Here is a 71,320-nt window from a genome sequence, read left to right as displayed (position 1 = left end):
TGAGATTTATCTTTTTTTTAAAAATACGTCCTTTAGATGGCGTCCTCTTGTACGAATACATACGTGCAATCTGCTGTTGAGATTCCTCATTGACCGCTGCAATATCTCAGCTGGAATACTATGAATTGCATCCCAAATTCTCTGTTTTGTCTCATCCAGGGTTCTTGGTCGAGTCGTGTAGACTTTGCTCTTGAGGCAGCCCCACAAGAAAAAATCACAAACGCATAAATCTGGCGTTCTAGGAAGGCAGTGAATGTTACCGAATCGTGAGATCACACGGTTGCAAACAATTCCCCCACATATGCCCTTGATTGCCGCGCAGTGTGTGATGTCACTCCGTTCTGTTGAAACCAGGCTTCTTGAACGTTTGGAGAGTTGTTCAATACAGGTATAACGAAAGTTCGTAACATCTCCATGTAGCTATCGGTATTGACAGTTATGGTGTTCCACTGCCCATTTGGGAAAAAATACAGTCCGATAAGTCAAAAAAAAGTTCAAATGTGTGTGAAATCTTATGGGACTTAGGTCATCAGTCCCTAAGCTTAAACACTACTTAATCTAAAGTATCCTAAGGACAAACACACACACCCATGCCCGAGGGAGGACTCGAACCTCCGCCGGGACCGATAATCCCATGTGATGAAACACCACACCATACTGCAACTTTACTATCGTGTAAAGAACGCTGATGAACGTCATTAGAATTTGTGCTTGTCTAGTAACGGTAGTTATGTTTATTCACATAACCTGTGAGATGAAAATGTGCCTCATCTGATATTTACAACTTGTTTTGAAATTAATCGTATTGTTTATTTTTGTTATCATTTGTTGACAGAATCCTAATCGTAACAGGTAATCGTCGTCCTTCAATTGTTACTCCATCTGTGCGGATGGAATTTTAAATCAAGATGAAGAATTCTGCGAACACCATCCTGGGACATTCCAACCACTCTTTCTTGCTTACGAATTGAACGACATGGTCTCCGTAAGACAGACTCGCGTACCACATCAATGTTCGCTGGACAACGTCCTGTTGGTTTCCTCTTGAGGGCAGATCCACTTTTTCAATCCAACATTTTACCGCATGTTTCGACAGAACGACATCATGACGCCCTAAATTATAAAAACGTCGAAACTTCCTCTGCGCCGCTACCAAGCTATCAATGTTTTTATAACATGTTTTTAGGCCTAATGCATGCTGTAACCCGCAGTGCTGCCACCTGCCCATGGCTGCCACAACTCATTTGAAACGTTCACATTATTCTGTGTCACCCTGTATATCTATAGTTTGCTTGCGATTTTCATTTTGCACTCTGTCCAGTATTGTGATTTTGCACCATCTTCTCCAACACGCACTTCCATTCATTGAGGTTTTTCTTTCACATTCTTTGTCAGTGTCTGTGCCATATTCAACACAGCGCTTTCCAAAACTCCTTGTGCGGTCGTTTCTTGACTCATTAGTCTTATAAACCCTTTCTCACAATCGCAGTTTCAGCCGTCTGTTACAAACGACTGCATTATATTAATCTAAGAGCTTAAAACTATGAACTGACATATTGTGACGCCATTAACTGATGACCAGAGGCTACATTTCCCAGGCGGTCAACATCGAGTGTGTCAGCGGTGTCAAAGGTTGGCAAGACCGTCGTCGTGTTGCTGATCTGATTGCGAACTGTCGTTTTCGACAGCGAAATGTGTGGGATTCAACGGCCGAAGAAAAGGGGTGGTTTCATTGACGCCCTATGTTCCCCCCCCCTCCCCCTTTGCGTCTTCATGAGGCCTTTTCGTTGGAAAAAAGCCTGATTTCAAAGCTGGGCATCGCGACAAAATGCGGATAAGGGAGGCTGTGACGATCTCTCCATCTTGTGACAGGTCCTCGGTGGCGGTAGGCAGAATGGTGGTGAAATATGGTGCCCATGTGACATCATGAACCCACCCTACACGCCACATTAACTTCTGAGAGCTGGCCGCTTTTGGCCATGTGTCGATGCCTTGCTGTTTCAAGCGATGTCGATCCCGAGGGTGATGTTGCAGGGCGCCACGCATGTACAAAACCGCGGAAGAACGTCGTAGGCACATTTGATCCAAATTACAAACTTCTACGACGCAAACGGAGACACCCCCCGACTTAATTCGAGAAAGTAAAAAGTTCTTTACAACTTGTATAAAAACTGGACAGCAATCGTAATAGTGGAAGGCGTGAAGCGAATTAGTGTTTGAAAAGAGGGTGAAACAAGGCTGTAGACTATCCCCGACGCTATTCAGTTTGTGTGTTGAGCAAACAGTAAAGGAAACCAAAGGAAAATTTGGAGAAGGAAGAGCAGCTGAACGGAATAGAAAATGTGTGTGTGAAATCTTATGGGACGTAACTGCTAAGGTCATTAGTCCCTAAGCTTACACACTACTTAACCTAAAGTATCTTAAGGACAAACACACACACCCATGCCCGAGGGAGGACTCGAACCTCCGCCGGGATCAGCCACACAGTCCATGACTGCAGTGCCTCAGACCGCTCGGCTAATCCCTCGTGTCCATGTGATTACATTTTCACGCAATTTGGGTGCACAGATCCTGAGAAATCAGTACCCAGAACAACCACCTCTGGCCGTAATAGCGGCCTTCATACGCCTGGGCATTGAGTCAAACAGAGCTTGGATGGCGTGTACAGGTACAGCTGCCCATGCAGCTTCAACACGATAGCACGGTGACTGGCGTATTGTGACGAGCCAGTTGCTCGGCCACCATTGACCAGACGTTTTCAATTGGTGAGAGATCTGGAGAATATGCTGGCCAGGGCAGCAGTCGAACGTTTTCTGTATCCAGAAAGGCACGTACAGGACCTACAACATGCGGTCGTGCATTATCCTGCTGAAATGTAGGGTTTCGCAGGGATCGAATGAAGGGTAGAGCCACGGGTCGTAACACATCTGAAATGAAACGTCCACTGTTCAAAGTGGCGTCAATGCGAACAAGAGGTGACCGAGACGTGTAACCAATGGCACCCCATACCATCACGCCGGGTGATACGCCAGTATGGCGATGACGAATACACGCTTCCAATGTGCGTTCACCGCGATGTTGCCCGCATCTCGTGGTCGTGCGGTAGCGTTCTCGCTTCCCACGCCCGGGTTCCCGGGTTCGATTCCCGGCGGGTTCAGGGATTTTCTCTGCCTCGTGATGGCTGGGTGTTGTGTGCTGTCCTTAGGTTAGTTAGGTTTAAGTAGTTCTAAGTTCTAGGGGACTGATGACCATAGCTGTTAAGTCCCATAGTGCTCAGAGCCATTTGAACCATTTTTTTCACCGCGATGTTGCCAAACACGGATGCGACCATCATGATGCTGTAAATAGCTCGGCTAATCCCACGCGGCAACGGAATAGATAATGTATTGAAAGGAAGATGCAAGGTGAACATCAACAAAATAGGAAAAATCGTAATGAAATGTTATTGAATTAAATGAAACGACGCTGAGGAAATTAGATTAGGAAGTGAGACACTGAAAGCAGAGATGAGCCTTGCTAAGTAGGCGATGCCGCGCGGAGTGGCCGTGCGGTTTGAGGCGCCATGTCGCGGACTGCACGGCCCCTCCCGCCGGATTAAGTCTTGGGACCGATGACCTCAGCAAGTTGGTCCCTTAGGAATTCACACAAATTTGAACATTTTTTATGTGGGCGATAAAGTAACGGATAGTAGCCGAAGCAGGAATTGTATAAAAAATGTAACGTGAAAGTCTTCCAAAGAAATGAAATTTGCTAACATTGAATATCAATTTATTTGTCGGGAAGTGTTTTCTGGTGTATAGCCTTTTACGGAAGAGAAACAAGGGCGATAAGCAGTTTAGACAAGAAGGGAATAGAAGTTTTTTAAATGAATGCTAGAGAAGAATGGTGAAGATTAGAGGGGTAGATCACGTAACTAATGAGGAGGTACTGAACAGAATTGCAGCGAAAAGAAATTAGTGGAACAACTTGGCTACAAGTAGGAATTGATTGATGGGAGACATTCATCCATTTGGTACTGGAGAAAACTGTGGCTGGTGAAAATTGTTCGCAGCTCGTGGTCGTGCGGTTGCGTTCTGGCTTCCCACGCCCGGGTTCCCGGGTTCGATTCCCGGCGGGTCAGGGATTTTCTCTGCCTCGTGGTGACTGGGTGTTGTGTGCTGTCCTTAGGTTAGTTAGGTTTAAGTAGTTCTAAGTTCTATGGAACTGATGACCATAGATGTTAAGTCCCATAGTGCTCAGAGCCATTTGAACCATTTTTTGCTGGTGAAAATTGTAGAGGAAGGCCAAGGAACGAATATTGTACCCGCGGTCAAATGGATGTAGATTGCAGTAGTTATTTGGAAATGAACAGTCTTGCACAGTCTGAAGTGCCTACATCTACATCTACATGGATACTCTGCAAATCACATTTAAGTGCCTGGCAGAGGGTTCTTCGAAGCACCTTCACAATTCTCTATTATTCCAATCTCGAATAGCGCGAGGAAAGAATGAACACCTATATCTTTCCATACGGGCTCTGATTTCCCTTATTTTTACTTGGTGGTCGTTCCTCCCTATGTAGGTCGGTGTCAACATAATATTTTCGCATTCGGAGGAGCAAGTTGGTGATTGGAATTTCGTGAGAAGATTCCGCCGCAACGAAAAACGCCTTTCTTTTAATGATGTCCAATCCAAATCCTGTATCATTTCTGTGACACTCTCTCCCATATTTCGCTATAATACAAAACGTGCTGCCTTTCTTTGAACTTTTTCGATGTACTCCGTCAGTCCTATCTGGCAAGGGTCCCACACCGCGCAGCAGTATTCTAAAAGAGGACGGACACGTGTAGTGTAGTCAGTTTCCTTAGTATGTCTGTTACATTGTCTAAGTGTCCTGCCAATAAAACGCAGTCTTTGGTTAACCTTCCCCACAACATTTTCTATGTGTACCTTTCAATTTCGGTCGCAGGTTCGAATCCTGCCTCGGGCATGGATGTGTGTGATGTCCTTAGGTTAGTTAGGTTTAAGTAGTTCTAAGTTCTAGGTGACTGATGACCACAGGTGTTAAGTCCCATAGTGCTCAGAGCCATTTGAACCAACCTTCCAGTTTAAGTTGTTCGTAATTGTAATACCTAGGTATTTAGTTGAATTTACGGCTTTTAGATTAGACTGATTTATCGTGTAACCGAACGAGTTCCTTTTAGCACTCATGTGGATGAACACACACTTTTCGTTATTTAGGGTCAACTGCCACTTTTCGCACCATTCCGATATTTCTTCTGAATCGTTTTGTAGTTTGTTTTGGTCTTCTGATGGCTCTATTAGTCGATAAACTACGGAAGAGAGCAAACAACGGAAGACGGCTGCTCAGATTGTCTCCAAAATCGTTAGTATAGATAAGGAACAGCGAAGAGTAAATAACACTACCTTGGGGAACGCCCGACATCACTTCTGTTTTACTCGATGACTTTCCGTCAATTACTACGAACTGTGACCCGTCTGACAGGAAACCATGGAGAATTGCATCAAACCAGTCATCGGACTGAAGAACGACATTCAATTATGTTTGTTTTGCTTTCCTTGGTACTCATATCAGAACTTTTTTTTCAAGGCACTAACTATTCCTAATTCTTTGGCGTCTCTGGCAGAACTTCGATTCCGTTTCAGAAAGCGAACGAAAACAAAAAAGGAGAAAAACTAAAATATGGTATGTGGAATACAAACTAGAGATGGGTAGTTCGCGAACGAACGGCTGCAAAGGAACGGTTCACCAAGATGAACGAAAGGACCGAGGAACGATCGGTTCATAGTTCACTTCGGTCGCGGCGGTCTGCTTATAGTTCCCGGGAACGAGGAACGATCGGTTCATAGTTCACTAGTTCACTTCGGTGGCGGCGGTCAATTCTCGTTCCAGCCTCGGTCGCGTGCTCGTCTCAGTCTCGGTCTCCCTCGGCCGCACTCGTCGTTCTTCGCATGACCACCTGTCTCAGTTCCACTGCCGACTGCTCCTAGTTAGGTCAGTATCCAGTTGCTCGTTTCGTCCACTGCGCTCGCCTATTTTACATGTGTTCCAAACTGTTCTTGCACTTGGTTGGCTCTGAGCACTATGGGATTTAACATCTGAGGTCATCAGTCCCCTAGAACCTAGAACTACTTAAACCTAACTAACCTAAGGACATCACACACATCCATGCCCGAGGCAGAATTCGAACCTGCGACCATAGCGGCCACGCGGTTCCAGACTGAAAGGCCTAGAACCGCTCGTCCACACCGGCCGGCTCTTGCACCTGGTTCTGGCTATTCAGCGACCACGACCGGTAATCAAAAAGTATTTACGTAAACTACATAAAAATTACGTTGTATGTAACAGGTACGTCTTTTCAGGTAACAAAAGAGCATATCAGCTCACTTCATTATATCGATGAACAGCAGAAGACATACTTAGAACAACGCAAGTTTTTTTTGTTATTCATATATTTTTTGGTTTCATCGACTTGATTTAGCAGCTAACTTTCAATAATTTCCTTAATTTTTAGTGTAAGAAAATTCATATAAAACGATTTTCGTGTATCTTTCATACAAAAAACATTACATTTAGGAAGGCTCTAATTATTTTTAAGTTTGGTTGTTTCCAGTTTGCGTCATCTGCTGGTTTGGTTTCTTTGAAAAAAAAAAGTGGGTTGTGGGTCATTTTGGCTCAGTAGGAAAAGCGGTGTCTCTCCATTTGAAAAGACATAGATTGCCAAAAAATCGTATTTACTTATTATCTCAAAAACATTTGTTCAGAAGGAGCTTCCAAACCAAAAAGTTCACTACTGCGAACTTAATTATTATTACTATTGCTGCATTAACTTTAATAATGCAACATAAAAACCTAAATTTTACTAAGCGTGTGACGCAAGTATGAGAAAACCACATTTTATTTTATGCTTCCATAAAGTCTCTACTTCGCCTACGAACTCAGACACAACGTGAAGTATATACAGGGTGTAAACGATTATTCTGTACAACGTAGCATAGCTATGTAGTGTAAGTGGAAACGAAGAATTTTATACAAGACACTTGTGGTCTATTAAGTTGGGAAACAGGTACCAACAGGTTTACAAGACTACATGAGCTATAGTCCATGCGCGTCGCGTGAGATTTTCATGTTCTCTTCTCCAGCTCTCTACAAATCGTCATCGATTGTTTCGCAATTGTTGCTTGCATTAGCTTGTTATTTCTTCACTGCCTAATTATTACATGTTTGTCTGTTTGTTGTATCTGCTCGTATCGGGCAACACATCGTCCGTAATTGGCGGTTTTCCGTGCTCCACCCTATATTATTTCCCTGCGATCAGCCACACAAGGCTACGGTTGGCTAAACGAGAGGTTCTGCAGAATCACAGAAATTACCTCTAAAAGTGTGCAAGAATTCTGTAATGAATAAAAACTCTATACTCCAGGGGGGAGGCAAGTGCCCCCTCTTGGTGACCTCCATCCTTCAGTCACCTACACTACTAGTTTTCAGTTTTTCATAAGAACCATATACCAAGCACAAATGAACGGTGAACGACTAAAAATGAACGGTTCCCAAAAAAGAACGATCAGCAGTGACTAGTTCCCAAGGATGAACGAGTTTGCCCATCTCTAATACAAACGTACCTGTTGAGCAATACGCTCCACTCGGGCAGAAATGTCAGGCGGCCGTTACGACTGGCCGCCAAAGTCTGTCGGCGGAGTTCGTCGGCTGCGTCCAGGCGGCAGCCGTAAAGTTGTCTTGAGACGACGCCGCGCATCCAGAAGTCGACCCCGGGCCCGTCGCCTCCGGAGGCGCCGGCAGTCCACGGGCTGCACTGCACGGGCGGGAAGCCTCTAGCCTGCAGGTAGATGGAATCGGATATATCGCTGCGTGCAGACGCCAGCACTTGTGCTACCAGAAGCCACAACAGCAACCCTGCCGTCGGAAAGCGACCACACGCCATCGTCTTCGTTCACTGCTCCCTCCACACACTGACGATATGAAATATACAGTCTGGCGAGGCGTAGCCACTGCTTACGCATCTTCTATTTAAGGCTGAAGAGGAAGCCTGTAGATAAATCGTCAGACTTCCGCTTTCTCACGGGAACAATATGCGTTGTTTCCAGACTGAAATTTTTCACTCTGCAGCGGAGTGTGCGCTGATATGGAATTTCCTGGCAGATTAAGACTGTGCGACGGACCGAGACTCGATCTCGGGTCCCGAGTACGTGTCTCGGTCCGGCGCACAGTGACAATCTTATTCTGGGATCATCCCCCAGGCTGTGGCTAAGCCATATCTCCGCAATATCCTGTCTTCCAAGAGTGCTAGTTCTGCAAGTTTCGCAGAAGAGATTCTGTGAAGTTTGGAGGGTAGGAGACGAGGTAATGGCGGAATTGAAGCTGTGAGGACGGGTCATGAGTCGTGCTTGGGTAGCTCAGTCGGTGCCGGCACGGTAGCTCAGTGTTCGGTCAGAGGATTATCCGCCCTCTGCTATAATATATATATATATATATATATATATATATATATATATATATATATATATATATATATATATATATATATATATATATATTGGCCACGAACAAGTAGAACGAACAATCACGAACAAAATGAGATCAGAAAAAAAAAGTTGGTTGAGCACTTGTCCGCGAATGGCAAACGTCCCGAGTTCGAGTCTCGGTCCGCCGCACAGTTTTAACCTTCCAGGAAGTTTCAACATGCATTGTTTTCGCAAACCGACGTTTTGTACACTCCGTTAGATTTCGATGAAGTATTTTTCAGTGACCTTCTCCTGTGCTTATTTGGCCATATTATTGCCTTAAATATGATAATTTTCCCTGACAATAACAGATATTGGTGGTGCTTGGTTACGCCAATTGTCAACGCCCGAACTAAATTATTTGAAGGATTTAGAATGTTAAGACAACTAAAAATGAAAAGTTGTGTGTTCTAAATTTGACGTACATATGACTTTGTTACGGTAAACAATTACCAGAGACCGGTCATTGTGGCCGAGCGGTTCTAGGCGCTTCAGTCTGGAACCGCGCGACCGCAATGGTCGTATGTTCGAATCCTGCCTCTGGCATGGATGTGTGTGATGTCCGTAGTTAGGCTTAAGTAGCGTTAAGTTCTAGGGGACTGATGACTTCAGATGTTGAGTCCCATAGTGCTCCGAGTCATTTGAACCATTTGAATTACCAAAGTGTTGAAGGATACGTAGCATACCTATTTGTGTGGGATAGTCAGGAAAATTGCGACATGGAAGCTTAGCCCTAAAACGCCTCTAAGCATTTCAAAGGAACTTACTCCATAAGTGATTTACTATCTGCAGAAACTTGCTTTTGGGGAAAGACACCCCTAAAAGGGTGCGATGTAAAGGCCATGAAATGAAAATATGTTCTAAAACGATATTGTCTTTGAATCTATATTATTTTGGGTTGAGGGGTAGGGGGCATGATGAACGGAAGATAGTAGACCTTGTGACACGTAATCCCTACAGATTGGGGCTGGCGTTTGGAAGGGGTAACCGGTAAAGCATAGCGCTCGAACGCTTTGAGCAATTTCAACCAAACTTGCTGCATATACACCGACGGAAAAAAAACCGCAACATCAAAAAATAATTAATGTATAGTAATGAAATTTCGGGAATACATGTGTCTCGGTAACACATTTAACTGATTAACAGTTCAAGATCACAGTTTAATGTAAGCACGAAACAAGCCATTGCAAATGTGCGATTCTGGTACATTTATAACAGTTGTAAGAGCAGAATGTTGAATGCAAGCATGCAAACATGCATGCATTGTGTTATGCAACTGCCGGATGTCATGTATAGTGGCTACATTCCTGCCAGGTCTGTTCTGCAGTATTGCGGAAGGAACATTCAGCTTCTCGAAGCGCTGTTACACAACCTCGTTCAAACTGTGAGGTGTTAATAATGGCATCTTTGTCAACTTCTTGACTAACATCAACTCACCACTTCCGATCTTAAACGTAACTATCACCCACGACTGATACAGCGTGTATTTAAAGCAAACCTTATTTGCGACTGGTGCGAAATTTGAATAGAACTCTTCTTTCAAACGTAGAAACACGCCTACCAAGTTTAGTGTATGTCGCACTCCTTCCTGGTGTTGCGATTTCTTTTTTCCGTCAGTATATATACCAGTGCTAAGGTAACCTAGCAACGCTAGGCGGGGGGCTGGAAGTGGAAGGTGGTAGGATGTAAGCGCAGTCGAAACGACCACCGGCCGTATTGATTTTTTAGGTGAGGATTGGAATGCTGTATATTCTGAAGAGGATTCTTCACTGCGTTCATGACCCGTATGACATGAAGTGTGTTCAGGAAAGGTGCTTCGTACTGCCAGTATGTCTCATCTGACCATGGCGTCCTCAGACACAGACAATGAATCCATTAGGATAATGGACACTGAGTTTGAGTCAAAGTTGTCACTTGGTTTAGAAACATGATCAGTGATGTTAAAAAAACCCAATTTATAAACTTAATCTGGAATGCAGATCCTCTCATACTCCGGTAGTTCCAAAATAAAACTGGGCCTCTTGTGCATCCGTGGAGTATTCGGCTCGATGATTCGCTGAGATTTTAGCTCGCAGAGGTGCTGGCATGCTGAAAACTCCCTGCTTGAACTTCAAACCTTCGTGTTTATACTTACAACATTTATGGTGTAACCTTCTTGGTTTTTACTTCGTATTGTAATTCCTGTGTAGACTGTATACCATAATATATTTGTAACCCTTGCGCTTCAAACTTTTAATTATGTAGCAACACTCTAATTATGTAATGTTTCAGAGTAGTACTCCTAATGTAGATTGGAAGCCTCGAATTGTGACTGCTGTGTAACCCTAATGTGTGTAGCTTGTATAGTGTGATACGAACATAATATGACTGCTCCACTTTCTGAATATGAAACGTCCTGTGCAACCCTATGAATGTATAATGTTACAGAATTTTCTAAAACAATGTTCTGAATCTAATAGGAAATGTGACCTAGCAACTGTGACGGATAACCTTTCAGCTATCAAGATTTCATGCTGACTGACACACAGAACAACTATACCAAGAGAGATGTTTAATTGTTCTCTGTTCCCTAATACGCCGAACACGACTTTGTCATGATCTTGATATTAATTATTGCCTGCGCAACCAAGATAACGAAGCTCAGTTCCGCTCTGCCACCCTATCTGTAATGAAGCACTTTGCTGCATCTTGACCTGAAATGAATCACGTGGCTTTTGCTAAAAGCACTGTTAAGCAGTCGTTAAATAAACCATTCAAGAAGCAATGGCTGTGAGCATGGTTCAAAGCACTCAGCTATGCAATGCTTATGAGTATGCTAGTACTGAATAGGTTTTCAGTCATCAAACGGAAATTTGAAGTTACGGGATTAAGTAAATCAAAAGTGTATTTCAACTTAGTTTCTGTATTTTAACTGAGGCGGCATGAACGGTTCAAAGTTTGACTCTGTGTTAAGCCCTGTGGAACTGACAATCTCCTGTGCACAAGCACGGAAACATAAAACAGTGTTAGTAAGCCGAACAATTTTAACTAGATATAGTTAGTTACTTTCACGGTCCATGGATCATTCTTCACAATAAATCGTAATGATGTGCAGCGCGTCATTTTACATTCACATCAAAAATTAATTTGTAAATATGGCTAATGCTGAATATTCATACATTTATTTATTTTTTTTTTCTTTGGTTTTTTGAATATACGGATGTCAGTAATTCCTATCCACCACATTTTAAACATTACAATAATAGAAACTGTTTTACGGAATGTAAGGAGTTGTCAAGGAAAAGCTTGCTTTCTGTGGCTTGTAACTGACACACTTTAAAATATTTATCGTCCTGTGGCAACTCTTTTCTGACAAGTGGCTACGGTAAGCACGTTATCAAATGTGAAACCTAGAAACCTCACCGCTTAGTTAACTCAGAAATGGTGGCACTCACTTACAACGAAGGTGGATTTTAAAAGCATTTGAAATGGTTCCAGTTTCTTCCTCTCCGGATTTCCGGTCTCACTTCCACGCAATTCTTTGTTGCAGATGGACACGTCCAGGAACTTAAGTCTGGGTTATACATCAATTTCTGAAATCAGAAGAAACTTTCTTAGCCTGCACTAATATTTTTCTATCTTCCTCAGCTTGGCTTTCCTTTGCGATGAGGAGTACTAAAAGTGAGGACAATGACTTGCTTCATTCACCACTTCAGACTTTTTTCTATGTGCTTGCACATCACAAGCTAGACATCTCACATGTAGAAACACAGATTTTACCCATCTAAGAAACATATCGACTATATATGACGGTAGTATCTGTTCCCGAAAGAACAGTTACCATGGATGATCATGCAGCTTTGCTAGAAATGAAATGATAATTAAATAGACACCCTAGCTGCAAGCAGGCGTTGATACACTTCATTGGGGACATGTTGAAAATGTGTGCCCCGACCGGGACTCGAACCCGGGATCTCCTGCTTACATGGCAGGAGCGTGCAAGGATTAAGTCCCTGCAGACGCACTATCCTCTGTGCTCGCGGTGGCTCAGCGAACAGCGACCGCGCTACCGCGCCTTCTTCGCCAATTACCTGCATGCGATCTTTACTTCACCCCCGCTCAGTTGGATGGTGCCACACGCCGACAGCACTCCCGCCCCCCCTGCTGACATCTGAGACTCCCCGCGCTACTTTTTACATTGTAACCCACAGTGGAGTAGGCGCAAGGACACGCGCCTCCTTTCTTTAATGCACTACCCCGGACAACACTGGTCTTTCCCTCACTCCACTGTATATTGCTTCACACCTCTTAGATTACATTAGAATTATTATTCTTTTTTTCCCTGCACCTTGTTCATAAAAAAAAAAAATTCCTCGCCTTGTACGAGTAAATTGTCTTGTTTTATTTTCGCCGGTAGGATGGCATTTCTGTTGTATTTAAGTTTGTGCCAATAAAGAGCTTTTTTTTCATTTAACCTTTTCCTGGTAAAAAAATAAATAAATAAATAAATAAAAATAAAACAAAAATAAATCAAAAAGGTACTTTGAGGGAGTGATTCAGGGATGGGAGGGGGGAGACATCGCGGCCAGGCCTCGGGTTTCGACCCCTGCCCGCCTTGTCTCCACCTACTCATAACTGAACACTCTTAAAAAAAAGAAAAAAAGGAAAAAAAAGAAAGGGGTAGCGTCTAAAAAAAAAAAAAAAAAAAAAAAGATGGATAGAGCGTCTGCCATGTAAGCAGGAGATCCCGGGTTCGAGTCCCGGTCGGGACACACATTTTCAACATGTCCCCAATGAAGTGTATCAACATATCGACTGCCTAATACTCCGATTAACTAACAGTGAGAGGAGGCACGTTTCAGTAACATCTTTTGAGGATGGCTTTGTAGCTTCAAGCTCGTCATTTTTAAATCTACAAAAGTTTTTCTCTATAATCTAACTCTAGAAATTTACAAAATCACTCTGCGCCTGTGTGAAAAGTGGTTCTGGCGGAAGACTGTGTTTGTGCCCAAAGCAATGAAAAATCTTGAGTGTATTAATAATCTGAATCCAGATGATCACCATTTACGTGAAAAATGCAGTTGTGAAGGAATCATTGTTACTTCTAATACTGAAGACTCGCCGTAGTTTCAATTCTTCTAGTGCCATACTCACTATCTGTGACGTGTGTAAAACAGAATTCATGACTAAAAGAATGGAAGAGGATTTGATGATTGTTCAACATTTTATTTTGTTCACGAAATATACATAAAGAATATAAATTATTACACTTTGCAACACTTTCTAATTATAGTTAAATAATATTTTGCAGCCAACAACATAATACAAGAGTTTCTAGTTTTTATTGATTCCCCCAAACTTATTTACCCTATGTAAAAATGAGTAATGTTTTCTGATTTTGTTTAGAAAGTTGTCATTCCTATTTCACCAAAGGTCTGTTCGTGGTCTCTGCATATCCTAAGCGAAGTTAGCATGGTTCATTACAATCATAACTTCAAAGTGACACAAAAGCTAACATTCACAAGTTCGTTACGCTCTATGGTCTAGAGCTGTGTTTTTCAATCTGTGGGTAGCGACACCCTAGGGGGTCGGGTGGCCTTGCTCAGGTATCGCGGACGCAGGAGAAAGCAGTTGCAGCTTAAAAGAAACTTCTCCATTTTATGCTCGCTCAGAGCGAAGCGCGAAGACAATAATCTCGTCAGTGCTTGCTGGCGTACTCGGACAACTGATTGTAGTGACCAAAAACGCGCGACTATGCCCTTGCTGACCCCTTCTCACATCCACGCCTCTACGGCGGCAAGGAATATAATTATATCTCTTCCCATAGAGCGCTGCGACCTCTTTTCACACGCACTTGATTTCTCGATCAGTATAGTATCAATAAAAAGAAAAGTAAATACGTTGCCTTTGAAATCGCTGACATACTTTTATTATACGACGGTTGACTGAAAAGTAATGCCTCCACCTTCGTAACTCTTCAACAGTTGGCAGCATTGGTATGCGACAGGTACTGGTTTGTTCCATAGCCTCTTCTCTACAGCTCCAGTTGGCGGGAAGCCTTAGCATTGAATGGTTGTGTTGTTACAGTGTAAAGTATGGAACCCGGCGTAGACGGTCGGTCAATGCTATTTAAGCTACGTCCAGTCATTGAATTCCTGACAGGAGAAGGTGTCATCCCAAAGGAGTTTCATCAGAGAATGAAAGCAGTTTATGGTGATTATGTTGATGTGAATACTGTTCGTCGTTGGGCGAGTAAGTTTAAAGATGTTGAGGCGGAAACATCAGACCTGCGTGACAAACAAAGAGTTGGGCGTCCTGTGACAGCAACCACCGAGTTCCACAAGCAAAACGTTGACAGATTGATTCAGGACGATCGTCGTATCACTCAGAGAGAAATTGCAAGCACAATCGGCATTTCACAAGAACGTGTGGGTCACATTATTGCTTTGCTTGGCTATTGGAAGATCTGTGCACGGTGGGTACCCCGGATGCTGACTCCTGAAATGAAAGCACACAGACTTGAAGTTTGCCAGGAACTCCCATCGCGTTACAAGAATGAAGGTGGCGCCTTTCTGCATTCAATTGTGACAAGAGACGAAACGTGGGTACACCATTACGAGAGAACTTTGAGACAGTGGTTGCGGAAACAGAGTGTCGACTTCTTCCGTGACGGCTTCAGAAAACTTGTTCATCACTGCATTCGTTGGCAGAAATGTATCCAACTGGCTGGTGATTATGTGGAAAAGTGAATATTGGTAATTAAAGATCACATTCTAAGGATTATTTCTGCGTTTCATTTATTAAAGTATTCCCATCCAAACCCAATTAATGAAGATGGTGGCATTACTTGTCACTCAACCCTCGTAGTTCTGGGAGTCGCCAGAATATTTTTACTTGGACAAGGGTCGCATATTCAAAAAGGTTGAAAAACACTGGTGTAGAAAAACAGACTGAAAGCAGCAAAATACTTCCTACCTTCGTTTTTAGGTAATTAATTAGGAGTAGATTGACTATGAAAAGAGGAAAATGCCACATAAAAGAACTTCTTGCTACACCGTTAATGATCACTCAGAATTGATAGCTATGACTGGATGTTTGCGAATGCTGTTACAAATGGAAGAGTCACAGTGAACAAGCAGTTTCTCTTGTTATATTGTGCGATAAGACAAAGTCAAACTAAAGGTCTTAATCGTTTCTTACATGCTGCCTTTTACGATGAAATAGATGTATGTCTCCGAGATATTATCAGAGGAACTAATTCCTGAAATGAGTCCGTGATCGTTATTAAATTTTACGAACAGTACTGTCTACATCGCCCAACGATTTATATTTATTGCGTAACATTTTGCAACTGCTGTTGTCATCCGACCCAAACTTAAAACTCCTGAAAGGATAATAAGTATCAAGTGTGGCGTCTGCTTTCAGCTCTGCCCCACTGTTTACACAAATACGAGTACTGTTGTATTTGCTCATTTGTGTTTGTGTAATCAGTAGTGAAAAGTTGGTAGTTGATGCGACGCTTCGGCGTGGGTCTTACTGCTCACTTGCTGTGAACTTTGCTGCACAGGTTGTACGTTTGGATTAGAGGTCGGCAGCAGCCGAAACGTGCTATGAAATATTGTAATTAATAAAGAAATCGTTAACGGGGGTAGGACGTCAAACGGTCCGACTTGGAGCAGGAGAGGCACCACAGTACATTTTAATTTCCACTGTCTATACTTTTACAAGTAAATTCATAAAACTTTGTCAGCATGACCAGGAAGGATTCAGGATTCACACTTGTAGCAGCGGAAGTTCAAAAACATAACAAAATAATTTTTTTACATGTGAAATTTCATCATTTTTTCACTTACTGTTGGCTGCATTTGTTGCTATAGGTACGCTTTTCTTCATAATTAAGAGAGACTGTTCGATGAATTTTGCATAGCATACAAACCATACTTACAGGTGTCTGAGACTCTAGAATCTATTTAATTTATGAAAAAATGAATGAGCTGTTTCGTTTTAAACTTTATGTTTAGAAAAAATTCAAATTTTTTAGTTAATTATCTCAATTTTACCACAGTTTTTAATATATTTGGAAAATTCTACATTTCAATACACCTGTAAGTATGGTTTGTATTCATCAAAGAATCTCTCTTAATTGTGAAGAAAAATGTACCTATAGCAACAAATGCAGCCAACAGTAAGTGAAAAAAATGATGAAATTTCATATCTAAAAAAAAATTATTTTGTTATGATTTTGCACTTCCACTGCTATGAGTGTGAATCCTGAATCCTTCCTGGTCATGCTGACAAAGTGTTATGAATTTATTTGTAAAAGTATAGATAGTAGAAAATAAAATGTCCTGTGGTGCCTCTCCTGCTCCAAGTCAGCCCGTATGACGTCCTACCCCCCCCCGTAAGTGATCTGAACAATCTTATTATTGTGTGTGCCCAACATTGTGTCAGTCCTGTAACTGGTAGCTGCCCAGGAATTTAAAAGAGTGGTATTTAAAAAACCGTTGTGTCGTTTTCAGAGAAGGACGACGTGGTTACCTCGTCTGGCATTCCGTCTGCACCAGTGAATCTGAAGTTCAGTTTAGATACGAGGAGAGAATCCAGATTGGTGTGTAATGTGGAAGGAAAGCTGCCATTTGTAGTGACTTCCACATCCCCACTGGAATAGTCCGATATCGAGGCTACAGTAGAGACTGGTCCTTCGCCGCAAAGTGTCTGGAAAAGACACCTGTGTGCGTGTTTGCCGTCGAAGAGCACGTCGAAATCGAACGGCCTGCTCGGGTCGTCCGTCGCCGGCCAGCACTGAAACGGTGGGAAAGTGCCGGAGAACGGACAAACCCACTTGTCCGCGACCAGTTTCTGGAACACGTCGCTCGCCGGAGGGTCGGAGAGAGACGGGAAGTCGAGGTACGTGGCGAAGAAGCACGAATACGGGAGGGGCAGTATGGTGCGCAGCGGCAGCGACGTGGGCTGCTCCTCACGGGAGACTCCACACACGACGGTCGGCGCGCCGCCATGGAACGATATGGTGACGAGGCCGTCGCTGGTGACGAAGCGGTCGCCGTGGTGCTTGTCGGGCACGGGGAAGCACTTCTGCCACTGGGTGCCGGGGCGTCGGGCTGTGAGCGGGAACACGGACCCCGGCAGGGGGGTCTCGCCGGCGAGGCAGTCGAACTGAGGCGTCCTGGTCGCGCTCATCAGCCGGTAGTTGTCGGGCCAGTGGGATCTGCGGAACCTGAAAACACCGACACACTATATTCACCTTTTGTGTTTGCAGCTCTCGTCCTTTTCTTTCCGCATTTGCTGTTAAACTATGGGATACAGCTTTCAAATAACTTACGGGAATTCAGCCAGGTAACACTTACAGCGACCGCCGATATTTCGGCGGGAGAACACCCCGCCATTTTCAAGGCAAACGGCAACGGACAGGCGGCGTACATGCAAATTTAAAACCTCGGTCTTTCTAGAACATCTGAACTCGATCCACCCGAACATTCGTTTTACGATGGAGGTGGAAGAGGATGGTTGCCTTCCCTTTCTTGACGTGTTGGTTAGGAGGAAGGATGATGGATCATTGGGACATGCAGTCTACAGGAAACGTACTCACACCAACTTGTACTTACAGGCTAATAGTTGCCACCATCCGGCTCAGCGTGAAGTGGTACTTCGTACCTTGGTACACAGGGCACATGTCATTTCTGACGCCGAGACTGCCAGCTGAGCTGTCCCATCTTGAAGTTACATTTCGTCAAAATGGTTATAGTGATTGACAGATTGAACGTGCGTTGCGCTATCGACCAACTGTACATCCGGTGAATGATGATAATTCTGAGTCAACACGTAAGTCTACTGCCTTTTTGCCTTACGTACGAAACACGTCCAACAAGATCGGTCGTATTTTACGGAAATATGATGTGAAATGTGTTTTTCCGACCTCCATCTAAAATTAGAGCACTTTTGAGTTCCGTTAAGGATGATCTTGGACTGAGTAAGGCGGGTGTATATCGTATTCCTTGTAGCTGCGGCATGGCATATATTGGTCAAACTATCAGGACCGTGGAGGACCGATGTACTGAGCATAAACGGCACACACGATTACAGCAGCCAAATAGATCTGCTATTGCCGAACATTGCTTGGATACTGGTCACTCCATGTTATATAATAACACCGCGATATTGGCATGCACGTCCAGCTATTGGGACAGTGTTATTAGTGAGGCAGTTGAGATTAAATTAGCGAGCAACCTCGTTAACAGGGATGGGGGTTTCTGTTTAAACTCTGCTTGGAATCCGGCTCTCTCCCTTGTCAAAAAACAGAGGGACAGAGTCAATGCTACCTCACCTGCGAATTCATAGTCTCACTTTCGATAGCTCTGACTTTGGTCATCTTTGGTGGCACTAGTGTTCAGTGTGTATGTTATCTTTCCTGCTTCAGTCCGAGAACCGAGATTTTAAATCTGCATGTACGCCGCCTGTTCGTTGCAGTTTGCCTTGAAAATGGCGGGGTGTTCTCCCGCCGAAATATCGACGGTCGCTGAAAGTGTTACCTGGCTGAATTTCCGGAAGTTATTTGAAAGTTGTATACGCAAGGAGAAACTCAGATCTCACATATGGGATACAGGTTCCGCTTTTTTTTGCCCAAACATGTTTCAGCACCTATGTGCCATTATATGTTGGTTTTTGTTTACCGAAAAATCGCAGAAAGTGAAAATATTTTAGGTTATAACTAATTTAACAAAGTGAGCCCTAAAGGAAGTTTTTGTTCGTTTTGCTTCTTACCGTGATTTTACATTATGTGGTGTTGCAGGACCAACTCTATAGTGTCCTGTTTGTCATCTTCAAACCAAACGATGTAAATGCAAATGTCATCGGCGTTTTAACACATCCTTTGTTTTTTAAAAACAATTTTTGGCATGTCAAAATGTTTTTTGCATATATTTGTTATTATACGCATTATTACCTTAAAAAGAATGAATAAAAGCGCTATGAGTTACCAACAAATGTGCTAAGAGTTATTGGAACCAACAAATCGTACTCATTTAGGCGTAAAGATGATGGTGATGCACAACCATCAGCTTCAACTTTGGGGCAATTTCAGTACCCTTTAATCTGTGTAACTGACTTTAAGAGACATTCCTAATTGTTATAAGACGACTAACAAATTTTGAAATAATAAAAGTATATATAAATATTTTTATGTTTCAATCCAATCAAATCATTTTAGTGACATCTAGCTGCTTTTCGCTTTCATTCTAGCGACATTTAATTGAGTCTTGTTGGCAACACAGCTACGAATGTGGTTTAGCTGTTTGGAGTCGCTTATATTTTAGCATTGTTGCTCAATGAGCATAACGTCGTAATATTACAAGGTCGTTGTTACGATTGGTCACTTGGGGCGGAAGGAACGGGAACTAAGATGGACAGAGGGGATTCTGAAGTTGTCTATTGCTTCTGGCACTGTTTGCTATGACTGTTACTTATCGTCGAATGAGGCGTGGCCTCCGTTTTCTTCCCTCAAGAAGCAGAGCGCGCGGCTATACACTATCTGTGGCGCTAGAAGAGCAGTAGGCTGGGGAAGCGTGGGGAGAGAAGTCTATGGGGGAGAGCGGCAGTTGGTGGGGGGTCGCTCAGAGCTCTATAGGGGAAATGCCGTCCTAAACTGAGGCCTACACTCACATTTTTGGTAAATATTAAGCGGGGCCCATCCACGCCCACAACTGCGACGTGACCTTCCGAAAAGGTCAGTAAAACCTACACATTTCTCTTGTTTCCATGTAAAAATTTGCTTCTTAAGGCCAGAACTCAGCGGGGTTTACACGCTCATCTCACTAGCATGTTGTGCAGACGCAATTGCAAGAGAATTCTGAAACGGTGGTGTATGAAGCTTATTAAGTGAGGAACTGAGGAAAAGTACGAGCAGCATCTGATGAAAAAGCACGTCCTCGGTATAAAAAAGTGTAATGACTTCACTATGTTGTTCCAAAGCCCGTAGCATTTCCTGTTTCACCTGCCATCGATGGCCTTTAAAAATTACATTCTTTCATCGGAAAAGTCTGTAGTCAGTGTAATAACGCGGTAAATAGTGAAACTTTGCATAATAACCATACTGCAAAATACTCTCCTCTTTGTATGCTATGATTTGCCAAGATCTCATTTGGATATTCAACCCGTTTATGAAATATGAGCAATGTTGTGAATATTTCACTCTGACGTTATCGCTGGCGCGGTGCGATCGCAAATGAGTGCGCTACGTCAGATCAGTTTTCTCGACATTGGTGACTGACAGAGGTTTCCAGCCAAGTCTAAAGAAAAATTCGATGTGTTAGCTAAATTTCATATGCAGCAACATATTATGTAATGTGCACCAGGAGCAAAATCATACCGACCCCTACTTTCATGTCAAAGTTTTTCGGATTTCGCGCAGTGTCTACCTTCCACGTAAATGTCACAATTATGTTTATTAACGAAATGATGGGCACATCAGAATGAACCTGACTTATAGTGCTACAAGTAAGCAAAAATGAAACTTTTTACCGAATAGTTTCTACAAAAGCGTTTGAGAAAGGTTGCAGGGCGTGTACGTCGATTCTGTCGTCGCCGACCGGCCGTAAGGGGCCAAGAGCTTATCGGCCTCCCCTACTGAACACACGAATGAACTCGCCGAGCTCTCTGGACTAAAACTGTTCACCGTATCCTGCGCGACGTATACTCGCCGTTAGGGCCTGCGTTAGGTGGTGTTGGTGTGGCCTGTTGACTGGCAGCCAGGATGGGGCAAACCTGTATCCATCCTCCCTATTCGTGTTGTTAGCGTGTTTTATTATTTTTGTGGATTCTCTAGTCTTGCGTTTCGTTAGGGCTGGCGCTTAGCTAGTTCGCAATTATAATCATGAGACGTCTCTCGGATAAACCATCGCTGGAGGCACCATGCAAGACGATCGTCAATCTCACTGACATGGAGTTGTCTAATGAGGCGGTTTCGGTTCTGGAGAAGGGACCCAACTTTGCTCCCACCCCTAGGTTCACGCCGGTCGCGGACGTCGTCAGTGCAGTGGAACAGGTTGCAGCGCGATTACCACCTGAAGCAGCAGAAGAAGTGCGTCGGAAAACTGCCGGGCTCTGACCAGAACTAAACCTACGAAGACTAACATTTCCAGTAGAGAGACGGCGGCCATTGGGGACCTAAGAGAGTGCTCTGATATTGTTATCTTACCTGCTGACAAGGGCAATGCCACTGTTGTTCTTTCCCGTAAGGACTACATTGAGAAGATGCAGCGCCTGCTAGATGACGACTCCTATAGGACCCCACGAAGAAGGTGGAGAACAAGACCAGGGCTCTACTCAAGGACGCGGATCTACCAGAAGGGTACGCCAAGAAATTGTCACCTCAAGGATCTGTACCACCAAGACTTTATGGACTCCCTAAGGTCCACAAAGAGGGGGTACCTATGCGCCCTATTGTCAGCAACATTAGGGCACCTACTTACTTGCTGCAAAATATCTGGCTGAATTACTTAGCCCCTATGTAGGTAAAAGGAAAGACACTGATATCCTAGTGAGCTTCGACGTGGTTTCACTATTCACCAGGGTGCCTCTACGAGAGTCAGTTGAGCTTATTGGGCAGAAATTGAACGAAAAGACCACCACTCTTTAGGCATGTCTTGGCCTCAACGTATTTTTTGTTTGATAGGGAATACTATAAGCAAACGGATGGAGTCGCAATGGGCAGCCCACTCTCGCCGGCGGTCGCGAATTTGCACATGGAGTAGTTCGAGGAGGAAGCCTTGGCGCCATCCAATTGGAAACCTACTTGTTTCTTACGTTATGTCGATGACACGTTCGTCATCTGGCCCCATGGTAGGGACAAGCTCTTGGAATTCCTTACACACCTGAACTCCATACATCCAAACATCAAATTCACTGTGGAGACCGAAGCAGATGGAAGATTACCTTTCCTGGACGTCATGGTCAAGAGAAGAGCTGATGGTACCCTGAGCCACGGTGTGTACAGGAAGAAAACGCACACTGACCTGTACCTGCATGCAGACAGCTGCCACCACCTTTCTCAGAGGAATGGAATACTAAAAACTCAAGTACACAGGGCGTGCAGCATCTCAGACGCAGAGAATCTGCCTCAGGAATTGGAACACCTCAAGACCGTGTTCCGAAATAACGGGTACTCGGAATGGCAGATTAGACGCGCTTTTCGTCCCACCACGACAGTACAACTTGTGGAGACGGATGAATTCACCGAAGAAGAGTTAGCCACTGCCTTTATTCCGACAATGGCGCACTATCGGGGAAAATCGGCCGTATATTAAAGAAACACCGAGTTAAAATCGTCTTTCGCCCGCCCAATAAAACACGGGCATTACTGGCAAGTGTGAAAGATGACCTCGGTTTGAGGAAGGCCGGCATATACCAAATTCCCTGTGAGTGTGGGAAGACTTATATCAGACAAACAGTACGCACCATCGAAGATCGTTGCCGAAAACATCAAAGGCACACTCGACTGAAAGATCCAAATAAGTCGGCGGTAGCAGGGCACTGTTTGTCCGAGATACACAAGATGGATTATAAGCGTACCAAGATCCCGGCTCAGACCTCTAAATATTGGGACAGCGTTATAAGGGAGGGTATCGAAATTCGTACCAGGAAAGATCTTATCAACCGAGATTGCGGCTACAATCTCAGCAAGGCTTGGGACCCGGCACTGAATGTAATTAAGAAGACTCTCAGCAAGAAGTACGAACTGGCGACCAGGGTGGACGTAGCAAGCACATCGACGCTACGACAGATTCCGACGCCCACGTCTTCGCGACCACCGGCGCGCGGGCGCGGACGGCGAAGAGAGCGGCCCGCGGGGGGAGGGGGGGGGGGATTTAAATCGGCCGCCCGCCCTCAGGAGCTCAGTTCGTCAGCGCACCTGACGATGGCGACATGTCTGATCGCCGAAATATTGTGCCCGTTGGACACTATGAACCGGCAGTATACCCGTGGACTGTTCGAGCAACAAATACGCCGGGAGAAACTGAAGAATCATTAGACAAATTGTTTCTTCTACATTTATTCTTATTCCTAAATACAACTTCAAACAGGAAAGTTGTATTTATGGCTTATTGAATTATAATTGGAGTACTACTATGGAATCTTGCTCACCCGAAACTTTGTAATCCTGCGTGTTCGCGGATTAAAATAATTCGAAATACTATCCTTGAATTTACTATCCTCACAGATCCAGCAGCTGGAGAGGCCTCTGTGATACCCCCTATACCTCTGGTTTTCAAACTGTGGGGTGGGCCCTCCAAAGGGGGGGAGGCTATGGGGATGTATAAAAGGGGGCATGGCCGGTGCGAATGGTACCAACGCATTACTTAATTAAGAAAGTAGCTATTTGCACAAGGTAAATGTGTTAGTACTGTAAGATGGCAAGAATATGCCCCTTACATTAAGTCATTAAAGATCACCTAACTCACGTTGAGCGAACAGTAGGGCTGAACAAAAATGACTGACAAGGCACAATGCATCTTGTAGAGGGTATAGTATGGACGTATTGGAATAATTAATATCAGGTGATGGTTTTAAAGTAATTCACACAACATGAAATTAATGTCGGGTGATGGTTTTAAAGTAATTCACATGACATGAAAACTTTGTGGAAATGCGTCGATTTACTGGAGGCTAGTTTATCCCAGGGAAGTATTCGAGTTGACCGTGGCCAGCTGGGGAGCGGCGAAGGGAAGCGACAATAGGCAGCTTAGGGCGGCTCAAGCTCTGAGAAAGCGGTAACAGGGCGTGGCCTCCAGCTGCCTTAAGATGAGTGACAGTGAGTGTGTGGTTGACTCCATGCTGGTGTACCGGGAAGCAGACGGAGAACTTGTATGCCTGTTGATAAATGTACATCGTCCCGTTTTCAGTGAAGCGTGCGAGAAAGCCGCGCAAAGCTGTGGTGGAGTGGTCAACAGAGGCCAAAATATGCATGTTCGTGACTATAGCAACTTCACGCAGAATTCACGGTCCACAGAGTCTGAAGTAAATCAGGTGAAGGGCGACAGAATGAAATACGCCGACCTCCGATGGGAACGTAGGACCAAGGAATCTGAAATACTCTCCTTGGAGTCAGAATTCCGGTAAATTGGTGTTTGTGCAGACGCTAACCTTGATGGGTGGCCTGGGAGGAGCTAAATAGCAGAAGTTGAGAGGAAGGGAAATTTTGTGGGAATTTGTTCACTTCCCAGAGCAGGCATTGGTCGGCGCTGGGAAGCGACGTATAATTAACGCGACTTGCGCTGCAATTGGCGTAAGTGATTTCGCTGGAGAGGAAACCGAGGTGAAGAGCAGACTGGGAGAAGTCTCTGTAGGGGTCTTCCTTTGCCAGCTTGCCTAGAGTGTGGCCATGGCGTTCTTTACTCAGCTTGCCTGAGAAAGAGTGAGCATCTCTGCAGTTTAGGACTTAGCAAATGGAACGATTGAGCTTGGAGATAGGAAGTTTTGGTTAAGCTATGTACTGAGCAAGATAGCTAGAATAGACGACAACAGCCTTGCAGCACCATGAGGTCGGCCGACATCCACACAACGACGCCGCTCCGCCACGCTGTTATCGGTGATATTGCGCCCGCTCCGGCCACTGATTAATTTGTTCGATCACGTCGGCAAAGTTTCCACAAGGGTTTCATGGGCCGTGTATTGTAGAATTCTTCTCGCGCTTCGCATTATGCCTGGGTCAGTCGATAGGAATTACTTTTGAGTTATCGCGCTTTACTCCACGCAAACGCAATTTATTACCACTGCCTGGTAGGAGAGTCATGTAATGTGATGATTGAAGGTCGTGAGTTAAAATAAATTTTTGCTAATCGACTGCATCTGTTTTCAATCAAGTAGTTGAAATCCCAAGTAATTTTCTTAATTAATTTTATGTTCAACATTTGCATCTTGTGTTCAATAGTTGAATATAACATCAGTGTGCACCCCTTTTTAATTAAAAGTGATCAATTCTGAATCAATTAATGTCACCACTGCCACCACAGTTCAATCAGGAGTCACAGGGTCTTATTACTTTCTTTGCATTATCTGATATTGTGGCAGTTTTGCACTCTCTGTTGATCTGTTAGTCAATTGGCTGGGGTGCACACACGCCAAAACCAGATAAGTGACGGGTGGGGTGTTACATATGGCGACCCTGCCAGGATACGATACTTCAGGATTTGCTAGGAAGTAGTCTTGAAAAAGGAAATTTTTCCATGTGATTCATTGCTTAGCCATTTTTAATTGAAAAATGGGTAGCATTAGTTACAATACGTTACATTGTCTTCTGCATGTGCTGTCCTTTGCATTTATAGGTGCCTGTGCATTGTATTTGTGATTTGTTGGAGTACTTATGATGTGCAGTGCCGTAATCAGCCGATGCTGAGCACACAGAACACAATCATTGGTACTAGCCTTGTTGGGGGAATGCTTCATGAACTGTTTGTTGGGTCACTGCTCACACCCAGTGTATCAATTTGTGTCCTGATATATGTTTCACGTTATCTAATTATTGAGAGTAAGGGGTACCTGGGTTTTGAGTTTTCGTGTAACATAAAAGTGCAAATGATAACGAAGGGAAAAGCCAAGACAACGGCACAATATAATCAGATTGTTACTCGGGAGATCATGGGTGATAGTAGGGAAAGCTCTACCGATGAGCGTGACGAACGCGAGCTGCAACTTCGTGAAACTGGGTCTCACGACTGGTTTAGTCCGCTGAATAGCAAGGACGTTGATTCAGGCAGTGATACTGAGGGTTCGGGGGACGCAGGGAGTACAGGATTAATCCATAAGTATGGAAGATCCAGCCTAAGAAGCCAGAGTGTGTTGGAACAAAACGGTGTGCGACCATTATCAAACGATTCATTCACAAGTGATCCGACTAGGGTGCGGAGACGGTACTTGTCTAGATATGGAAGAGTCGCATTTTCAGTCACAAAAGAACGAGGATCAAAATGCGGCTACTCTCAAATATATTACGGACCTTTTGCAACAGATGCAAACAGTGAACTTAGAGCAGAGCGCCAACCTTAATGCTGAAATTAAAAAGGCGAATTCGGAGTTGAAAGAGCAAGTAAAACAGGAGGTAAAGAATCTCGGAGTCAAAATAGAGAAAGAGATTGCCATCATCAAACGAACGGCAATTGAAGCCAAATTAATTGCGAAAGGTGCAAGGAAAATAGCGAGGAAACTCGGGACTCCACGCAAAGCACGGCAAAAGTAGGAAGGGTCATGTTATCAAGGCTACAAAGCCGGATAAAACGTGTCGAAGAAAAGCAACAAGAGCAACCGGACATAGGGCCTAACGAGATTAAAAGTGATCAATTCTGAATCAGTTAATGTCAACACTGCCACCGCAGTTCAATCAGGAGTCACAGAGCGTTATTACTTTCTTTGCGTTATCCGATATTGCGGCAGTTTTGCACTCTCTGTTGATCTGTTAGTCAATTGGCTGGGTTGAACACACGCCAAAACCAGATAAGTGACGGGTGGGGTGTTACAGTACTTATAACGAACTGTCTACCGGGTACCCATTATTTTCTGTGTACTCTGAGATTCATGTTCGTCTTAGATAATCAGTCTAACTGACCGTAGCCAATACGACCGCAGGAATTCATAGCATACGAGAGCAGTAACGTGCGGAAACTTTGTCCATCGTCGCACGTCGGCCCGATTCGGAACACTTCGTGTCCACTGTCTTCTGTAAATGATTTCTCACAGCTTCAATGATACGGTAATTGTTGCCAGACATGGCGTTATTTCCAAGCAGCGCTGGCACTCGAGTTCTAGTTGGACTGAGTTGTTCAGTCACTATCGATCAAAGAAGTAGTTTAGTAGTGTTTACTTTTAATGTGAAAGCTATTTTTTTCTTTACTTCGTCATGAGTAACATGCAATGAACAATAACGAGCAAAAAGATATTTTTAAAAAAGTGGTTAACGAACCAGTATAGTGAGTAGGAGATCACGGGTTCGAATCCCAGTCCGGCACACATATTCACACACATATTCACATATTCACTCGTCGCTGCTGATGCCACACGAAGTTCTCATGCATCAATAATACGTTCCCTTCCCGATCCTTTCTCCAACCTCATCTTTCAGTTTAAATCACACTCAATACTGATAGTTATTTACATCGTGCACTTTCTTCTATTCAATCAATAATTTAAAATCTTTTCAAAAATATGCAAGCTCATCCATCACATTGATTTATTTGTTTCTTTTTTTAACTAGCACATGTGTATACAAATCGTATATGTCTCCAATAAAATATTTATATTATAAATTTTTTGCCGTAGTTCAGTCATCCAGTAGCGTCCATATTCGAAGCACTTTGCGTGAACTGACTTCCGTTTCAGACTGCTCGCAGCCTCAAAGATCTGTCAGCAGTCCCCATTTTTCATCTATTCATTGCGATGTGTTCCAACAGACTTAATAATTTACACGATGTTTGCCACAAACTGGCCATCTCTGTAAAGAGTAAAGCCCGAATATGACGCAAATGCGTGTACTGACCATTTCAGGGAATAAACGCATATGCCGAAGAATTTTATTTAATATCTTGTATTTAGAAATTTTTAAAGGATACAAACCATTTGCTTGACTTCAATGGAGATGTTGCAGTAACTTGCATAGGCATCATAAGTACTCTGTTTTCTCATGTGAATTATGATCAAATTGAAGATTACGTAAAATTTATAGTAATTTGGTTGCACTAATTATTATTTTAGAACTGTAAAATTTTGGCAATTTTTGGAGGGCTTTGTATCGTAGAATTGTGTGTAAAACACAATACAATAGGCCTAAACCATTTTCTTCCCATGTCTATGTCAAGATGTTAGTCGACAAAGCCCATATACAGGGTGGTCCACTGATCGTGACCGGACCAAATATCTCACGAAATAAGCGTCAAACGAAAAAAGAAACTTGTCTAGCTCGAAGGGGGAAACCAGATGGCGCTATGGTTGGCCCGTTAGATGGCGCTGCCATAGGTCAAACGGATATCAACTGCGCTTTTTTAAATAGGAACTCCCATTTTTATTATTCGTGTAGTACGTAAAGAAATATGAATGTTTTAGTTGGACCACTTCTTTCGCTTTGTGATAGATGGCGCTGTAATAGTCACAAACATATGGCTCACAATTTTAGACGAACAGTTGGTAACAGGTAGGTTTTTTAAATTAAAATACACAACGTAGGTAATTTTGAACATTTTATTTCGGTTGTTCCAATGTGATCCATGTACCTTAGTGAACTTATCATTTCTGAGAACGCATGCTGTTACAGCGTGATTACCTGTAAATACCACATTAATGCAATAAATGCTCAAAATGACGTCCGGCAACCTCAGTGCACTTGGCAATACGTGTAACGACATTCCTCTCGTAAATACCACATTAATGCAATAAATGCTCAAAATGACGTCCGGCAACCTCAGTGCACTTGGCAATACGTGTAACGACATTCCTCTCAACAGCGAGTAGTTCGCCTTCCGTAATGTTCGCACATGCATTGACAATGCGCTGACGCATGTTGTGAGGCGTTGCTGGTGGATCACGATAGCAAATATCCTTCAGCTTTGCCTACAGAAAGAAATCCGGGGACGTCAGATCCGGTGAACGTGCGGGCCATGGCATGGTGCTCCGACGACCAATCCACCTGTCATGAAATATGCTACTCAGTACCACTTCACCAGCACGCGAGCTATGTGCTGAACATCCACCATGTTGGAAGTGTATCGCCATTCTGTCATGCAGTGAAATATCTTGTAGTAACACCGGTAGAACATTATGTAGGAAATCAGCATACATTGCAACATTTAGATTGCCGTCGATAAAGTGGAGGCCAATTATCCTTCCTCCCATAATGACGCATCATATATTATCCCGCCAAGGTAGCTGATGTTCCACTTGTTCCAGCCATCGTGGATTTTCCATTGCCCAATAGTGCTTATTATGCCGGTTTACGTTACCGCTGTTGGTGAATACGGCTTCGTCGCTAAATAGAACGCGCGCAAAAAATCTGTCATCGTCCCGTAATTTCTCTTGTGCCCAGTGGCAGAACTGTACACGACGTTCAAAGTCGTCGCCATGCAATTCTTCGTGCATAGAAATATGGTACGGGTGCAATCGGTGTTGATGTAGCATTCTCAACACCGACGTTTTTGAGATTCCCGATTCTCGCGCAGTTTGTCTGCTACTAATGTGCGGATTAGTCGCGACAGCAGCTAAAACACCTACTTTGGCATCATCATTTGTTGCAGGTCGTGGTTGAGATTTCACACGTGGCTGAACACTTCCTGTTTCCTTAAATAACATAACTATCCGGCGAACGGTCCGGACACTTGGATGATGTCGTCCAGGATACCGAGCAGCATACATAGCACACGCCCGTTGGGCATTTTGATCACAATAGCCATACATCAAGAAGATATAGACCTTTTCCGCAATTGGTAAACGGTCGATTTTAACACGGGTAATGTATCACGAAGCAAATATCGTCCGCACTGGCGGAATGTTACGTGATACCACGTACTTATACGTGTGTAACTATTACACCGCCATCTATCACAAAGCGAAAAAAGTGGTCCAACTAAAACATTCATATTTCTTTTCGTACTACACGAATATATAATAAAAAATGGGGATTCCTGTTTTAAAAAAACGCAGTTGATATCCGTTTGACCTATGGCAGCGCCATCTAGCGGGCCAACTATAGCGCCATCTGGTTTCCCCCTTCAAGCTAGACGAGTTTCGTACTTTGTAGTTTTTTCGTTTGATGCTTATTTCGTGAGATATTTGGCCCGGTCGCTATCAATGGACCACCCTGTATACGAGTATTTCCTCGTTACTCAAAAAGGAAAAATGGGCGAGGGAAGCGCAGTACGCCCATCTTTAGTTATTCTTCCCGTGCCGTGTGAGAAAAGTCGGAACATTTGGTATCGATAAACCTCTTTGTCCCACTGGCGCCATCGTCAAAATCTTACTGGTGTGACACTAAAGACGCGAGGGAAGTGGTGCTGTGTCATGGTGTATTGTCTGGCGCTGCCAATTTAAACAATTACGAAATGAGCGATTAATTACTGATGGTAATAAATGTACTTATATAAAATGATCTGACATGACGTAAAATGCTCAATACGCTTTTGTAATATCGTTTTTCTCCACTGACTGCTTAGTGCCACAAACACTTCCAAACAGTTTTATTTATCTTTATACATGTGAACGACGCATTTGCAGATGACCGTCTATCTGTATAATGAGTAATATCAGATCAGTGTTTCTTCCGTGTCAAATTTATACCATTGCAGCGTTTTGGTACGATGAGCGAACTCGTCGGTTGGCAGCTCCGACCTGGAGACAGATACATTCCCCCTCTCACCTCACCCGTCGCCGCAGTACAATGGTACCCCATTGCTCTCCTCAATCTGCTCGCCCTTGAGGTAAAATACTAACTTCAAATGTTCGTACTGTAACAAATACTCTACCGCTCACAATCCACTGAACGCGTGAACATCAGTATATATTTGTGTAGAACTGTGAAGTGTACTCATCGCACTTACCAGTATAAGACCTTGTCCCAAAATGAACTGAGGAAACAGTTATTAAGAAAGGGCATTGTGTTGTGGATGTTGTACGCACAATTTTAGTTAGCGGCCTAACTGGAAGGCTTGCGTAATGCAGAGGGAGTGTTGTTAAGCCGTCGTCTACGTGAGAGGTGGAATGTTGACTTGCCTCCACATGGGTCCTGCCAACCCACAGGTGCGTGCATTTCCTACGGACCGAAACTGGTGGCCGTAGGCCACAGTTATGGATAAAAGCATGTGCCAAAATGAAGTAAATATAAATATAAAACTGAAACCGAATTTTGATACTAAGCAATTTTTATTGTTTTTTACTTCATTGTGCAAGTTTGATTTTGTGGCAGTTCATGAATGCACGAATATTTAAGATGTGATAGTGCGTGGAAATTGGGGCTCTAATAACGATTCTTCACGAATCCGTTTTACTTCCGTGCGGTTTCAATACATTCTCTGTGGATGACGAACTGCGACTTTAATTGGCGATTTATCTGGTAATAAATATGCAACCGGTCGATTTTTTACGATTTATTCAACCATAAACATGTTTTCGAGCCACTGCAAGTTCATCATCAGATGGAGGTGTTACAAAAGCTTTATGTTGTGGACCAAGTGTAACCAATTGCTATGTTGGTGCTACTGGCGGAAACGACGGAAATTTAGTAATCGGTGACGAAACGTTTACGAACCCGAAAGTTTTTTATGTTTTAGGTACTTACAGTGCGTTGCTTTGTGGTATCTATATCAGATCTCTTCCTAGAATGGCCATTATTGAGATATGTACACAAATATACACAATGTTCAGCTGCTCTTGGTTTTACACTGATTCACAGAAAGTAAACACTAGAAGTTTTTACCAACAGTTGCAAATGTCTCCTCTATTACGTTGCTTGTTACCGAGCGGAGTAGCGTAGTGGTTAAGCACACTGGTCTGGCATTCGGAAAGACGACAGTTCAAACCTGCGTCTGGCCATCCTGATTTAGGTTTTCCATCATTTCCCTAATCGCTTAAGCCGGCTGGGATGGCCGAGCGGTTCTAGGCGCTGCTGTCTGGACCCGCGCGACCGCTACGGTCGCAGGTTCAAATCCTGCCTCGGGCATGGATGTATGTGATGTCCTTAGATTAGTTAGGTTTAAGTAGTTCTAAGTTCTAGGGGACTGATGAACTTAGAAGTTAAGTCCCATACTGCTCAGAGCCATTTTTTGAGCCTAATGGCTTAAAGCAAATGGCGGAATGATTCCTTCGAAACGGCACGGCCGCTTTCCTTCTCCTCCTTCCCTAATCCGAGCTTCTGCTCCGTCTCTAATGACCTCGTCGTCGACGGGTCGTTAAACACTGACCTCGTCCTACTGCTCCCAAAGTTGCTTGTTAGCGTATAACTTGTTGAATATGTAGAAAGCAAACTTCCTGCCTTGTATCCTCCATCTGAAGTTCTATCAGATGTAAATTATTTTGCATTTTATGTTCGACGTTTTCCATTAATATAGAAACAACAAGATTTCTAACTGTAGAAAAGTTCGTAAAAATATCAGACGTAAAATCGGAAAGCTATGTAGTAGAGTTTTAAATCCAACTATTTTGATGTCACTAATGTGAGATGTTGAGAAACAAAAGATTGCCAAAAAACTGAGCTTCCTAGAATTAGCTGAAAAAATGCGCCACAGCGATCAGTTTTCAGAAAACTGACGACATCACTAACGATGTTGTCAAATAAATAACACTGATATAAATAATACTGCGAATGGAGAATAATATTGTTGTGGCTTTTGTTGTTGCGCGTCTCCAGACTGTTGTCTCACAAGAAACTCCTAGTGTGGAGGGTCGCAAAAGGCCAATGATGTTCACGGCTTTCGACACCCCACACGAGTACTCACAACAGTGCCACAGTTTTTGTGGCGCTGTTACAAAGCAGAGCAATGTCAACGATTAACGAAGCAAGGATGGTGGTATATCTACAGTAATAGTTCCCGAAGTTGACATTTCGACACAATGGAACCCAAGGAATTTCCCATAGTGAGAAAGAAGTGGCGAACAAATTACTACCGTTTCTGTAAGATGAGTCAGTGGAATGTGTGGTGTCGTATACGCTCCACTGTCCGGACTATGTACGTGTGGCGTACAGTGACGACAATACGTGCTTAACAAGCGAAAGTGATACTGAAACACGTGTCGAGCCATGTAATCCGTCATTCCTGTCAGACAGCGAGCCACAAATTCCGTCTCCAGTGAAACGTGGTAAAGGACAGGCGTTGTCCAAGGAGCGAGTACCAAACATAATTACGTACAAGAAAAATCATCCGCAGCGTAGTAAAGAAACAATTATGAACAGATTTCGAATAAGTCCACGGCAATAAGACAATGTAGTGCATAAGGAAAAGCTATGGATATCTAAGGGAGGCCAAGGCGCACTTGTTACAAAAACTGGTGTTCGCGCGTTTCCAGGATGCTCGATACAATTTATAGGATGTGCATGTTAGTGACCTACTACGTAATGCACATCAGATTGCACGCAGCATAAATTGCAGGAAAGCAGTGGATGGTTGCATAATCACCAACATAGTGGCTGATACAGAAAAACCTCAAGGAGGAGGCGCTAAAGATATCTTGAGCTACCTTTACTTTTAAGCTACCTTTACTTTTACCATAACAAAAAATAATCATGTCACATGCAAAGTTTAAGAAAGTTTTATTTAAACTGATTGTGCACATAGACAATGCCATCTTATGATATAAAAAAATTCACAATTGTGGTTCTCTTCCTTAAATGATGGATTCTATGCACCTATTATTCCTGGCAAATTGGTTAATTACATCATCAATAGGACAATCAATGTTAGGGTGAGTGTTCAACAGAGCTAAGCCATAAAGTCGATCCTCCTTCATCGTCGACCTCAGCCATGTCTTTGTACAGCGCAGTGTTGAAGAACTTCTTTCTACTGTAGCAACAGATGCAGGTAGACGAAAGAAACGAACGAATAGCGTGCGGGCTGACTGGCGGGGGCGGCGTGGGTTGCAATGCGGGCGGCCCCGCAAGGTGGGGAGGGGGTGGGGGTGCCCCGTGAGCCCCCCTTATGGACCCGTCATTGCTCCACTGCTCCAACAGTGCTACAGAGCTGGAAGACATAAGATAATGAAATTTCAAACAAAGCGTCAACTTGACGATGCAGGGCAAAGTGAGGAGTCGGCCCGAAAATTTGTAAATGAGATAAACAAACCTGTCCCATCGTTCAGTAACGAATGTGTTTTCAACTACGACCAATCCGGACTTGAAGAGGAAATGCATATGAAAGGTACCCTGGAAGTAAGAGTTACCAAGAGAGTTGCATCAAGATGAACTAATGTTAGTGCCTTAACGCTTTCGTGTACAATTATGCCGACTGTTAATCTGGACGGTGAAGTGGATGGAGGTTGGAGGTGATTCTGTCACTTACGGTTCTTTCTCGTGAGCGTGATCCTGCGAGGGTAGTAGTAAATATTGACGTCACAGCAAGCACTAGTGAGAAAATGGGCGTAAGAGAACTACAACTGTGGTATAAGCACTGCTTTTGGCCAATAGTTTGATTCCTGGTCTGCTTATAAAATCATACTCCTGTAGAGTAAACTATCCCTCCTGAAAAGTGTGTGACATTGCAATTCGTGCCAACTGGAACCACTGGACAAATATAGTCACTGGCTGTTTGTTTTTTTTCTGTGGCTATGAAACACATTATCGCACTATCTGCAGCTATGCCTTAAAGAACTGTTTCGCATTCAGTTGCTTGCCATCACGTTCCATCAGTTTTCATCTCCCAGTTACACCCATATGAGTCTACACGCATTCCTTGAGAGTGGATACGTAGCCGAACGTCCTGCACAGTTTGTAACTCCCAAGGAGTTCGCCTTCGATCTTGATGCTTCGAACCTTTGTGATCACTGTGGCTCGCCATTTTTCATCCTGTGTTCATGTTGCATTTCTTGACGATTGTCCATTTCGTTGAGTGTAATGCATACATCGCATAGGAGGCCGATCTCTGCACCTCCCGGCGGCTCATTTTCTGTCGCCCTCATGATGCACATGGTGAGTCATTAGCGGCAAATATTTTCCCTGTCACAATCGCTAATACAACACTTTCAAACGAACATTACTAAAGACTGAACTTGCTATCTCGCACCCAAGAGGTTGCTCGTGAGTGCTCCTTTCCCAAGGCAGCGCTTACCCCTGAAGAACTAAAGCCACGCCTCATATCTGCTTCTGCCTCCTTCCGTATCAGATACTAGCAATCTTCGCATCTGCTTCCTTCCACGGCCCTAGTAGGAATGATTCATGTCTGCTTCCCTCCGTTGTTGACTCAAGAATGATTCTCTCTGAGTCCTTCTATTGCTTCCGACCGCCACTTGAAAAGCCATAAGCTTGCTTTTAGCAAATAAAACTTGTAGCAACTATTTATCTGACAATCAGGCGAGCCACTATTTGCGAGGCATATTCCTTCTATGGGGAATTCATATTATTGGCCACTGGGACATGGAGAAGCCGACTTCCTTTCACTTCCTCCAAGTAAACTCGAATGGGATACACTTGCAGATGGACGATGCGCTAAACGGAAGGGGTTGCTCACTAAATTCCGAAATCGGATCTTCGCTGAGGATGCAGAGCATATATTATTACCACCAACTTTCACATGGCGCAACGATCACCATTTAAAGATAAGGGAAATTAGAGCTCGTACTGAGGCGTTCAGACAGTCGTGCTATCCGCGAGTGGGAGGGAAATATGACCAGCACGAATTGTGCCCTCCGCCACAAGCGGAGTATATATGTAGATGTAGCTGTAGAAGTTAGCGTCTCAGTTGGTGATGTCGTCAGCTTGGCGCCTACACAGAATACGAATTTGAAATAATTCACTGCAAACCACTCAACTTTATTCTTCAGAAAACCGTCATCATTTGAGGGAAACCTGGACACTGATGATTTACACATACAAATCAGTACAATCACTACAAACGTGGCTCTAACTCACAGAATATTTGCTAATCATTACAGCAACTTACGTCGGAAGATCACTATCGCAAACTTGAAACACACACACACACACACACACACACACACACACCTCATGAGCCAAACCATTATGACTATCTGCTTAATAGCTTGTTTGTCCATCTTTGGAACGAAGTACATCACTGATTCTGCGTATGATGGATCCGACAGTAGGCACAGGTCATGTAATTCGCTTTTCGCTTAAATAATGTGTCGCTGATCTGCGTACGCGGTGATGTCGTCCGATAGCGACCCAGATGGGTTCTATGGGGTTTATATCAGGCGAATCTGGTCGCCGAGACATCAACGTGAGTTCATTGTAATACTTCACAAGCTACTGTAGCGTGGTTCTGGTTCCGAGACAGGGACAATTATGGTGCTAAAAGATGACGTCGCCGTCGGGGAAGACACCAGGTGGTTCGCAGCTGTCAGCACGTCTTCGATTACTACCACAGGTACCATGCAAGCTCAGAAGAATGTCTCTCATAGCATAATACTGCTCCCGCCAGCCCGTGTCCGTGGCGTGCAGCACGTTCCGAACCGCTGTTCACCTCGATGACGGCGTTTGTTGAGAGGACCATTGCTTTAGAGCAGCAAAAATGTGATTCACCCGAAGAGCCGAAACGTTTCTATTGACCGACGGTCGAATCCTGATGGTTCCTTGCTCACTGCATTCGTAATTGACGATGTCGTTGGTTCAACATGTGAACGCGTAGAGGTAATCTGCCTCGGAGCTCCATGTTCAACTGTGTCCGAAGAACGGTGCGCTGTGAAGCACTTGCGCGTGCACCATCATTGTGCTCTTTCGTCAGAGATGCCACAGGCTACCATCTATCCTGCTTTACAGAGCAGGCAAGCTCCGAACCTTACGTTCTGTGAAGAGTCATGCACGTCCAGCCATTTAGCACATAGTGGTAGTTTCACTGTCCTACCTCTTTCTGTACACGCTCACGACAGTAGCAAGCAAACTTTCGGCCAACTTCACCATTTTCGAGATACTCTTTCAGCATGTCTGCATAACAATAATAATCTGTCCTTTGTTAAAGTCGTTTATCTCAAACGGTTTCCCCACTGGCATCCCATATCTTCGTTACGGCGACACCCCATCCGTTTCTGCTCTGCCTACATATTCTTGTTACCACGTCTTGTTACCAGGCGGCATCCAACGTCGCAGTGGGGAGTGATCATAATGTTTCGGCTGATGAGTGTATTTCATCAAATCTGCATGGGTCCAGTTTTATACCTTCATTATTTACAATGTGGTCTAAGAACTTCTCTATGAATCTGAGTTTTGCAAGTTTTATAGTTATTCCTTGTGAATACAATCTTGTAACAAGTCGGTCTAGCGTTTGAAGATGTTAATTCCATGCTACTGGCGTGGGGGGTCGGAAAACAGGTAATAATTAAAAACAGCTTTTAATGAAACGTTCCAGCGAGCAATTGACAGGGACCTTTTCAACCGAAATCGAACATTTTTTTGGTTGTATGGCCCGAAAATTAAATCCTGATCTTTTGACGTAAGTAGCTGAAATGATCAGCAAATATTGTACGAGCCAAGACAGAGTCATTTTATAGTGGGGTATGTACGTGTAAATGACTACTGCCTTGCTTTCCATTCAGTGATGATGCTTTTGTGAACAGAAACCGGTAGAGGGATGAAGCTGTGCTAGGTACAGATGGTGGTTTGTATTGCATTACTTCAAGTACTAGACAGCTATAGACTGTTGCTTCAAGAATATTATAATACATAACATAGCTCCCGTTGTCAGTGCGACAACGCACTGGCGGTGCACCGCATACACAAATGAGCCTCTGGGAGACAAAGTGGTATAACCTGGTTTTTCCCACATTCGAGAAATGAAAGGTTTTGCGGTTCATTTAATGTAAAATCGTGCTTTACAATTATTCGTGATTCTTTTGATGAAGTGTACAAATGACATATTATAACTACGTTTGCGACACACATTTCAGTTATTAAGAAATTCGTTTTTATAGTCCCTAAAAGTTGGAGTACTACTTTTGCTCTCAGAAACTTACTCCTATGAAAGGTAAAGTGATATAAATAAAGAGTTTTACCACCCTTATTATAAAGATTTTGGAGAAGTTTAATACCTGAAATGAATACACTATCTTTTAATGTCCATCACTGTAATTTATTTATAAAACATAAACATGATGTTATACAGTAAATGTGAGTCTGCACCTATTTTTCCGATTGTGTACTTTTCTCAAATGAGTTAAAATAATTGCATTGTTGTTGTTAATTATTAGAATGCTATCTAATGAGTCTGTCTAATAGTTCAGCAGTGCGTTTCACTACGGATTATATATAGATTGTTGTTTCTAGATGTCGAAATTTCTTAGAATGTAGTTCTTGTCTTGCTGTTGTTTAAAGAGGCTTTATAATGGAGCACATATGTTTACTTGATTTTGCGTCAACATCACCTTTCTCTATCAAAGGATCATCATATCCAGGTCCAGATTCCTGGGCCGAACTTGCACTTGTCAGTTGGTTGGAGGAAGCTTGGTGCACCGGAGGGATGCACAGGAGAAGTGTCATCCTGTTTTTCCTTTTGTTTCGGTGACAGGTCGCACAGCATTGTTGAGAGGGATCAAATGGCTCTGACCACTATGGGACTTAACTTCTGAGGTCACAGTCCCCTAGAACTTAGAACTACTTAAACCTAACTAATCTAAGGACATCGCACACATCTATGCCCGAGGCAGGATTCGAACCTGCGACCGTAGCGGTCGCGCGGTTCCAGACTGAAGCGCCTAGAACCGCTTGGCCATTCCGGCCGGCTGAGAGGGATCAGTTTTATGGTTTATGTATTTAATATGAGACATCAATGGGAGACTTCGACATGGATTGCAAACTTCCCTCATAAAAACAGTTTCTGCTTTAATAAATCTGGATATTACAAATGTAAAGGAAGAACATCACGTGGCCTTGCCGCTTCATTTATAGCACTATTCCCGCGAACGCACGTCACTCTGGCGTGAGAGGAAGAATGCATTTGGAGCCCCCAAGTGAGGCCGGTGGGAGGTATCGTTATACCACTTCTCCACAGCCAATTCCCGAACATTGTGAGTAAATTGAGTGGTATGGTTCAAAAACTCTTACATCGAGTGATCAGAACTACCCTTGATTTGTCTGTCCTTTTGCTATAGGTTAATGCTTTGCTCACACCCATCCTATTAGGATTGGGGGGGGGGGGGGCGGGGGGAAAGGGGGCGAAATCAAGTTATAAACAGAAAAGCAGAGGTATGCATTTCTTTTAATTACACGATCCAGCCAGCAGTTGGCAGGAATCGTTTCAACCAAAAGCGAATCAAAAGCGTTTTGCGCGTCGGAAGATTAAATTCGCCTTGTATAAGTCCATGTTGTAGTATAAGCATGTGAAATATATGTCTTTTACTATAGTTCACAAAATGAAAATTTGTAATACGTCGATTTTGACGATCTAACGCACCAATTGGACAGAATTTTGCACATTACCTTCCGGGAGGATATCCAACAATTCACTCTACTAAGCAGTGCCAGGCCGACCAACTGCTCGCGTAAGGACCAGAGGTGGATCAACGCGTTATTGACTTGCTCAATTTGTGAAGATCTTTCTATTGAATAAATCATCCAGTTTTTTTGAGACTGTAATCATTTGACTGTCTGTACATGTACATCAGTTCTACCGATTTCTGTCCCATTCGGATAATTTCTTCGTGGCGCATAATTTTTTTTCTTAGAGTTTACTAACGTAAAATCGACACTTTCCTGTGTCTCTTGATCATGCAGATGGTATGAGTGGGGGTTGCTGTAGGTCATGCTAAAACAATGCGCTCATTTTTCAGTTTAGTAAATAAATACTTTGTAAAGTGGAAAAATGCTAAACGGCGCGGGAGGAATATCATTCTAGCAGCCAGAAACTCCTAATAGTCACTTTTAATAGAGTAACGCACAATGGTTTGAAGTGATGAAATGGATTAAAAGGTATTGTATCTGAGAGTGTGAACTCGCTGACGTTCGTATTGCTGCAGAACATTCAGTACTGTAAGGGGATATTTTATTTCAGTATAATAATAACAGTTTTTTTTTGTTTTTCGATTCAGCTTATCCATTATGGATGTTTAAGAATCCATCACTGTTTATTGAATATAGCTACAGAAAACTGCAACATCATTTTTTTTGAAACATTTATTCCATGAATCGCAGGTTACATAGCTATTGCAAAACCTAATGCTGGGTGGTGGCTCTGTGATAGTACTCATGGCTATGCATTAAAATATGTTCCATCTTCTTGTCACAGAGCCAGCACCCAGCATTATGCTTTGAAATAGCTACGCAACCTTCTGTACACCATCTGAAAAGGTTCTAAAGCCGGTTCATGGAATGAATAACTATTCCATAAAGACGGCTGGTTATTGTTTTGTGTATTTACATATTCTGCTTCAGTCACAGAGTGTAAATATTTCGGTGAAATGGAGATTTATTTGTAGCTTTAGAGATTTAAAGCTAGTCTTAATCCTTATTAAAACACTATGTAAATACAACAGTGTTCGCATTGGCGCTATCTTTCAGTAATGACTTCAAATCGTTCAAATGGCTCTAAGCACTATGGGACTTAACATCTGAGGTCATCAGTCCCCTAGGCTTAGAACTACTTAAACCTAACTAACCTAAGGACATCATACGCATCCATGCCCGAGGCTGGATTCGAACATGCGACTGTAGCAGCCGCGTGGTTCCGGACTGAACTGCCTAGAACCTCTGGGCCACAGCGGCCGGCCAGTAATGACTGTCTTGCAGAATAGTACGTATGGTTACAAAAGTAAGTACTGTACAGCGGATATCAACAGCGCGTGTGACCTACCAGAAACTTGGCCCATAAAAATTTAGAAATAGTGCTCTTCAGAATGCAATAAGCATATTGTAGTGACTCCAGTTGCCAGATATTTTAATTTAATGCTAGGTGGCACGGAATACGACATACCTGGTTTTGACTTCCGTACAGTGCCAGTAATCAATAGTGTTCAACATTCATTTTACTCATTTGATAATGATTTTGTAACGGAACGTCGTCCTCGGCAGATAACTCTCTTATTAGCCAATTGGGTTTTCCAAACGATTCCTACGAGATACCTGTTTCCATTCCCAACATTTGTAGGTTCGTTTTCCCTTCGTCACCGTCACTATAAATTCTTCTGCTAAAAGCTGTGCAACTGCCGTACGAATAATTTATCTTGTCACCATCTTGAAATTAGCTTAAGTGGCGTTTACAACTTCGCCGTGTGGAAACGGTAACTTGCGCGTAAGGGTAGCTGTGGGGAGGGGGAATGGGTGCACGCGTAAGAAATTAACGGCTGAGGAAACACGGTTTAAGGACCGGGACAAAGATAGTTGTGGCGTTTTGCTTGAGAACGACGATGTACAGTAGCGGCGCTACAGTTAGACAGCTGTAGCCTATATGCGGACGACATGTTATCTTGGATAACTTGTATACTAAAACTAGCGGATCTGCAAACGATCATACTGACGGGTTATTCGTTTACGACCAATTATTTGACAAATATAGTCGATAGTTTCCCACTACAGTACCCTAAACAGAGCAGTCGCATAAACAGAGGATCAACCACAGCAATGCAAGAGCGACCATCCGCTGTCAGAAGGAAATCTAAAACAAAACGAGATAAAAGTGTAGCGTAGCACATAATAGCGCTTAATACAATACTGACAATGTCGGTATCTCAGTATTACCTAAATAAGAAATTTTCTTTTGCTTTTTCCACGTGTTTCCTGAAGTAGTGAAGCCTTGGGAAGCACTTGTAGCAATGTTTTCCCTCTTGTTAGGAATAGATAGCGGCTCCTCCAACCCTCTTGAGCACGATTTTTAACTCAATGTTTCCTCGTTTATTCTTCCAACATAAATTTAATGACACTGCATACAATCACACGTGCCTGCTTATGAAGTATGATCCTTGCACACAGGCCCGGGAGTAGACAACGTTCCGTCAGAACTTGGAGAGACAGCCATGACAAAATTCTTCCATTTGGTCAAGATGTATGAGTCAGGCGGAACACCCTCAGACTTCAAGAAATAATTCCTATTCCGACGAAAGCAAGTGCAGAAGGTGTGAATATTATCGAACTATCAGTTTAATACGAGGGCCATTCGCAAAGTAAGGCACGATAGGTCGCGAAATGGAAACCACAGTGAAAATCAAAACTGTTTTGTTTGCAACAGTTAGCTACAACTTCCAGTTACTTATCTCCATAATCGTCGATCCGACTCAGACATTTGCCGTAGCGTTGTACCAACTTTACAACACCCTCGTTATAGAAGGCAGCCGCCAGTGCTTTCCGCCAATTCTCTACGCTGGCCTACAGCTCGTTGTCTGTGCCAAAATGTTGTCTTCATAGCCAGCGGTTCATGTGAGGAGATGAAACTCAGAGGGAGACAATTACGGGCTGTATTGTGGGTAATCAAACATTTCCAATTGAAAAGGATGCAGGAGCATCTTCATTGCTCCTGCAGAATGCGGCTGAGAATTGTCTTGAAGAAGAAAATGTACGACAGTTATGTAATGTTGGCTGCATAGCTTCAGGCGAAATTTCTCACCAGACCCTCGTATTTGGCGGGAGACACTATTGTTCTAGGTATCTTTAAGTGCTCCCTGTGTGCTCACAACTAGAAACAACGACGTAACGCGATCGACGGGCGTACTAGAGACACTGCTCAACACACCTGTGCAAAACTTCACCGGATTTTCACTGTGGTTCTATTTCGCGACTGATCGTTCCTTACTTTCCGAAAAACTCTCGTAAATCATCGTTGAAAAATGATAACATGAATTCCATACAGAAGAATGGAGAAACTGGTTGAAGACCAGTTTGGATTAATGAGAAATGTAGGAACACGCGAGGCAGTACCGACCCTACAATGTATCTTAGAAGACAGGTTAAGGAAAGGCAAACCTATATTTGTAGCATTTGTAGACTTAGAGAAAGCTTTTGACAACGTTGACTGGAATATTCTTCTTGAAATTCTGAGAGCAGCGGGGATAAACTACAGGGAGCGCAAGTCTATTTACTACTTGTACAGAAACCAGACGGCACTTAAAAGAGACGAAGGGCATGAAAGGATACAGTAGTTAAGGGAGAGAGTCAGGATTGTAGCCTATCTCGAATGTTGTTCAATCTTTACATTCAACAAGCAATAAAGGAAACAAAAGAAAAATCTGGAGTAGGAATTAAAGTTTACGGAGAAGAAATAAAAACTTTGAGGCTTGCCGATGGCGTTGTAATTCTATCAGAGACAGAAAAAGACTTGGAAGAGCAGCGGGACGGAATGGACAGTGTCTTGAAACGAGGATATGAAGATAAACACCAACAAGAGCAAAACAAGGATAATGGAAAATAGTCGAGTCAAATCAGACGATGCTTAGGGAATTAGATTACAAAACGAGGCACTTACAGTATCAGATGAGTTTTGCTATTTGGGAAGCAAAGTAACTGATGATGGCCGAAGTAGAGAGGATATGAAATGTAGACAGGCAGTGGCAAGAAAAGCGTTTTTGAAGAATAGAAATCTTTTAACCTCGAATATAGGCTTGAGGACTAGGAAATCTTTTCTGAAGGTATTTGTCTGAGTGTAGCCATATACGGAAGTGAAACAAAGACGACAAGTAGTTAAGACAAAAAGAGAAGTTCTAGAAATGTGATGCTAAGAAGGAATGATGAAGATTAGATGGGTGGAGCGTGTAACTAATGAGGAGGTACTGAATAGAATTGGGGAGCAAAGAAATTTGTGGCACAACCTGACTAGAAGAAGGGGGACACATTTTGAGACATCAAGAGATCACTTTAGTACTGGAGGGAAAAAGAGGGAGGGGCGTAAAAATAGTAGAGGGAGACCAAGAGATGAACACACTAAGCAGATTCAGAAGGATGTAAATTGCAGTTGTTACTCGCAGACGAAGAGGTTTGCGCGGGACAGAGTAACATGGAGCGCGGCATCAAAACAGTCTTCGGACTGATTCGTAAAAAAAAGAGGTTCCGATCCTGTTATCTCCCAGGGAGTGTTTTTGAAATTTATACTTCTTAAGACGTTATTTTGATGCTTTTCTGAGAATCTTAAAAGTATGAATACAACATTTGTTTTACATCGCTTCATCGTATAGGTCAATGGTACCACATCTCAGAATCTGTGCTTCTGATTTTATTTTCGTCAGAGATACTGGTACGACGTACTGGTGCGTAAGGTCACAAATCAAGCACTGCTTGCACATATGGTGGGCGAAGACGCCGGTACTATGTGCTATGCACTAGAGAGATAGCAACGAGATCAACCGAAGTGCCCTGGTCGGAAAGCGACAATCGATTATGGCATGGGCCTCTCCGCAACACAACGGTATAGACTCGCGCAGCACTCTGGATGGGAAAACGTTTCTGCTCAAGGGCCACGCTGTTTTGCATGTGCTCTACCTGGAGCCAGGAGGCGGCCACGAGTACGACTTCGCGTGACGCTACCGAAGCTCCGTAGGATGGACAACAGGAACGTTTCAAATTTACGGATTGAGTCATTATGGTAGTTGTTCCTACTACACTGCATTGTGTACGCACAATAAGTAAAATTTCACTATCCGATGTCGTTTCTGGTACTGCAGTTTTAAAGGCCAGCAGTGTAAACTGTATACAGGAGACAATGAAGACCTGCAACACTGAGGAAATCTATCAGGAAGAAGAGGGATACTATATCTTGCGCGATGGGTTCAACTTTACAGCCAGGCAGCTAAAACCTGGGAGAGCCATTGGAGTTGATGATATACCAGCAGAACTCAAAAAGGCTGCTGGAGAACAGCTAGATGAAGAAGTATTCCATTTCATAAAAGTTATATATGAAACTGGGGAACTCCCAACAGACTTTACAACGTTTCACAGTGCCAATGCCGAAGAAGATATCTGCGAACAGATGTGCGCAATATAAGCGCCTCAGTTTGGTAACACACGCCTCAAAGAACTTGACGTCTATCATTCCTAAGGCGGACAGATGGCAGGATAGATTCAATGATCACAGACGATCAGTTTGGCTTTAGGAGAGATGTAGACACATGAGACCATTAATTATTGAGAAAAGACTAAGGATGGGGTCAAGATACATGTATTGCCTTCATTGACTTAAAAAAAAAGCATTCGACATGGTAGACTGGCTACAGCGTTTTTAGACACTGAGGAACACTGGTATAAAGCATGACAGAAGAGTAATGCAGAGACTGTATAGAAAGACGTGGCCGTGATAAGGTGCTAGAGCATCAATAGGAAGTCACCATCAGGCAGTGTGAACGACAGACCTGCTCAATCTCTCTTGTCTTGTTCCATGGATACATTCAGAGGACAATGGATGAAGTTAGGGAGAAACTACGAGACGCAGGAGGAATTAAAATTTATAGAAAGAAAGTAGACTTGCTGAGATTTGCTGATGATGCGCAGTGTCGAAAGAAGATGCAGAGCAACTAGAAGCGGTGTTAGCCGAGATGGAAACCACCCTCAGCTCTTCGTGTAATCTGAAAACTAATAAAGGTAAAACAAAAATCTCAGTAGTGAGCAGACAAAACATCATTGCTCAATGTTCACTTAACACTGAGTAACTGGAGATTGTCAGTCCTGTGGCTACCTACGGGAAAAATTACAGCAGACGGAAAAAAATGAAATGTTGTGTGGCTAGGGCCTCCCGTCGGGTAGACCGTTCGCCTGGTGCAAGTCTTTTCAGTCGACGCCACTTCGGAGACTTGCGTGTCGATGGGGATGAGATGATGGTGACAACACAACACCCACTCCCTGAGCGGAGAATTCTCCGACCCAGCCGGGAATCGAACCCGGGCCTCTTAGCATGGAATTCCGTCGCTCTGACCACCCAGCTATCGAGGAAGTTCAAGAAAAGATACTGTAAGCCGAATCCACCACACAAAAGTCGCTTTCAACAAGAGAAGAAACCTTTTCACTTCCAGCAGCGTAGACAAACATCTCAGAAAAAAACTCATAAACATCTACATTTACATCTACATTTATACTCCGCAAGCCACCCAAGGGTGTGTGGAGGAGGGCACTTTACGTGCCACTGTCATTACCTCACTTTCCCGTTCCAGTAGCGTATGGTTCGCGGGAAGAACGACTGCCGGGAAGCATTCGTGCGCGCTCGAATCTCTCTAATTTTACATTAGTGATCTCCTCGGGAGGTATATGTAGGGGGAAGCAATATATTCGATACCTCATCCAGAAACGGACCCTCTCGACACCTGGACAGCAAGCTACACCGCGATGCAGAGCGCCTCTCTTGCAGAGTCTGTCACTCGAGTTTGCTAAACATCTCCGTAACGCTATCACGCTTACCAAATAACCCTGTGACGAAACGCGCCGCTCTTCTTTGGATCTTCTCTATCTCCTCTGTCAACCCGACCTGGTACGGATCCCACACTGATGAGCAATACTCAAGTATAGGTCGAACGAGTGTTTTGTAAGCCAGCTCCTTTGTTGATGGACTACATTTTCTAAGGTCTCTCCCAATGAATCTCAACACGTTTGTTTAGACTGTGCTGTTGGACGGAAGTGAAACATGGACACTTGGAGACACAGGAAAACATAAAATAATAGCCTTCAAGGTGTGGTGCTACCGCAGACTGCTCAAGATTTTCTGGGTAGACAGGTTTTCAAACTAAGAGGTGTTCCACAGAGTGAAGAGAAGCCTTGTCTCCTGAAACTAATTATAGACATAAGGAACACATGGGTCGGCCATCTAATGAGACGTAATGGTATCATTAGAGGTATCATGGGATGAAATACAAGAAGCAGACCGAGACTAGAATAACCGGATCGTGGAGCTGCACCACCTATACTGCTCTCAAGTGGATGGCTAATTGCTGCTAACTAAACAGACAGTTCTATGTAATGCTGGACGGAAAAAAAAGCCGATGGCGTCGACAAAAGAACGGTCTCGCCGAGGGCAGTGTGCTGGCCCCCCTACTATTTAACCTATACACCAATGATCAACCAACACCGGAACGTACTATCCACATCTTGTATGGCGATGATCTGGCCATTACAGCGCAAGGAAATAGCTTCGAGGAAGTAGAAGGGAAATTAGAAAGCTCGCTACACGTAATGTCTGAATACTATAAAGAGAACTCCCCCAAACCAAATCCATCTAAGACACAGGTTAGCGCTTTCAACCTCCGCACAAAACAGGCAAAAAGGAAGCTGAACGTCACCTGGAATGGCAACAAACTGGACCATACGGACAAACCAAGATACCTTGGTGTCGTGCTGGATAGATCACTGACGTACAGATATCACTGTGAAAAAACCTGCCAAAAAGTTGCTGCCAGGAACAATAATTTAAGAAAACTGACGAATAGTAAATGGGGAGCTAGTCCGACTGTATTACGAACAACTGCTCAAGCACTTTGTCTTCTCCACGGCAGAATATGCATGCCCTGTATGGTCTCGATCCACACATGCCAAAAAAGTCACTACAGTCCTTAATGAAACACGCAGGCTAACAACAGCATGCATGAAACCCACTCCACTTGGGAAAATATACAATGCAGCTGGATTCTCATCTCCTGAATCCCGAAGAATTGCGCTCGAACATACAGAAAAATTTAAACAGATTAACCCCCTGCATGGTTCTTCATGTGGACGTAGCAGACTTAAATCTCGCAAGAGATTTCTCACTAGTGAGTTGAACGAGCCTCCGAAGGACTACCCTGTCTCACGAGAAATACCCAGCGGCAGTACATCAACCTGGAAGATTTGGAAGCCGGCCGGAGTGGCCGAGCGGTTCTAGGCGCCACAGTCTGGAACTGCGTGACCGCTACGATCGCAGGTTCGAATCCTCCCTGGGGCATGGATGTGTGTGTTGTCCTTAAGTTAGTTAGGTTTAAGTAGTTCTAAGTTCTAGGGGACTGATGACCTCAGATGTCCCCATAGTGCTCAGAGCCATTTGAACCATTTTTTTTGAAGATTTGGAGAACACTGAACCGCATCAGAACAGGCATAGCACCAGTTAAAGGAAACCTAGTCAAATGGGGCTTCAAGGACGAAGGAGACAACAAATGCGACTGTGGTGAAGTTCAGGATATGGAACACCATCTACAGTGTTCCATCTGCCCCACAAGGTGTACCCTTGACGAACTATGGCTTGAGAAGAGAGAAACATTGGACTTGGCCCGACATTGGGCTGAAAGGCTTTCTGGGTTCTGCGCTCTGGATGGAGATTTTAATTTGCCGGATATAGACTGGGAGACTCAAACGTTCATAACGGGTGGCAGGGACAAAGAATCCAGTGAAATTTTTTTAAGTTCTTTATCTGAAAACTATCTTGAGCAGTTAAACAGAGAACCGACTCGTGGCGATAACATATTAGACCTTCTGGTGACAAACAGACCCGAACTATTTGAAACAGTTAACGCAGAACAGGGAATCAGCGATCATAAAGCGGTTACTGCATCGATGATTTCAGCCGTAAATAGAAATATTAAAAAAGGTAGGAAGATTTTTCTCTTTAGCAAAAGTGACAAAAAGCAGATTACAGAGTACCTGACGGCTCAACACAGAAGTTTTGTCTCAAGTACAGATAGTGTTGAGGATCAGTGGACAAAGTTCAAAACCATCGTACAATATGCGTTAGATGAGTATGTGCCAAGCAAGATCGTAAGAGATGGAAAAGAGCCACTGTGGTACAACAACCGAGTTAGGAAACTGCTGCGGAAGCAAAGGTAACTTCACAGCAAACGTAAACATAGCCAAAGCCTTGCAGACAAACAAAAATTGCGCGAAGCGAAATGTATTGTGAGGAGGGCTATGCGAGAGGCGTTCAATGAATTCAAAAGTAAAGTTCTATGTACTGACTTGACAGAAAATACTAGGAAATTCAGGTCTTATGTCAAAGCGGTAGGTGGATCAAAACAAAATGTCCAGACACTCTGTGACCAAAATGGTACTGAAACAGAGGATGACAGACTAAAGGCCGAAATACTAAATGTCTTTTTCCAAAGCTGTTTCACAGAGGAAAACTGCACTGTAGTTCCTTCTCTAGATTGTCGCACAGATGACAAAATGGTAGATACCGAAATAGACGACAGAGGGATAGAGAAACAATTGAAATCGCTCAAAAGAGGAAAGGCCGCTGGACCTGATGGGATACCAGTTCGATTTTACACAGAGTACGCGAAGGAACTTGCCCCCTTCTTGCAGCGGTGTACCGTAGGTCTGTAGAAAAGCGTAGCGTTCCAAAGGATTGGAAAAGGGCACAGGTCATCCCCGTTTTCAAGAAGGGACGTCGAACAGATGTGCAGAACTATAGACGTATATTTCTAACGTCGATCAGTTGTAGAATTTTGGAAGACGTATTATGTTCGAGCATAATGACTTTTCTGGATACTATAAATCTACTCTGTCGGAATCAGCATGGGTTTCGAAAGAGACGGTCGTGTGAAACCCAGCTCGAGCTATTCGTCCACAAAACTCAGAGGGCCATAGACACGGGTTCACAGGTAGATGCCGTGTTTCTTGACTTCCGTAAGGCGTTCGATACAGTTCCCCACAGCCGTTTAATGAACAAAGTAAGAGCATACGCACTATCAGACCAATTGTATGATTGTATTGAAGAGTTACTAGATAACAGAACGCAGCATGTCATTCTCAGTGGAGAGAAGTCTTCCGAAGTAAGAGTGATTTCAGGTGTGCCGCAGGGGAGTGTCGTAGCAACGTTGCTATTCACAATATACATAAATGACCTTGTGGGTAACATCGGAAGTTCACAGAGGCTTTTTGCTGATGATGCTGTGGTATATCGAGAGGTTGTAACAATGGAAAATTGTACTGAAATGCAGGAGGATCTGCAAAGAATTGACGCATGGTGCAGGGAATGGCAATTGAATCTCAATGTAGACAAGCGTAATGTGCTGCGAATACATAGAAAGAAAGATCCCTTATCATTTAGCTACAATATAGCAGGTGATCAACTGGAAGCAGTTAATTCCATAAATTACGTGAGAGTAGGCATTAGGAGTGATTTAAAATGGAATGATCACATAAAGTTGATCGTCGGTAAAGCAGATGCCAGACGGAGATTCATTGGAAGAATGCTAAGGAAATGCAATCCGAAAACAAAGGAACTAGGTTACAGTACGCTTGTTCGCCCACTGCTTGAATACTGCTCAGCAGTGTGGGATCCATACCAGGTAGGGTTGATAGAAGAGTTAGAGAGGATCCAACGGAGAGCAGCGCGCTTCGTTACAGGACCATTTAGTAATCGCGAAAGCGTTACGGAGATGACAGATAAACTCCAGTGGAAGACTCTGCAGGAGAGACGCTCAGTAGCTCGGTGCGGGCTTTTGTTAAAGTTTCGAGAACATACCTTCACCGAAGAGTCAAGCAGTATATTGCTCCCTCCTACGTATATCTCGCGAAGAGACCATGAGGATAAAATCAGAGAGATTACAGCCCACACAGAAGCATACAGACAATCCTTCTTTCCACGAACAATACGAGACTGGAATAGAAGGGAGAACCGATAGAGGTACTCAGGGTACCCTCCGCCACAAACCCTCAGGTGGCTTGCGGAGTATGAATGTAGATGTAGATGTAGAAACAAATCTGCGGACACGAAAAAGTAAAGTAAAGTAAGCTGCTAAATAAACTGTTGGTGAAGACCTAAGAAGAAGAAGAAGAAGGAGAAGTGTAAATGAAAAGAAAAGTGTGTGCAGAGTTACTTGTTGAGGTTGATGGTCCACCTGGCGGTGAGCGGCAGGAGGCCGCCTTGGCTGGCCGCGAACAGCCCGGCGCGAACGTCGTCGGTGGCGTCCAGGCGGCAGCGGTAGAACTGCCGGGACAGCCAGCCGCGCATCCAGAAGTCGGCGCGGCTGTCGTCGCCGTGCGCGGCGTGCTGCGAGGACAGCTCGCACTCGACCTGGGGCCAGCCGCGCGGGCGCAGGAGCACCGTGTCGGAGCAGGCCGCAAGCCGCGCCGCCGCCAGCAGGTACGCCACGTGCAGCAGTGCTACGGCCCGACGTTTCGGCGCCATGTCCCACCCGCAGCACCTCGCACACGCCCGGACCCTGCACTCGCCAGCGCGTGGGCGTACCGGAACCGCTGCTGCAGACTAAATCCCGCCGTGGCCCTATCTGGCCCCCTCCGGCACAGGAGAAAGGAAGTCTGCAGATAACCGCTTCAGTGTCACACGCTCATGCTCGCGTGCTGGTCGATGAAACAGGGTTTCTCAAACTGTCCGTCTTTGCAGAGACGCATTTCTCCAGTATCGCCGGCCGGTGTGGCCGAGCGGTTCTAGGCGCTACTGTCTGGAACCGCGTAACTGCGTCGCAGGTTCGAATCCTGCCTCGGGCATGGATGTGTGTGATGTCCTTACGTTCGTTGGGTTTAAGTAGTCTAGGGGTAGCGTCTTAGATTCGTAATCAAAACGTCTTCGGTCCTGCGTTCGATCCCCGCCACTGCCTAAATTTTGATAAATAATCAGCTTTGGTGGCCGAAGACTTTCGACATAAGAAGTCAGCCTCATTCTGCCAACGGCCTTGTCAAAGAGGGCGGAGGAGCGGATAGAGGTTCAGGGCACTCTCTTGTCCTAGGGGTGGGAAATTGCCCCTAAAGGCGGAAGAATCAGCAATGATCAACGACATGAGGATGCAGAAGGCAATGGAAACCACTGCATTAAAGACACGTAACGTGTATCCACAGGACATGTGGCCTGTATTTGAAGAGGTGTCATGATGATCTCTCTATTGGCAAAAGATTCCGGAATAGTCCCCCATTCGGATCTCCGGGAGGGGACTGCCAAGGGGGAGGTTACCATGAGAAAAAGATTAAATAATCAACGAAAGGATAACGCTCTACGAGTCGGGGCGTGGAAAGTCAGAAGCTTGAACGTGGTAGGGAAACTAGAAAATCTGAAAAGGGAAATGCAAAGGCTCAATCTAGATATAGTAGGGATCAGTGAAGTGAAGTGGAAGGAAGACAAGGATTTCTGGTCAGATGAGTATCGGGTAATATCAACAGCAGCAGAAAATGGTATAACAGGTGTAGGATTCGTTATGAATAGGAAGGTAGGGCAGAGGGTGTGTTACTGTGAACAGTTCAGTGACCGGGTTGTTCTAATCAGAATCGACAGCAGACCAACACCGACAACGAAAGTTCAGGTATACGTGCCGACGTCGCAAGCTGAAGATGAACAGATAAAGTGTATGGGGATATTGAAAGGACTATGCAGTATGTAAAGGGGGACGAAAATCTAATAGTCATGGGCGACTGGAATGCATTTGTAGGGGAACGAGTAGAAGGAAAGGTTACAGGAGAATATGGGCTTGGGACAAGGAATGAAAGAGGAGAAAGACTAATTGAGTTTTGTAACAAGTTTCAGCTAGTAATAGCGAATACCCTGTTCAAGAATCACAAGAGGAGGAGGTATACTTGGAAAAGGCCGGGAGATACGGGAAGATTTAAATTAGATTACATCATGGTCAGACAGAGATTCCGAAATCAGATACTGGATTGCAAGGCGTACCCAGGAGCAGATATAGACTCAGATCACAATATAGTAGTGATGAAGAGTAGACTGAAGTTCAAGACATTAGTCAGGAAGAATCAATACGCAAAGAAGTGGGATACGGAAGTACTAAGGAATGACGAGATACGTTTGAAGTTCTCTAACGCTATAGATACAGCAATAAGGAATAGCGCAGTAGGCAGTACAGTTGAAGAGGAATGGACATCTCTAAAAAGGGCCATCACAGAAGTTGGGAAGGAAAACATAGGTACAAAGAAGGTAGCTGCGAAGAAACCATGGGTAACAGAAGAAATACTTCAGCTGATTGATGAAAGGAGGAAGTACAAACATGTTCCGGGAAAATCACGAATGCAGAGATACAAGTCGCTGGAATGAAATACATAGGAAGTGCAGGGAAGCTAAGACGAAATGGCTGCAGGAAAAATGTGAAGACATCGAAAAAGATATGATTGTCGGAAGGACAGACTCAGCATACAGGAAAGTCAAAACAACCTTTGGTGACATTAAAAGCAACGGCGGTAACATTAAGAGTGCAACGGGAATTCCGCTGTTAAATGCAGAGGAGAGAGCAGATAGGTGGAAAGAATACATTGAAAGCCTCTATGAGGGTGAAGATTTATCTGATGTGATAGAAGAAGAAACAGGAGTCGATTTAGAAAAGATAGGGGATCCAGTATTAAAATCGGAATTTAAAAGAGCTTTGGAGGACTTACGGTCAAATAGGGCAGAAGGGATAGATAACATTCCATCAGAATTTCTAAAATCATTGGGGGGAGGCAACAAAACGACTATTCACGTTGGTGTGTAGAATATATGAGTCTGGCAATATACCATCTGACTTTCGAAAAAGCATCATCCACAAAATTCCGAAGACGGCAAGAGCTGACAAGTGCGAGAATTATCGCACAATCAGCTTAACAGCTCATGCATCGAAGCTGCTTACAAGAATAATATACAGAAGAATGGAAAAGAAAATTGAGAATGCGCTAGGTGACGATCAGTTTGGCTTTAGGAAAAGTAAAGGGACGATAGAGGCAATTCTGACGTTACGTCTAATAATGGAAGCAAGGGTAAAGAAAAATCCAGACACTTTCATAGGATTTGTCGACCTGGAAAAAGCGTTCGACAATATAAAATGGTGCAGGCTGTTCGAGATTCTGAAAAATGTAGGGGTAAGCTATAGGGAGAGACGGGTCATATACAATATGTACAACAACCAAGAGGGAATAATAAGAGTGGACGATCAAGAACGAAGTGCTCGTATTAAGAAGGGTGTAAGACAAGGCTGTAGCCTTTCGCTCCTACTCTTCAATCTGTACATCGAGGAAGCAATGATGGAAATAAAAGAAAGGTTCAGGAGTGGAATTAAAATGCAAGGTGAAAGGACATCAATGATACGATTCGCTGATGACATTGCTATCCTGAGTGAAAGTGAAGAAGAATTATATGATATGCTAAACGGAATGAACAGTCTAATGAGTACACAGTATGGTTTGAGAGTAAATCGGAGAAAGACGAAGGTAATGAGAAGTAGTAGAAATGAGAACAGCGAGAAACTTAACATCAGGATTGATGGTCACGAAGTCAATGAAGTTAAGGAATTCTGCTACCTAGGCAGTAAAATAACCAATGACGGACGGAGCAAGGAGGACATCAAAAGCAGACTCGCTATGGCATAAAAGGCATTTCTGGCCAAGAGAAGTCTACTAATATCAATTTTTTTTTTTTTGGCCATCAGACTACTGATTGGTTTGATGCGGCCCGCCACGAATTCCTTTCCTGTGCTAACCTCTTCATCTCAGAGTAGCACTTGCAACCTACGTCCTCAATTATTTGCTTGACGTATTCCAATCTCTGTCTTCCTCTACAGTTTTTGCCCTCTACAGCTCCCTCTAGTACCATGGAAGTCATTCCCTCATGTCTTAGCAGATGACCTATCAACCTGTCCCTTCTCCTTATCAGTGTTTTCCACATATTCCTTTCCTCTCCGATTCTGCATAGAACCTCTTCATTCCTTACCTTATCAGTACACCTAATTTTCAACATTCTTCTATAGCACCATATCTCAAATGCTTCGATTCTCTTCTGTTCAGGTTTTCCCACAGTCCATGTTTCACTACCATACAATGCTGTACTCCAGACGTACATCCTCAGAAATTTCTTCCTCAAATTAAGGCCGGTATTTGATATTAGTAGACTTCTCTTGGCCAGAAATGCCTTTTTTGCCATAGCGAGTCTGCTTTTGATGTCCTCCTTGCTCCGTCCGTCATTGGTAATTTTACTGCCTAGGTAGCAGAATTCCTTAACTTCATTGACTTCGTGACCATCAATCCTGATGTTAAGTTTCTCGCTGTTCTCATTTCCACTACTTCTCATTGCCTTCGTCTTTCTCCAATTAACTCTCAAACCATACTGTGTATTCATTAGACTGTTCATTCCGTTTAGCATATCATTTAATTCTTCTTCACTTTCACTCAGGATAGCAATGTCATCAGCGAATCGTATCAAATGGTTCAAATGGCTCTGAGCACTATGGGACTCAACTGCTGTGGTCATCAGTCCCCTAGAACGTAGAACTAATTAAACCTAACTAACCTAAGGACATCACACACATCCATGCCCGAGGCAGGATTCGAACCTGCGACCGTAGCAGTCGCACGGTTCCGGACTGCGCGCCTAGAACCGCGAGACCACCGCGGCCGGCCGAATCGTATCATTGATGTCCTTTCACCTTGTATTTTAATTCCACTCCTGAACCTTTCTTTTATTTCCATCATTGCTTCCTCGATTTACAGATTGAAGAGTATGGGCGAAAGGCTACAGCCTTGTCTTACACCCTTCTTAATACGAGCACTTCGTTCTTGATCGTCCACTCTTATTATTCCCTCTTGGTTGTTGTACATATTGTATATGACCCGGCCTTAATTTGAGGAAGAAATTTCTGAGGATGTACGTCTGGAGTACAGCATTGTATGGTAGTGAAACATGGACTGTGGGAAAACCGGAACAGAACAGAATCGAAGCATTTGAGATGTGGTGCTATAGACGAATGTTGAAAATTAGGTGGACTGGTAAGGTAAGGAACGAGGAGGTTCTATGCAGAATCGGAGAGGAAAGGAATATGTGGAAAACACTGATAAGGAGAAGGGACAGGATGATAGGACATCTGCTAAGACATGAGGGAATGACTTCCATGGTACTAGAGGGAGCTGTAGAGGGCAAAAACTGTAGAGGAAGACAGAGATTGGAATACATCAAGCAAATAATTGAGGACGTAGGTTGCAAGTGCTACTCTGAGATGAAGAGTTTAGCACAGGAAAGGAATTCGTGGCGGGCCGCATCAAACCAGTCAGTAGACTGATGACAAAAAAAAAAAAAAAAAAAAAAAAAAGGTCTAGGGGACTGATGATCACAGATGTTAAGTCCCATAGAGCTCAGAGCAATTTGAACCATTTTTCTCCAGGACCAAGTTTCACGTTATTCGAGGGCGTTCAACAAGTAAGGGAACTTTTTTTTGGGGGGGCCAATTTCAGTTGAAAAATGCGAAATACGTTTCGGGACATCGTAACATTCCAACTTCAGACCCCATAGTCTCACGAAGTTCCTATAGTTGACTATGTACCTATTGTGTACATAGTTCCGCGTAGTCAGCGCGTACACAACTTTCGCACTAGAGCGCGTCCCGCTAAGCACACCAGCGCAGGCGCAGCGCTCGTCCGTCTCCGCACTACGAGATGGCGCTGTCTTAGAGCCGGACCAAATTCTGCTTCCGCCGATCCGCGTATTAATATGTAATGCAGCCAATGAGATTGCTGCTAACGTAGAACCTTTTCTCCTCACGGAACACACTCGCGCAGTGATACCTGGACGATTGAGGTATTATAACGAGTGTACAGACCTCCGATTAGTCAGTCTGCATTTGTCTGCACCAGTCGGTACCAGTCTGCATTAGTCTGTACCAGTCTATAGTCATGATTCAGTCTGCACCTAAGAAGATTATCACATTCTTGTACATAGCCATGAAGATGAATGTATAGACACTTTGTCAAATATCAGAGATATGTGAGAATAAGATTAACGTACCCAGACCAAACGAACTTCAGATTGTCAATTGTAAACAGCATCCAGAATCAAGTTACGTAATGTCTATGCCTTTTATTATTTTAATAAATGCGTGTGAAAATTAATCAAGTTCTGTTTAAAGTTGGTCACCATTAATCTGCTACTCTAAGCATGCAAGTGGCATTTCTATCGTCTGACCTAACGGCAGAAGATAAACACGCCACGATAAGACCACGAGACATATTGCTGACACTCGCCTACTTCGTTAGAGCGACAAGTCAAATAATCTGATGGTGTGTGTACCGAAGGTCTTACAGTACGCACACCACAGTACCCTTCATATTGGCGTTTGCGACGGAGATGTGTTCCAAGCACAGAGCTGTCATTGATTTTCTTTTGGCAGAAAGACTGAACATCGCAGGGATTCATAAGCCCTTGCAGAATGTCTGCATAGACGTGGCAGAATGACTCTGAGCACTATGGGACTTCAGAGGTTGTCAGTCCCCTAGAACTTAAAATTTTCACTGTACGCTAGGAAGAAATTGTTGTCCGCAATTAATGTGTCGTTAGTAATTTTTTTCCTTCCTAGGCCGATCTTCTGGAGATATGGAAAATTGCATTCTTCTAGAAATTTTTAATAGATATGTTTATATCATAAAGGATTGGAGACAGATGGCGTCCTTATTTTATTCCTTAGTTTATCGTCAATAAATCTTTGTTTACACTAATTTTAGTGTTACAGTCATTTAAGGACAGTTAACAAAATTAGGGGTACGTTATAGTCGATGAGTATTCCTCATGACTTTGTCCTCTTGGTGCACACCATATTCATCCCATAATTTCATCTTACCTACCTCAAATGGTTCAAATGGCTCTAAGCACTATGGGACTTAACATCTGAGGTCATGAGTCCCCTAGAACTTAGAACTACTTAAACCTAACTAACCTAAGGACATCACACACATCCATGCCCGAGGCGGGATTCGAACCTGCGACTGTAGCGGTCGCACGGTTCCAGACTGTAGCGCCTAGAACCGCTCGGTCACCCTGGCCGGTAGAGACATGGCAGCGAACAAAACAAAGTGAGTGGTTGGGCGAGACGTCTGTCATCGCAACTAGGTCCCGCTAATCTGTCCGATTTCCCACGTGCTGGCTAGCTGCACACAGCTGTGATTCCTGCAGTGTTGGAACGTGCGGACGCTCTCATTCGAGGTGATCGACGGATCGCAATCAAACACATCGCTGCACAACTTTACGTTTGCGTTGATAGTGCTGACACACTCGTCCACCAGTTGGTTACTGAAAGGTGTGTGCACGCTGGGTACCTGGTCACATAACAGAAGACCATAAAGATCAACGAATGACCATCTGTGTGGAATTGCCTGCGCCATGCGACGCTGAACATGACAATTTTTTGTCGAACATCGCCACTGGAGATGAAACATGGGTTCATCACTTCGAACTGGAAACAAATCGGCAATCCATGGAATGGCGCCACATCATCTCTCCTCCGAAGTAAAAGTTCAAAGCCGCATCCTCAGCCGGTAAATTCATGGCGACGGTCTTCTCGGACTCTGAAGCGGTTATTCTGTTTGATGTCCTCCCTCACGGCGCAACGATCAACTCTGAAGCGTGTTGTGCTAGCCACTGGAAATTGAAGAAACGACTTCAGCGTATTCGTATTCACAAAAATGGAGACGAACTTCTTCTTCTTCATGACAACGCAAGGCCTCACACTAGTCTCCGGGAGGAGCTCACAGAACTTCACTGGACTGTTCTTCCTCATCCACCCGACAGCCTAAATCGCACAACCTTCCGACTTCCGCCCCATTGACCCAATGAAGGATGCATGCTACAGGAAGCAGTTCGTGGATGACGATCAGGCTACTGATGAAGTAAGACGTTGGCTCCGACATCGACCAGTGGAGGGCTACCATGCGGCCATACAGCCCCCCCCCCCCCCCCCCCCCGTAAAGTGGCGTAAGGCCGTCGCACTGAACGGAGATTATGTTGGAAATAGGATTTTGTAGCCAAAACAGTAGGGTATATACAATATGGTGTACTGGAATGCTAAATAAAAAAAAAGTGTTGCATTACTTACTGAACGCCCCTCGTAAATGTAACAAATACGAACAACGGATAAAGCGGCATAGAACATTTCGGAGGCTTGCTAGACAAGCAAACACAGATAGCTGGTAAAGAACTGTTAAATGAATAGAATATAATTTGAGTGGAGCTCAAAAGTTTGGATTAAAAATGTCCAAAAATTTTTGTAGTGACGTTAGTGACAAACCAAAGTAGACATGATAGCAGGAAATGAATGGTAGCAACATTACAAGCAATTATTAATCAAAGAGAATGAGCCATACTATACCAGAATTGTGACTGTTGGAGAATAGAATGCAATTAAATGACAGACTTGGAAAGTAGTATCGAGGAGGCTGGGAACAGGAAGGCTACAACACGGGTGGAATAAATCAGGTAGTTATAAAATATGTCATTATTTAATGGAAAAACTCATTTGTGCAGTTCCTGCTGGATGGATGCAACAGGAATTATAAGTATACACACGGAAAAAGATAAAAAAGAATGCTCAAATTACAGGGTTATATCAACTTTAAATGCTGCTTATAAAATCTACTCATCAGTAATTAAAAGGACACTCCAGTTAAATGCAGAAAGATTTTTGTAAGAGGAACAATGTTGCTTTGGTAAAGACAAGTCCTGTGCAGATACGATATTTGTTTTAAAACAATTAATAGGAATATGAAAAAGAGTTCAACAGGCCGCTATTTACGCTCTTTCTAGACTATGAGAAAGCCTGCAGTGAGGTAGGTAAGATGAAATTATGGGATGAATGCGGCGGCCGCCATGAAGACAAAGCTATGAGAAATCAAAATTTTAAACATGGCTGAAGCAGCAACTGTTTAAAATCTTCACGGTAAATGATAACAGCCAAACAGTTGCAGGATGAAGATTTACTGAAATCCTTTGGCCACGTCTTCAGTATATCTAAATATACATTCATCAGAAGCAAAAGTACACTAAAATCACATCCTGCGGTGGAGATGCATAAAACAGTCGTGCCAAAGGCGGCACCAGTAGTTAAAATTAAAATATCACCTCCATCATTATGCTGTACAGATGGAGGTGATATTTTAATTTTAACTACTGGTGCCGCCTTTGGCACGATTGTTTTAGAAGAAGAGAATGAGAATGTAAAAAGTCGCGATAGATTCGTTTCCTAGTGAACCTTTCTATGTGAACACTTTCCGATGAAGCTCATTGAAACTAGATAAATAGAATTCCTGATTTTAAAAAAAGTGAGGCACTTATGGTCGGAATGTAACTTCGTCGATGTAGACGCCGTTGGAAGATTTGTAAATGATTACAGCTGCAGTTCCCTGTGACAGGTGGAGTCCGCACAGATGGCTGGTAGATGCGCAGGCGGTCGTTACGCGTGAGGAGAGAGGTAGTGGTGGGGGCTGTGGGCAGGCGCCATCGGGGAAATGCCGAGCGCTGGAGGGGAAGTGACGTTCTATACTGAAGTCTACACTCACATTTTTTGTAAATATTAAGTAGAGCAGACCCTCCACGAACACGCTTGCATGGTGACTATTCAAAAAGATCTGTCATCTCTGCTTCGGTTAGTATCTAAAAGCAATTCAGCTGAAGATGCAGCAGTTTAGTTTCACCTGGCATGTTAACTGTTTGTAACTTTCAGACAAGCGTGACAAGTGGCTAATTTTGAGTAAAAACTGCGCATTTCTGTTGTTGCTACATGAAAATTTGCTTCTTTGGCCAAAACACAGCAGAGTTTAGCCTCACCTCACTAACATGTTGTGGAGACGCAACTGTGAGAGAATTCTGAAACAGTGGTTTATTACGTTTATGAAGTGAGGAACTGAAGAAACATAAGCTCAGTATCTTGTGAAAAAGCACACCCTCAGTATAAATTAAACGTGCAATGTCTTCACGTCTGATGTTCCAAAACCCATAGCATTTCTCTCTCCACCAGCTATCAATGGCCCTTAAAAATATTCCTTCAGCGAAAAAGTCTGTAGTTAGTGGAATAAACGGTAGATAATGAAGTTCTGGATAATAGCCATGAGCCAAAATACTCTACTCTTTGCGTACTATTATTTTCCAAAATCTTATTTCGACATCTCAAACCATTTACGAAATATGAGGAATGTTGTGGATATTTCACTCTGGCTTTATAGCTGGCGCGGCGCGATTGCAAATGAGTGTGCTAAGTCAGATCAGTTTTCTCGAGATTGGGGCCTACCGAAATCTAAAGAATAAAAATTTCATATGCAGTAATATATTATGAAATATGCTCCAAACGCAAAAGTATAGCGACCCCTATTTTTCATTCCAAACTTTTCGAAATTCGAGCAATGCCTCATTTCCGCGTGAACGTCACAATAACTATGACTATTAACGAAATGATGGGCACATCATCATGAACGTGACCTATAAAGCTATAAGTAAAGTAAAAGTTAAATTTGTGTTGTAAAATTGCTTGAGAAAGATTGCAAAACATGGCCTAGATTTTGTCATCACCGACGGGCCGAAAGGTGGCAAACCGTGTTGGCCTCCCCTTCCGCACAAATTAATGAATTCGTCCATCGCTTTGGACGAAAATTGCTCACTACACCTCAGCCATCGTATCCCCCACGCATTATAGAATGGCCACAAGAGTGCCCAGTGACGATGTGTTGGGCATAATAAAGTAAGTGTTAACATTTATACGGTTTAAAAGATTGTAATACGATCTGCGGTAAAAATAGTTAACGATTATGTGTTTAAAAGACAATTTCGTAGAGAGACAATAAATATATAAACATGCAATTACACTACAAACACGAAGAGAGAAGTGTTCCGAATACAAAGAGATTCGGCGAGATTGCAGCCTTTTACTACACTCCTGGAAATGGAAAAAAGAACACATTGACACCGGTGTGTCAGACCCACCATATTTGCTCCGGACACTGCGAGAGGGCTGTACAAGCAATGATCACACGCACGGCACAGCGGACACACCAGGAACCGCGGTGTTGGCCGTCGAATGGCGCTAGCTGCGCAGCATTTGTGCACCGCCGCCGTCAGTGTCAGCCAGTTTGCCGTGGCATACGGAGCTCCATCGCAGTCTTTAACACTGGTAGCATGCCGCGACAGCGTGGACGTGAACCGTATGTGCAGTTGACGGACTTTGAGCGAGGGCGTATAGTGGGCATGCGGGAGGCCGGGTGGACGTACCGCCGAATTGCTCAACACGTGGGGCGTGAGGTCTCCACAGTACATCGATGTTGTCGCCAGTGGTCGGCGGAAGGTGCACGGGCCCGTCGACCTGGGACCGGACCGCAGCGACGCACGGATGCGCGCCAAGACCGTAGGATCCTACGCAGTGCCGTAGGGGACCGCACCGCCACTTCCCAGCAAATTAGGGACACTGTTGCTCCTGGGGTATCGGCGAGGACCATTCGCAACCGTCTCCATGAAGCTGGGCTGCGGTCCCGCACACCGTTAGGCCGTCTTCCGCTCACGCCCCAACATCGTGCAGCCCGCCTCCAGTGGTGTCGCGACAGGCGTGAGTGGAGGGACGAATGGAGACGTGTCGTCTTCAGCGATGAGAGTCGCTTCTGCCTTGGTGCCAATGATGGTCGTATGCGTGTTTGGCGCCGTGCAGGTGAGCGCCACAATCAGGACTGCATACGACCGAGGCACACAGGGCCAACACCCGGCATCATGGTGTGGGGAGCGATCTCCTACACTGGCCGTACACCACTGGTGATCGTCGAGGGGACACTGAATAGTGCACGGTACATCCAAACCGTCATCGAACCCATCGTTCTACCATTCCTAGACCGGCAAGGGAACTTGCTGTTCCAACAGGACAATGCACGTCCGCATGTATCCCGTGCCACCCAACGTGCTCTAGAAGGTGTAAGTCAACTACCCTGGCCAGCAAGATCTCCGGATCTGTCCCCCATTGAGCATGTTTGGGACTGGATGTAGCGTCGTCTCACGCGGTCTGCACGTCCAGCACGAACGCTGGTCCAACTGAGGCGCCAGGTGGAAATGGCATGGCAAGCCGTTCCACAGGACTACATCCAGCATCTCTACGATCGTCTCCATGAGAGAATAGCAGCCTGCATTGCTGCGAAAGGTGGATATACACTGTACTAGTGCCGACATTGTGCATGCTCTGTTGCCTGTGTCTATGTGCCTGTGGTTCTGTCAGTGTGATCATGTGATGTATCTGACCCCAGGAATGTGTCAATAAAGTTTCCCCTTCCTGGGACAATGAATTCACGGTGTTCTTATTTCAATTTCCAGGAGTGTACATTCCAACAGACAATAAAATATAATCAGCGAAACCAACTGCCCGGCGGTGGCATGCCTCCTTACGCGCCAGAGACGGGATGAAGATGAGGTTGACCCATCTTTACGTAGGGTATGTCCCTACGACTTATCTTAGAAGAAAGATTAAGGAAAGGCAAACCTACATTTCTAGCATTTGTAGACTTAGAGAAAGCTTTTGACAATGTTGATTGGAATACTCTCTTTCAAATTCTGAAAGTGGCACGGGTAAAATACAGGGAGCGAAAGGCTATTTACAATTTGTACAGAAAGCAGATGGCAGTTATAAGAGTCGAGGGACATGAAAGGGAAGCAGTGGTTGGGAAGGGAGTGAGACAGGGTTGTAGCCTATCCCCAATGTTATTCAATCTGTATATTGAGCAAGCAGTAAAGGAAACAAACGAAAAGTTCGGAGTAGGTATTAAAGTCCATGGAGAAGAAATAAAAACTTTGAAGTTCGCCGATGACATTGTAATTCTATCAGAGATAGCAAAGGACTTGGAAGAGCAGTTGAACGGAATGGACAGTGTCTTAAAAGAAGGTTGTGGGGAGCAAAATAACTGACGATGGTCGAAGTAGAGAGGATATAAAATGTAGACTGGCAATGGCAAGGAAAGCGTTTCTGAAGAAGAAAAAATTGTTAACATCGAGTATAGATCTAAATGTCAGGAAGTCCTTTCTGAAAGTATTTGTATGGAGTGTAGCCATGTATGGAAGTGAAACGTGGACGATAAATAGCTTAGACAAGAAGAGAATAGAAGCTTTCGAAATGTGGTGCTACTGAAGAATGCTGAAGATTAGATGGGTAGATCACATAACTTATGAGGAGGTATTGAATAGAATTGGGGAGAAGAGGAGCTTGTGGCACAACTTGACTAGAAGAAGGGATCGGTTGGTAGGCCATGTTCTGAGACATCGAGAGATCACCAATTTAGTATTGGAGGGCAGTGTGGAGGGTAAAAATCGAAGAGGGAGACCAAGAGATGAATACACTAAGCAGATTCAGAAGGATGTAGGCTGCAGTAGCTACTGGGAGACGAAGAAGCTTGCACAGGATAGAGTAGCATGGAGAGCTGCATCAGACAAGTCTCAGGACTGAAGACCACAACAACAACAACAACATGTCACCTTCGAACATAGTACTTTATACTGCAGCAAGAAGACCCTCCAGTTTCTGATATGTATTTCACTGTGCCGTATTTTAACAGCATGCCTATTTTAACCTGCATGTAGTACCTAGAATCTACTGACGGAACTCTTTCCGTCTGTATGCGTTTTTAAATTTTGTGAGTTTCTGGGACTGCAGGACGGCGGATGAATCTGTGTCTTGCGGAGCGGCTGTCTGAGACTGCAGTCTCTCTCCTTTCGACTTTTGTAGGAATTTAAGGAGATGGGACCTGTATAACTTGAAGGAACCAGAGGTTGTAGAGAGTTTCAGAGAGAGCATTAGGGAATGACTGGCAAGAACAGGGGAAAGAAATACAGTAGAAGAAGAATGGGTAGCTTTGAGAGATGAAATAGTGAAGGCAGCAGAGGATCAAGTAGGTAAAAAGACGAGGGCTAGTAGAAATCCTTGGGTAACGCAAGAAATTCAGTCAATGAAGCAGAAAGGGAAAAGTGATACAAACTTCTCAAAAATGAGATCGACAGGAAGTGCAAAATGGCTAAGCAGGCTAGAGGACAAATGTAAGAATGTAGAGGCATATATCAATAGGGGTAATATAGATACTGCCTACAGAACAATTAAAGAGAACTTTAGAGAAAAGAGAACCACTTGTTTGAATATCAAGAGGTCAGATGGAAAAAGCAGTTCTAAGCAAAGAAGGGAAAGCAGATAGGTGGAAGGTCTAGTACTTTACGCCGCGGAAGTTGAACACGCGCCAAAAGAAATGGACGTGGTCAGCCCATAGAGGGCTCCACATTTGCGGTGGCTATGCCGCACAGCGGCTTTCGCGCAGCGGCTCTCACGCAGCGAGGGCGCCACTGCTACACCACGTGCAGACAGCGGCCAATAGCCGCTCCCTCCGGTTTCGTATATAGGGACCCGCTCTGCCCTAGTCCTGCTCCGCCCTATCCTTTGTTACGACCATCTGGCCTGGATCTCCGCCCCCCCTACCTTTTATAAATCCCTCCAAATCCTTGAACGCCATGCTCTCCGCCTCGCCTATCGCATCCGTCTCCCCTCCCCCACGCGGATCCTGTACGATCTCATCCTCTTCCCCCATCTCCTCCTTTTCCTTGACAGGATACGGATCCTGTACACCTCCCGCAAACTCAATACTCCTCATCAGCTTATCTCACCCATCCTCTCCCACCCCCGCCCACTGCCGCACCTGTATTCCCACGTCCCACCCGGTCTCCATCTCTCCACCCTCCTTACCCTCTCCCAAGGTGGCTTCCGCCAGCTCCCTGATGTTGTCATCCTCCCCTCCAACTACCCCTCCTATCAACTTTGATCCCCCCCCCCACTTCCTGTGTCCTTTCCTTTAGGCACCTTCCCTCCCTTCTCTTTCCTTTTCCCCAGTCCCCTCCCTCCACCCCTCTTCCCAGGGCTTCCACCCCCCCTTCCTCCCTTCCCCCTATCTCCCCTGCCCGTGGCATCTGCTCTCCCTTCTCCCTCTACCACCCCCCTCCTCCTCTCTTGACAGATCCCCAGACACGTACACGGTTAGTGAACATTCGCGCGCCGGAGATCAACACCTCGTGCTCTGTGTGTGCCGTCGTTTTGTGCTTAAGTGGTTCAGTGTTATTCGTTTTGTGCACCTACGTTCACGTGTGACAATTTTCGTCTATGTATGTGTCGAAGTGTCTGAACAAATTTTATCTTGAACTCTACGCCCGTGAACGGCTCCATGTATTTTAAGAAGTGTTTGTCTCCGTTTATATGTCCACCGTATTTTTTTCTCTAAATGTCTTCATTTGTATCTTTTGTGTTTCTCTGAGGCCCAAGAGCGGCGTAGTATGCTGCTGCTGGCCTGCCTGTACACAGGTTTCAAAATAACAATAAAGAAAAAGAAAACCCTAGTCCAGCCAGTCTGGTACTCGCTCTGGATTTCGTTTCTATCTCGGCGGTACTGCGTTCTTGTCGTTGTTCGTTGTTGTCTTTTGCCTTGCTCTGGTTCCGAGTGAATTTACTGTTGGTGTTTGGTGTTGTGGTTTCTACAAGCCTCCGTTGTTTATCTCTTCCTTGTTGTGTCGGTCATAGTCGGTCGTGGTCGGTTGTTGTCGTTGGTCTGTCGTCTGACTCGTCCTTGTGTTTACAGTGGTTAGACACTGGAATCGCATTCGGAAGGACGACGGTTCAATCCCGCGTCCGGCCATCCTGATTTAGGTTTTCCGTGATTTCCCTAAATCACTCCAGGCAAAAGCCGGGATGGTTCCTCTGAAAGGGCACGGCCGACTTCCTTCCCCATCCTTCCCTAATCCGATGAGACCGATGACCACGCTGCCTGGTCTCCTTCCCCAAACCAACCAACCAACCTTGTGTTTACCCGGTGGTGCGTTCTCCACCGCCAGCGGCTTCCCCGCCTGGCGGCTCCATCCGCAGCCAAAGGCGTTCCTGCAGTTGGTTGTGGTTACAACAGAAGGAGTACATAGACGGTCAATACAAGGGCGATGTACTTGAGGGCAATATTATGGAAATGGAGGAGGACATAGATGAAGAAGAAATGGGAGATATGATACTGTGTGAAGAAATTGACAGAGCACTGAAAGACCTAAGTTGAAACAATGCCCTGGGAGTAGACAACATTCCATTAGAACTACTGATAGCATTGGGAGAGCTAACCCTAACAAAATTCCACCATCTGGTGAGCAAGATGTATGAGACAGGCGGTATATCCTCAGACTTCAAGAAGAATATAAAAATTCCATTCCCAAAGAAAGCAGGTGTTGAAAGGTGTGAAAATTACCGAAATATAAGTTTAATAAGTCACGGCTGCAAAATACTAACACGAATTCTTTACAGATGAATGGAAAAACTAGTAGAAGCCGACCTTGGGAAGATCATTTTGAATTCCGTTCAAATACTGGAGCATGTTAGGCAATACTGACCCTACGACTTATCTTAGAAGATAGATTAAGGAAAGGCTACGTTTTTAGCATTTGTAGACTTATAGAAAGCTTTTTGATAATGTTGACTGGAATATTCTGTTTCAAATTCTGAAAACCAGATAACAGTCGAGGTGCATGAAAGGTAAGCAGTGTACATTAAACAAGCAGTGAAGGAAACAAAACAAAAATTTCGAGTAGGAATTAAAATCCATGGAGAAGAAATAAAAACTTTGAGGTTTGCCGATGACACTGTAATTCTCTGAGACAGGAAAGGACCTGGAAGAGCAGCTGAATTGAATGGACAGTGTCTTGAAAGCAAAACGAGGATAATGGAATGTAGTCGAATTAAAACAGGTGATGCTCAGGGAATTAGGAAATGAGACACCTAATGTAACAGAGTTTTGATATTTGGGGAGCAAAATAACTGATGATGTAGATAGGATATAAAATACAAACTGGCAATGGTAAGAAAAGCGTTTCTGTAGAAGGGAAATTTGTTAACACCGTGTGTCGATTTAAGTGTCAGGAAATCTTTTCTGAAAGGATTTGTCTTGGGTGTAGCCATGCATGGAAGTGAAACATGGAGGACAAATAGTTAAGACAACAAGAGAATAGAAGCTTTTGAATGTGGTGCTACAGAATAATGCTGAAAATCATATGGGTAGATTACATATGAGGGGGTAGTGAACAGAACTGGGGAGAAGAGAAATTTGTGGCACAACTTCACTGGGAGAAGGGATCGGTTGGTAGGACATGTTCTAAGGCATCAAGGGATCACCAATTTAGTTGGGTTGTTGTGGGGGAGGAGACCAGACAGTGAGGTCATCAGTCTCATCGGATTAGGGGAGGACAGGTAAGGAAGTTGGCCGTTCCCTTTCAAAGGAAACATCCCGCCATTTGCCTCGAGCGATTTAGGGAAACCACGGAAAACCTAAATCAGGATGGCCGGACGCGGGATTGAACCGTCGTCCACCAATTTAGTATTGGAGGGCAACGTGGAGGGTAAAAATCGTAAGGGAGACCAGGAGGTGAATACACTAAGCAGATTCAGAAGGACGTAGGTTGCAGTAGAACTTGGGGATGAAGAACCTTTCACAGGATATAGTGGCATCGAGAGCTGCATCAAACCCGGCTCTGGACTGAAGACCACAGCAACAACAATAACAACAATTTATTTTTACCTGAAGTTTTAAGATCCGACGCAATGCTAACTTTTACGTGTATCTTGTGCATGTGCGAACGTACATTTTAGAGGAAAGATTTGATTGTTTCATTGTATACATACAATGGTTTATCATTTCAGCCGTACTCGTAGACTTGTATTTTAGTATAAGGACAATAGACCAGTAAGTACTGTCATTCACGACAGAATGAAAGAACTTGGTGGTGAAGTCAGAAATTTGTCTTTTCCGTCATGTGGAGATCGCACCAACCTTGTCTTCAATTTCTTCTGGATACTGTATCCGTGTTTCCTTTCCAGATTACTGCCGTAGCTCGCTTTATGAAAGTAATTCAGGATATTTTTTTTTTCAACATTACAACCATCAAGGAGGGTGACTGAACGACATTTAAAATGATTATTTGACACCACAAACCGTTGTCAAGCCACAGTCACTTAAACACAAAATTAAAACTTCACGATTTTACTGACGGCAGCTTGACGACCGTTTGTGGTATCAAATAAACGTTTTATAATTCACGATATGCTCCGTCTCTTAGAATTGATGTCTGTGAGTTGCTACCAGAAATAAGTTTAAAAGAATTTTTTAACTCAAAATTTTTTGAACCTTTTCACGATGCAATAAAAACGTTTTGAAAACATCCCCACAGCTTCTTGCTCCCAAATATATCATAAATTTTATATGAGTGTGTCCTTTGACTGAATTTCATTCCTTTTTGTTAAAACAACAAATGCTGGTGCCTCGGCATCTATTTCTGTCTTTTTTTGGCAGCTTCCACCTCATCGGATGAACTGCAAAGGTTGTGTCATTCCATTATGTAATACTCGAATTAAATTACTATTTTATGAGCGATTGCTTTAATCATTTATTATTTGATACATTCCTTGTTCTAATCTGATTTTTAAATGCTATTTCAGCAAATTATTCGGAGCAATTATACTACATAGTACATCGGTCATCTTAGTGCGATGATGTAATAGAGCGACGGCCACTATCGCAGCTTTAAATACATTGTTTACAATCAGAAGTTCTATCACGAAACTAGATTGCACATTTTGAAGTATCAATTTATTGCAGGGTCAATGCTGACACAAAATTTCTAATTATCTTTTGACGGCCACGAATCATTGTGTTAAAGATGGACCCCTAGTTTGATTGCTACGGACATCAATTTAATTGCATCTTCTCTCTTTTGCTTATCTTATTCCTAACAATCAAGATAAAAAATTACAGAGGAAGGGCGATTATAGATGACGACTGTACCAGGACTTATCATTGTCTAACATCGCTGTATTCTATGTCCATAATTGGAGACATCAGTGCATCACTATTAGAGGTGAGGGCAACAAGCATCATTTAACTTCAACTTGTCATAGTGCGTCCAAAATGTAACTTTAAAATCTTCGTCCACTCTCATAAGTAAGAAATTCTACTATCGTGAATTTGTGGTGAGGCGATGCATTTTTTGTAGGATAGGCTCAGAATTTCGAAAAAAGAAAAAAAATAATAAGTCTTGTAAAACAGAAACGCTGCAAAAGTAACTTCGTTACATATTTCAACTAAGATTGAAACTACTACAGAAACTGTTATAAATAAATGCATAAAAATATTAAACAGCTACACATTCATAAAAATATAACACATAGTAATGCACCGTTTAATCTTTTTTATCAATTTGTCGTATACTCTTGTCCTTTTTCTTGGCGTAAACATCGATGACAAGGGATCTGAAATCCTGCCGATTGGTTGAAGATTTTACAGTTATCTTGTCTATAGCCGAAATCGTTATGTTTGACAGAGTGTCATTTGCCATTGTGTTGCAAAGTTAGGGTTTAACGCGTTTTAGTGTACTCGTGCTTCTTGTTCAAGGTGCAGTGGTTGCTGGAATTGGAAGAACCAACGAAAGTAATTTCACACAGTCAGGGAACACGTTTTTTAATCAATTGTTTATAATTGATTTAAGGAGATCCTGAGGCTTTAGACGTTTGTCCTCCATGCTGTAAATAAACCTAAGCTCTCTTTTCAGGGTTTCGTGGTCCATAAAGGATATACTTTAAGTACTTTTTCAACTTCACGTATAGGGAAATTATTTGTCCTACTATAACCTGAGAAACTTTTCTCATTTACAGGTTCTGTAAAATCTGTTTCATGGAAGTCCTAGAATCCAGTTTCGATATTTAGTACTACTGTGTCAATTATTTCGAATACTAGCCTTCTCAAATTCTGAATACTTTTTCTGTTTCGTTAAAATTAATTTCTGATGCTCGTGCTGAATTTATAAGGTTATTAGTCTCCACTGCGCATTTAAGAATAATTTCCTCACATCTTAGTCTTTCAACAACCTTAATACAGTCAGTTTTCAATTTCAAGTTTACAGCGTCTTATGTCCACAGTTTTACTCTGCAAGATGTCAAGCAAGGCACTTATATGCTGGAAAATGTAGTTGTACAGCTGCAGCATAAAAAGAAAAGTCTGGTTATCCAGTATACTATTTAGCCCAATAGTTTGATGTAAAGAATGATCATTCCAAACTTCATTGTTTATCAATCATTAAATGCTGCTCTCAGGTCTGTGTAGTGAAGAGAAATGGTTTGTACAGTGCATTAATAAAAATTATACCTTGTTTGACAAGTACTTTACATTCCCTTTCCTTCAGAAGTTAACCTCTTTTACTGGAACGACTAAAATATGCGTGAAACCATGATAGATTTGCCGCAAATGTTTGTAATTGCCAATTTTTTTTTACAAGTACAGAGGAGGACTAGGTTTAACTGATGTGCATAGCAGTGGATAAAGAGAGCACGAGGATACGCTTGTTTCACAATACGTAGAATGGACAGCAAAATTTTTTACGTGCCATTGCACTGCAGCCATTGTATGTTTGCGATAATAATTTGTTTTTATCAATATTCCAACTTCTTAGCACTTGCAACAAAACAATGGCTAAGTCTTGCGCACTCCGGT

General features: G+C 43.7%; 2 protein-coding genes across 2 annotated transcripts in view; both read right to left on the bottom strand.

Annotated features, from left to right (window-relative positions):
• The window catches only part of LOC124544847, a 20,785-nt gene extending 12,829 nt beyond the window's left edge, over nucleotides 1-7,956 (bottom strand). Inside the window, exon 1 of the mRNA XM_047123559.1 lies at nucleotides 7,624-7,956. Coding sequence (XP_046979515.1) covers nucleotides 7,624-7,943 — 320 coding nt within the window. The 5' untranslated portion in view covers nucleotides 7,944-7,956. The remainder of the gene's footprint in view (nucleotides 1-7,623) is intronic.
• An 8,830-nt stretch (nucleotides 7,957-16,786) lies between these two features.
• On the bottom strand, nucleotides 16,787-51,234 carry LOC124544686. The gene is made up of 2 exons (XM_047123318.1): nucleotides 50,890-51,234; nucleotides 16,787-17,737 (listed from the first exon to the last, which is right to left on the bottom strand). The coding sequence occupies exons 1-2, from the start codon at nucleotides 51,198-51,200 to the stop codon at nucleotides 16,996-16,998; spliced, it is 1,053 nt and encodes a 350-aa protein (XP_046979274.1). The 5' UTR covers nucleotides 51,201-51,234; the 3' UTR covers nucleotides 16,787-16,995.
• Between the last annotated feature and the right edge of the window lie 20,086 nt (nucleotides 51,235-71,320).

Source organism: Schistocerca americana, chromosome 8, assembly GCF_021461395.2.
Source record: "Schistocerca americana isolate TAMUIC-IGC-003095 chromosome 8, iqSchAmer2.1, whole genome shotgun sequence".
In the NCBI taxonomy this organism is placed as follows: Eukaryota; Metazoa; Arthropoda; class Insecta; order Orthoptera; family Acrididae; genus Schistocerca; species Schistocerca americana.
Note: the sequence above shows the minus strand (reverse complement) of the source record. Positions and strands in the feature narration are given on the sequence as shown.

Coding starts and splice junctions, on each gene's coding strand:
- LOC124544686 (XM_047123318.1), bottom strand. CDS start 51,200: ATGGCGCCGAAACGTCGGGCCGTAGCACTGCTGCACGTGGCGTACCTG. Junction 17,738..50,889: donor TGGACCATCAACCTCAACAA/GTAACTCTGCAC, acceptor CGGTGTTTTCAG/GTTCCGCAGATCCCACTGGC.